The sequence below is a fragment of the Lagenorhynchus albirostris genome, chromosome 1 (assembly GCF_949774975.1).
Source record: "Lagenorhynchus albirostris chromosome 1, mLagAlb1.1, whole genome shotgun sequence".
In the NCBI taxonomy this organism is placed as follows: domain Eukaryota; kingdom Metazoa; phylum Chordata; class Mammalia; order Artiodactyla; family Delphinidae; genus Lagenorhynchus; species Lagenorhynchus albirostris.
In genome coordinates, this window is record NC_083095.1 from 131,290,202 (window position 1) to 131,351,149 (window position 60,948).

The 60,948-nt window shown below is 54.5% G+C and overlaps 2 protein-coding genes across 3 annotated transcripts in view; both read left to right on the forward strand.

Annotated features, from left to right (window-relative positions):
* Positions 1-6,759, forward strand: part of TBC1D21 (TBC1 domain family member 21) — a 13,181-nt gene extending 6,422 nt beyond the window's left edge. Inside the window, exons 2-11 of one of the 2 annotated variants that reach the window (XM_060170000.1) lie at positions 542-649; positions 788-891; positions 1,794-1,888; positions 2,396-2,506; positions 2,619-2,719; positions 3,630-3,726; positions 4,078-4,178; positions 5,456-5,572; positions 6,260-6,343; positions 6,727-6,759. In XM_060170000.1, coding sequence (XP_060025983.1) covers positions 542-649; positions 788-891; positions 1,794-1,888; positions 2,396-2,506; positions 2,619-2,719; positions 3,630-3,726; positions 4,078-4,178; positions 5,456-5,572; positions 6,260-6,343; positions 6,727-6,759 — 951 coding nt within the window. The remainder of the gene's footprint in view (positions 1-541; positions 650-787; positions 892-1,793; positions 1,889-2,395; positions 2,507-2,618; positions 2,720-3,629; positions 3,727-4,077; positions 4,179-5,455; positions 5,573-6,259; positions 6,344-6,726) is intronic. The other variant, XM_060170008.1, reaches the window with a different exon arrangement.
* A 30,143-nt stretch (positions 6,760-36,902) lies between these two features.
* On the forward strand, positions 36,903-60,515 carry LOXL1 (lysyl oxidase like 1). The gene is made up of 7 exons (XM_060153613.1): positions 36,903-38,405; positions 52,017-52,125; positions 54,894-55,031; positions 55,523-55,679; positions 56,270-56,365; positions 57,969-58,084; positions 60,177-60,515. The coding sequence occupies exons 1-7, from the start codon at positions 37,253-37,255 to the stop codon at positions 60,181-60,183; spliced, it is 1,776 nt and encodes a 591-aa protein (XP_060009596.1). The 5' UTR covers positions 36,903-37,252; the 3' UTR covers positions 60,184-60,515.
* The last annotated feature ends 433 nt before the right edge of the window (positions 60,516-60,948 follow it).

The following is a 60,948-nucleotide window of genomic DNA, read 5'->3' on the forward strand; positions in this document are numbered from 1 at the left end:
GCATCGGCAGGCGGACCCTCAACCACTGCACCACCAGGGAAGTCCCCTAACAGGATTTTTATAGTGGTTAATTCACTCTAAGAGTATATAATGTGAAGCTTTTATAATATGTAACAGATGTATGGAGTATAGTACACAGAGAGAGTAGATACTGAATACACAGTTTTGTTTTCTGCTTTTTGTCCGTTAACATTTGTATTTTCCCAGATTATTATTCTTTCCTTGTAAGCATCAATTTAAATGCCTCACAATATTCTATTAAGCATATAAACCATAGTTTACTTAACTATTCCCTTATTGCACAACAGTTAGAGAGTGCTTGCATCTTTCATTTTGGTAAGTAGTGTGCAATGAAAATGACTGTGCATACAGCATTTTTCTATATATTTTCAGTAATTTCCTCAGGATAAATTTCCAGAAGTGAGTCAGAGGCTGTGAACTTTGATTCACATTGCAAAATCCAGAGTATATCACTTAAAAATCACACTTAAAGAAAAGCCAAAGGTTCCTAACAGAGGGCTGAGGTGGTTGTCCTTGGCAGGTGAAGAGAAAACCACCCATTGACAAGACGGAATGGGATGGCTTCTTTGACGAGAACGGTCACTTGGCCAAGTCACGAGACTCCATTTGTGTTAACATCCTGGAAAGGGTATGGTCCTCAGCTACCCTTGGCCTCACCCTGGAACTGGGGGACATGGGCAGGCAAGGGGACAAGCATGGCATTGGGAGGGGCCCTTTTGGCAAGCATCTGGAAGGCCCACGACCTCTCACCTCCACCCCTCCCCAGGGTCTGCACCCCTTCGTGAGGACGGAAGCCTGGAAATTCCTTACGGGCTACTACTCATGGCAGAGTTCCCAGGATGAGCGGCTCATGGTGGACAGCACAAGGAGGTAGAACGTTCCAGATCCTGTCAGGGGAGGGTGGCTGGCAGTGCAGCTGGGAGGGGGTGCCCACCCCAGCCTGGTAGGTTCAGGCTTCTTCCTTCAAATGGACTTCTCTTTCCAAGAGACAAAATCCCCACGGCTCTGCCGACTCGGGGCCCACATTCAGGGGGCATCGGTACCTTCCCCCATCCCCACTCCCGACCCCGCACCCCAGCCCGGCCATGTTTACCAGTCCTCACTCTGCTGACTTGAGCTGGATCCCAGCACCTCCCAGCTGTCCTCCCCCCACCGCCCAGCTCAGCCCAGCCCAGCCATCCCTAGACCTGTGCAGCCTTCTTGAGGTGGAGAAAATTCAGTTAAAGATTTAACTTTAACACAGTATTTAACTGAAGATCCTTCAATTAAATACACCTGCAAAGACCCTTTTCCCAAATAAGGTCATATTCACAGGTTCCAGGGGTTAGGGCATGGACTTCTCTTTGGGGGTCACCATTCAACCCACGACACCACCTAAGCTCGTTCTAATGATGGGCACAAAACATTGCTTCATCCAGTCCTTCTAATTCTGAGGCATAGGTGCTAGTGTTAGCCCCATTCTACAGACAGGGAAACTGAGGCTTAGGGAGGGCTGGTGATATCCCCAAGTCTTGACCCTAGTGGCAGACACCCAGTACTTAAGTTGTAATCCAGGATTCAGGTGCAGTGGTCAGACTGCAGAGCCAGAGGTTAAACCTGTCACCCCGCTGCACTCCAGGCAGACTTCAGATGATGGTTAGGGCTGGCAGAGGTGGGGAGAGGGGAGGCAGCACAGGTAGCAGGCACTGCCTGGGTGAGGGCACTGCTCAGGGTTACCCCAACTGGCCTGGAAGGGAAGGCTGCCTCATTCAGCCTCAGTTCCGTTCTCACAGGAAGAACTACAAGGCCTTATGCCAGATGTACGAGAAGATTCAGCCCCTTCTGGAAAACCTGCACCGGAACTTCATAGAGACTCGGAATAACATCGGTGAGCCAAGGAGGGTGGGCTGTGCTGGGCAGAGGGGAGGGTTGGAGGTCATCCCTGCACCACCTCAGTCACATCTGTGCGCTAGTTCCTGGGAGCTGCCTTGACATGTGCCAGGAATTTTGCCAGCTAAACCTCGGTTAGTCTGTCCGCCTGGCTCTACTGGCTGCCCCTAGATGCCCAGCACTGTGTATCCCTGGGTGTATGTTTTTTCTGCTGTTTGTCTACATCTCTTCCCCCCTTGGCCTTGAACTAGATTGAATTATAGTTGGGTGGGTGGGACATCCCTGGCAAAGGGTACAGCCTGGTCAAAGATTCGGAGGCGGGAAAAAGCCCAGGCAGCTCAGGTTGTGGTGAGAGGCAAAGCCTGGTGGGCTGATGTACCTTTTTCATGGCCCCCTTCCCAGGATGTCCTGGGTCCTAGCCTCTTGGAATGAGGGGAATAAACTCACCCCTGGACCTTCTGCTGGAGGTGATCTGGCGCCTCACCATCCCTTGCCCCCCACCTAGCATACGACATCCAGAAACTCTATGACAAAGACCCCCTGGGCAATGTCCTTATTGATAAGAAGAGGCTGGAGAAGATTCTGCTCCTGAGTTACGTCTGCAACACCCAGGCAGGTGCGCCAGAGGGCTGGGTCTCCCTTCAGCCCCCTCTTCTCAACCCCTTCCTGGGATAGGGCCTCTCCAAGCCCAGGCTCTGCCCCTCCTCACTAGCTCCCCTCCACCCCAGAGTACCAGCAGGGCTTCCATGAGATGGTGATGCTCTTCCAGCTGATGGTGGAACATGACCATGAGACCTTCTGGCTTTTCCAGTTCTTCCTGCAGAAAACGGTGAGAGCTGAGCCTGGCTTAGGGACCACCCCCATTCCTCAAACGACCCCTTGAGGTTCGGCAGGCACTGGCAGCCCCAGCCATTTCCTCCAGCCCTGAAGCAGCCCTCTGGGTCCCAGAGGAGCTTTTCCCATGGAAAGACAATGCCAACCCCGGTGGGGTGTGTTCTGGTTGGGGGGTGGCAAGCATTGGAACTGAGAAGGTGGGTAATGATGCTCTGGGTCCAGCTCTTGTCAAACCTTGAAAGGTTTGGCAAGGCCCAGTGAGGCCCACCTTTCTCCTGGCATTACCCTCCCAAAACATGGCTCTGCTCCTGCAAATCCTCCACGGCTCCCCACAGCCTCCAGAATAAAATCCAGAAACCGCAGCCAGGCATTCAAGGCTCTGTCTTCAGTCTTGTCTCCCACAGTTACCTTCACATGACCTGCATCCGGCCCCCCAGGGCGCCCCCCACACTGTGAGGTGGAGGGCTTTTGAAGGTGCTGCCCCCCATTACTCCCTTTCTGGAAAGCCTTTCCTCATGAGCTGTGAGAAGCTACCCAGAACCCACCCCCATCCCTCTCTCCATCCCTGCAACAATGTGCACGCTGCTCTTTCCTTGTCCTGATTGGTCCAGACCCATGGCATGTGTCTGGAGGAATAACTGGTCTCACTGCACTGTGAGCCACTCCTGAGACATCTCCACATGCCCACCATACACACACACACACACACACACACACACACACCAGACACAGACATGATGTGTGTTTGCAAACACACATACACTGACACTCAGACTCATACAGAGACACGTGCCCGGCCCAGAGCCAGACACGCACAGGGCCTCCAGAATTGGGGAGCTGATGAAGCAAGACTGACTCTTCTGATGCCTTCAAGGGGTTCCCTCCCTCCCACCCATCTTTCCCAGGAGCACAGCTGTGTCATCAACATCGGGGTGGGCAAGAACCTTGACATGCTCAACAACGTGATCAACTTCCTGGACCCCGTGTTTGCTGAGCACTTAAGTGAGTGCGCCCCTCTGCCATCTTACACGTCCTCCAACCAGAGCAGGCGTGGGAGGGGGCCGGGACCCAGTCCAAGGCAGTGGCGCCCAATCATGTGAGAGGGAGCAAGGTCATTTGGTCTTTTCTTTGGGCCCCAGCGAGAGGGTTCATCTGGATGGGGTTGAAATCTGGACAGTTGAAAATCCACCCCAAACAGTCTCCAAGGGCAGATGGAAAAGTGACAGCCCAGGTCTTTGTATTTCCCAGCGTGTTTATGTGCTCAGTTGTTTGGCCTCATCTGTCTGTCTTTGCTTTATCTCCTGTTCCCCTGACCATGGCCCCCTGGCTGGCACCCTGCTTCTCTCCCCACAGAAGGGAAGGGTGCGGGGGCCGTGCAGTCCCTCTTTCCCTGGTTCTGCCTCTACTTTCAACGTGCCTTCAAGTCCTTCGACGACGTCTGGAGGCTCTGGGAGGTGAGGCGCTCCTCTGGGGCAGAGGATAGACCCTACCCCTAGGGCAGGCGGCAGGGAAGCCCTTTTCCTTGCCTCCCTTGATTGCTGGCTTTGGATGGAGTTCACTGGGATATATTGGGCCACTGAGCCTGCTTCCGCCCTGTTGGGAGATGACAGAGCATCAGTTGGTCCCTCTGTTCATCTAATCCCACCACTGTACCTTCTCAGGGCAGCGCAGGCAGGAGGGGCCTCGCGGCCTGTGCGGTGGAAGCCTGGCCTGCGTTCAGCTTCCCTGCCACCCTGCCTGTGCAAGGGGCCTCACTCTGCTCTCACTTTCCCAGCCACCTCTTCCTCGGCCTTCCCCTCCACCTGAGCACCCACTTCTTCTGAGCCCTGACTTCTGGAGAAGGTGGGGCCCCCAAGGACAGGTCACACCTGCAGTTATTTGACCCTAGTCTCCGGGGCATCAGCAGATGAACCTCCCCGCGAACAGGCCCACCGCCCATCACTGCCCTGCCCAGTGGCTGCCACTGCCTGCAGGATCCGGCCCACCGCTCAGCCTGACATTCAGTGCCTCAGAAATCAACTCCCCCCACCTCACCCCTCCCTCCTGGCCTGCTGGTCTCCATGCTCAAGTCCATGACCACTGCCAGGCCTTTGGTGACACCCCTGGATTGTTGACTTTCCATCAACTGTTGCTTTGCCAAAGCTCCACTCAAATGCTACAGAGAGGGCTTCCCTGGTGGCGCCATGGTTGAGAGTCCGCCTGCCGATGCAGGGGACACGGGTTCGTGCCCCGGTCCGGGAGAATCCCACATGCCGCAGAGCGGCTGGGCCCGTGAGCCATGGCCGCTGAGCCTGCGCGTCCGGAGCCTGTGCTCCGCAGCGGGAGACGCCACAACAGTGAGAGGTCCGCGTACCGCAAAAAAAAAAAAAAAAAAAAAAATGCTACAGAGAGTTACCCAGTCATTCTTGGCATTCTCCCTCTCTCTCTCTCCCTCTCCCGCCTTCTGTCTTGCTCCTTCCCTCCTTCCCTTCTTCCCTCTCTCATTCTCTCTCCCTCCTCCCTCCCTCTCTCTAGCGAATTCCCTGAAGGCTTTTTCCCTGAGTCCCCCAACAGCAAGCACCATGCCTAGAACCCCAGAGGTTGAATGAACGAATGACTGAACGAATGAGCATGTCGGCAGCAAGGCCCAGACATGATGGACGGGGCCACGTGGCTGGTGGGTACCACACCATCCCATAGGCGTCTGCAGTGTCAGCCCACAGGCCAGGCTGAGGCTCGCCCACCTCTGCAGGTCCTGCTGACGGGGAAGCCCTGCAGGAACTTCCAGGTGCTGGTGGCCTACAGCATGCTGCAGATGGTACGCACGCAGGTGCTGCAGGAGAGCATGACGGGCGACGACATCCTCCTGGTGAGAGCACCCTCGGGCCCGGCCTGGCCCCACCGGCTCCTGGAGGCCCCCGACACCCACACCATCCCTGGTGAAGGCCCCTGGGTCGGGGGCCCTGGACTCCAGCGGCCCCTTTGCCCCTGGGCAGGAATAGTAACGAGACTGACGTACCCCGAACACTGTGCTGCATGCTTTTAGAGACCAGCTTGTTTAAGCCTCATGACACGCCTGACACAGAGGGGCCATAACGCTCATCGTCATCATCACCCGTGTTCAGCAAATGGGGAAACTGAGGCCCTGAACAGTTCTTAAGCTTTAGGCTTGACAGACTGACAGTGAACTCTTTGGCCCTAGGGTCCTCCTGTGACAAAAGACCTGGAATTTTCCAACAATTCTAAAAAGCAGCTGAAGGCTTTGTCAAAAACGTCTTAGAGAGCACCCCAATCATAAAATGAGTCATCCTAGAAGCCCATGAGACGCTCGGTGGAACCCCAGGACTCCCTAGAGCCCAGAATGAAAACTGCATTTACCATCTTCCCAATAGAGAAAATTCCATGGGTACAGTTTCAGGCAGTGTGCCAAGCTGGTGGTGGGGGAGATCAGCTGGCCCCAGTGACTGCCGCAAGCAGCGGTCTTGTCCCCTTGAAGCGTCAGGTCGCTGCCTGTGCCCGGGGAGACCTGATTCCGCCCCACCTTCTCCCAGCACAGGCGTGCAACAACCTCATAGACCTTGATGTTGCTGAGCTGGTCTCTGCTGCCTGCACAGCCTACGCGGAGCTCGTCCAAAAGGATGTAAGTTACCCCGATTACTTGTCCTCCTTCCCTTCCTCCTCCAAGAAGCCCTCCCCAGTCTCCCAAGCCCAGCCCACGGCAGGTGTATTCAACTTCAGGGACACAGCTTGTGCTATGTTCTCTGCCACCAACCCACAGGGCTTGCTCTGCATGGACTTCTCACAGGTTTGCCTGTGTAACTCCTGCCTCCCCAAGTAGATAGACTGTGCTTCCCGAGAACATGGCCCTCTTCCCTCGTTCCCTGCGTCCATCCCGGCAGATCTGGGCACAGGGCGGGGCACCCAGGGGCTCAGGAGAATGTCACTGGCTGAATGAAGCGAAGAATGAGAGCGACAGACCAATGTCTGTCTGCCTCTACCTGCCGGAACCTTCCTCTCCCCCAGGTTCCTCAGCCATTAAAGGATTTCTTTCTCTGAGGATACTCACAAGGAACAGACGCCCTCAACAGACAGAATGAGGTGGTGCTTCAGCCGCGAGGTCAGGATCAAGTCCGATGGGGCGTTCGGGTGAGGGTGTAGGTAATACAGCTGTGACAGCAACAGCCTCCTGGAGTCATGGTTCATGGTAAGCAGTGTGTTTCCCGGGGGGGCGCATAAGAGCAGAGACAGGATTGTTTAACGAGACGAGAGATTGCGAGGGCTAGAGAGAGGGCACACAGTGGGAGGAGATTGTGCTGGTCAGCCATCTCTCAGTGGCTGAGGGCTTTCCAAGGCTGCAGTGGTTCTGCACCAGGAAACAAATGGTTGAGGGTATAACCGACCTTGAGAGCCGGCTGCCTCCTGTGGAAGAAATGGATGTGTCTAACAGGCTTGCTCCATCCCTGGTCCAGAGAGGAGGGCCCAACCCCATGGCTCCCCTTACTCCCAAGATACCAGTCTCACGTGACATTGTTTTTCCAGAGCCTCCCCAGCAAACTGTGGAAGGTCACAGCCCAAATCTCTGGCTAGCAAGCGACTCCTCTCCTGGTTTCAAAGCCCCCTCACAACTGCACCTTCATTTCTCAGCCTGGATGCCGCCTCAAACTAAACTCTCTTTTGCAGACTTAATCTCTCCAGAGAATGCCATCTTTCCCCTGACCCGGGCAGTGCAGACTCTCCCTGGAGCAGCGGTGCCTGCCACCCGCTCTCCCCAGCCCTGGGCCCCCCACTCTGCCTGCCCATGCTCTGAGGGGTACCCTGAGGACAGACATGAGGTTGGCCAGAAGGGGCTGAACCAACAGAGAGACAGGGGGCTGGCCAGGTGCCCCCATCCCCATAGCTGCTTGGCAAGTGTGTATACACGCACGCACACACACACACACACGCAGAGCCCTGCCCAGTGGCTACACTTTTTCAGAGGGGGCTGATGGATGCGGGGGAGGGATCTGCTGTTTTGCTGTGGACCTGGCCCTTGGGGGTGAGGTACAACCATCCTTCTCACTCTCCTGCTCCCGCCCTGTCATTCTCAGTGACCATCACTGGAAAGGCACTATGTCCCCAGTTAGTGTCTGGTCTCCTTCCCCTCAGGTGACAATCTCCCATCCCTGGCTGACTCTGAGTCTCTTGGCCGCTGTGTTTCTGCTGGAGGGGGTTACTCGGAAGAATGGGGTCCTGTTCCCCCCACCAGGGTCTTTTCTGCATGGCTAGAGAGCCAGCGTTTGCTGGGCAGGAAGGCACATGGGTGAATTCATATACTGCGCTTCTCCTTAGGCTTCTGTTCCCAAGACAATTCATTTAAACAAGGGTTCCTGCATGGAATACAGTTCTCTAAGAACAAAATTGTGTTTCCAGTTTACCGAAGAACCAGAATAAAAGACATCTCGATGAGCTGCGGCCTTGGGAGGAGAAGCGTCCATAGAAACATCGGTGTGCATTTCCTAATGCTTCTTTTGGCCTGGTGGCATTAGTTGGCTTATGACTTTTGGTTGGGACATACACGCAATGCCAAACATCTATTCCAAAACTAAACAATTCAAACACTTGCCTTCTAGGCCAATGGTTTTCAAACCTGATTTTAAAATCATTGGAGCCTCGTTGTTACAAAATCTATACCAGGAGCCCAATGGTTGAAGTTTGGGTGGGAAGCCCAGAGCCCTCTCTGTGACCCGCCTCAGACCCCTTCTTGAAGGTCATCATTTTCTCCAAGGTACCTCCAAGGAGGCTCTAGCCTATTGGGAGCATGTTTGCAAACCTCTGTTGCTCTTAAAGATGAACTGGATTAAGTCTTGACACTGAATTGATCCAGGTTCAGATAAATTCCAGGTGACATAGTGATGGAAATAAAGATCTCAGAGGAGCTGAACATCTCTCAGCTCATCTGCTGTGCTCCCAGCTGGTGGACTGTAGATTAGGATCTTCCCACACTGCTGTGTGTATCACAGAGCCAGCACAGACTTCTCCCTTCTTAGTTGATCACTTTTATCACTCAGTGTTATTTTTCTCTAGTAAGGTCCAGTCCTGAGATAGAACTATGGGAAGCATTCAAATCCTAGAGACTAAGTTCCCTTCAGTGTAGAGACTGTGCTGGTCTAAATAATTTGTTAATTCAATAGACATTTACGGAGTCCTTACTGTGAAGTTACCCACTGTCCAGGCACAGAGGATTCCACGGTGGGGGAAAGAGGGACACAATCCCTGCTTCCATGACACGTATAGTTGAGTGGGAACCAGGTAATCAGCTTAAAGAATGTATAATTGCACATTCCTTTTGTGCTCTGAAGGAAAGGAACATGGTTCTAGGAGAGAAGATAGAAATTAGTGGTGGTGGTGGTGATGCCAGTGACAATGGCGGGGATTCAAGCATGATGGTTGTGAGGACGATGGTGGGCGGGAGGAGCTGTGATGTTGCTAACGATGGTGGTGAATGACTGTGGTCATGATGTCAGTGAGGGCAATAGTGACAGTGGTGGTGGTGGTGGTGAAGGTGATATCAACGGTGCTGTAGTGTTGGTGGCAGAGGTGACAATATCAGTTTTGGTGATGATGGTGGGGATGTTGGTGATAACGGTGGTTGTTAGTGATGTTATTGGTGTCAGGGGTGGGGGGGTTGGTGGTAGAGGTGTGATGTCACTGACGATGGTGGAGGTGGTGGTAGTGGTGATTCAATTCCAGCAGTGGTGGAGATGAAGATGTCAGTGGTGGTGACAGTAGTGCTGGCTTTCATTCAGTTAACAAAAACTGCCTACAATGGCCATCTCTGTATTGATATTGGTGATGGGGTTGGTGGTGACGGTAGTCATGGTGGAGATGAAAATAGGGATAAATTCATTCTGGAAAGACTAGTGTCTACACACTTCCAATGAGCAAGACCTAAACATAATATTTTTAACTGAGCCATGGTGGTCATGAGCATAGAGATAAAGTAAATGGAAGCGCCCAGGCCCTATCCAAGCTTTCCAAAACTTGGCCCTCAGCCTGATATGAAAGTTTAGATTGGCTATATCTATTCTATGGCCTCATCCCATCTCTCCTCCTTTCACTCTTGTTCCAAGCCTCTTCCCTGGAGGTCATTCATTTCCCTTCTCTGGCTACCTTGAATGACCCGAAGACAACTCTTTGTTCCTGGAGCCAGGATAATGGCTCTCTATCCACCTACAGCTTCACAGAGGTGGCATGTATAAAGACCCAAGTTCTCTGGGCCCCAGAGTCTGTGTTTCTGACTCAGAGAGGGATCAAGGAAATGGGCTCTGCACCCACCCTCCAGCTGGCCAGCAGAGCCCAAGCCTGGGCTGAAGCCCCTGACCTCTGTCCAGTGAGGGGGAAGGGCTACACCTACTGCAGGGGGAAGGACATAACTAGTGGGACATAGTGAGAGGGGCCTCCACTGCCCAGGACTCAACCCCATTGCTGTGATCAGACTTGAGTTTGGAACACTGGCCTCTCAAGGGTACAAGGGAGGAAGAAAGAGAACGAGTAGGAATTGAAGGAAGCAAAAAGAGAAATTCTAGAAAATTGGGGGAGGTAGTGAAATAGGAGGGAATGTGGGGCTTCTTTCTCAACCAACTAAAGGTCATCTTAGTGACCATCAGCAGAGACATCAGTGCTGGCTGACAACAGCAAAGTGACAAATGGTACTTGTATGCTGATCTCCAAGGCTGACGCTTTTCATGGATGTGCTTCCCAGGCCACTGCCCCATCCCAACCACAACACACACACACACACACACACACACACACACACACACACACTGCAGCCTTGCGGGTATCACTGGTGGTTTTGTTTTTCAATCTGATTGACATGTAACTATGTAGGAAACGTCTTTTTTGCCTGCCTTTCAGAGAAAGGATGTTCAGGTCCATTTAGACCAAAGGAACTCTCTAGTCCTTCTCCCTTACTGCACTTGCCACCCTCCCCTCCACACGCACACATACACACTTCGATCCATCACCAAGTCCTGACAGTTCTACTCCTACATAGACCAGTTGCTCAGTTCTGTCAGTGCTGGGGCGAGAATGTGGCTTGACCGTGCTCTCTGACCCCTTTTCCTCTGGGGGGACTCCGGCCAGGGTCTGCAAGTCCAGAGCTCATTAGTGCTGGGGCCTGAGCTGCCTCCTTAGTGCCGTCGCCAGCTCATAGTCAGGAGGGGCTGCCCCAGCTCTGGGGCTCCTGGTCCGGTCACCACCGACCCCAATGGGAAGCCTCAGGCCCCAGAATGTGGAGCTGCAGCCCCCTTCCCAAAGGGCAAGGCAGCCAGTCCTCCCTAATCCCACCCTCCCACTAACCCCTTAGGGGCCTGAAGCCCCAGGGGGAGGGAACTGTGACAAGGGGAAATGGGCTGGAGCTCCAGGAGGTCAGGAAGGAGGGCACAATAGTCATAGCTGCACTTGCTGAGCAATTCCTATGTCCCAGGCCCTGTGCTAAACATGCCACAGGCTTCCTCTCCCATAATCCTCGAATTCAGAAGACAGATGCCATCATCACCCTCATCATCACGGCAAAGTTAGAATGTGAACGCTGACAGCGAACACCAGAGCCCCCACTGTTGGCACCCCAGCCTTGGTCCTGGGGCAGGTCCCCATGTTCATGTCTTCACCTGCCCACAGCCTTACTCAGGGTCTGCCCTCTCCCACAAGGCGCACACCCGAGTCTCCTGTCTGGTCCTCCTCAAGGCAGACCCCCATCTCACAGGCCACCCTTCCCCTGGCAACCCAGGACCCACAGGCGGGCCAAGACGTTCTGGGGCTGCACTACCTGCGGGGACGTGCAGGGGCTCTGTCCCACTTCCCTTATCCTGCCCTGGGCAGGATATGCCTGTTATGACCCCAGAAAGTTCGGGGAAGGCCAGATTACAGCCGCATTTACTGCAGCTTGTTTGAAACAACATTCCTTCTCCAGGATGGGGGCTGGGCTGGAGCTCTGGGGTTGCAAGGACATCAGTGCGCAGGGCTTGAGCGTAAGGAACCAAGAGGGGCTGCTGGGCCTCTCTGCCAGGCGTGGAAATGGCGGGAGTCTGGAATGACCCGATGGGTGAGTCTGGGAGAGGAGGGGTGGAGCAGAGCTGCACAGGAGCGGCCCCCTCCCCTTCCTGGCCCCTGCAGACTCCTCTCTGGATCAGCCACGGGCAGGGGGATGCCACTGGGCAAGACCAAGGTGGAGACGGTGGGGGGGGGGGATTTCCAGCCACTGCCAAGTGCTATCCCGCCACGCGTGAGCCATCAGCCACGTGGCTCGGGAGGGAAGGATTTATTTCTGAGGCCTCCAGCAAAAGCACTAGAATCCAAAGTGTCCTGCCAGATCCCGGGGCTAGGTGAGCCTTTAGTGAAGGAAAGATCAGCGGCAGCTGGAAACGAGGGAGGGAGGTCTTGGGAGGCCGCGGAGGCTGGGGGCAGGGTGGGAGGGTAGAGCCACAAGCAGCCCTTTTAATCTTGCCTGCACATTAAAGTCACCAGGAAGCTTTTAATAATAACCGTGCCCAGGGCTCACGGGGCGGGGGGGAGGGGGGGCTGGGGGGGCTGGGGGGGCGGGGCCAGGGCGCTGGTATTTTTAAAGAGCTCCTCAATGTGCAGTCAGGAGGAGAACCCACCCCCCCCCCCAGCACTCAGCAGGCATTGGATGGAGTGGGCTTAGTGGCTTAACGCCTTCCACACAGGATGGGGGAGGGACTTGCCCAAGGTCACACAGTGAAGGGATTACAGGAGGTGGTGGGGGGACAGGAGTGGCTGTGCAGGGTGCTATCCTGAACTAAGAACCAGAGCTTGTCTCTGCAGCCAACCCCCCCACCCCCACCCCACCAGTTCCACCCTGGACCACACCAAAGCCTCCGGCTGCCCTCTCCCCTCTGGCTCTTAACTGGACCTCCCCACCTCCCCACCTCAGAGCCCTGCAGCTGACTGACTCTGGAATTAGGCATTCCAAGTTCTTTTCTGAACCAGCACATAAAAGAATAGGGAATTAATAAGTGCCCACGTCTCAAAGGCCTGACCCTCACCTGCACTGATATGCAAATGACACCTAAACACCCACAGGGCCACACTCAGAAGCTGGGAGCAAATGGCACGCAAATGTATGCAGTCATTATGCAAACAAGGGCAGCCCCTGATTAATGGCCTTGATCCCTCATCCAGACAGCAGCTGTCTCTTTAGGTACAGGCATGGCTGACAGGGAGGGCTGAGCTGTCTCCTGTCAGAAGCATCCTGTGGAAGGGTCAAGAGGAGGGATTGTTCTGACACCCAGCTTGCTGAGGGTCTTCTCTGAGAAATCTGGGAGGGGGTGTTGGTCAGGCAGGAAGGTGTTCTTCTCTGCCAGGGCAAAGTCCTTGGTTCAATGTCAGGCACTCTCTCTGGGAGAGAGTGGGGTGGTGACAGGGATGGTGGAGGTGGCGGAGGTGACGGGAGAGATGGTGGTGGAAGGGATAGGGCTGGAAATAGCTGAGAAGATGACAGAGGTGGAGGGGAGGGTGGAGTTCCTGGTAATGGTGGGGATGACAGAGGTGAAGATGGGCCTGGAGGAGATGGTGGCCATGGCACTGGTGACAGTAAATATGATGGAGGTAATGGTAGTGGTTTCGGCGGTGACAGTAACGGCGAAGGTGATACAGGATGTGATGCTGTGGATGAAATGGAGATGCTAGAGGTAATGATGATGGTCGTGGTGGAAAGGATGGCAACAAGGAGGTGAGGGTGGTGCAAGCCACAAGGAGGAAGAGAATAGTGATAATGGCAATGCTGGCAATGGCAGGTGGTGGTGGTGATAGTGAAGATGCTGGTGGAGGTGCAGGTAACAGAGGCAGTGGGAGAGGGGTGGACGTGGTGAAAGTCACTGCAATGAGCAGCATGAGATGAGGGTGATGGAGAAGTGACACAGAAGGTGATGAGGGGGACTTGGAGAAGATGGCTTCTCAAAACTCTTAAGTTCAGTAGAGGAGGATGTTAGAGAACCTGTCAGACCAAAGGCAGGAGGAAGGAGGGAAGGAATCTGAAGAAGAGACACAAGATCTGTTGTGATCAGGAGAGAAGGGGCGAGGCCCCCAAGCATAGACGTAGAGAAAGCTCAGAGACAACTCCTGACTTCTCTCTGCTTGGCGGACTCAGCTACACCACCCAGTCCCACTCAGTGAGGGTGGCAGGCCTGAGGTCTGCAAGTGACCAGTGGGGTGACCTGTGGTTGGAGAAAGCACACCCCCCACAGCTGGGCCTCAGTTTCCCCCTCTGTGAAATGGGAGGAAGTATGAAAACCAAGTGAATGGGTGAGTTTGTTCTCTCCTTCCACAGGGACACTGTGGTGACCACAGAGGCACGTGGAGCGGAATGAAGCTGCCTTGTTGAGGGGTGGGGAAGGAGCGGGGGTGGGGAAGGACAGCACATGTAGCTGGGGCTTGGGAGATTGACAAGTTCTTCTTAGGAGAACTCAGAAACGGCCTGGTGTCACTCCTACCCCAAGGCCCAGGTCCTCTCTGCTTCTCCATCACCCTTACCTCATCTTGGTCACTGCAATGACAGTCACCAGAGCTGTCTGCTCTATTTCCTTCCTGGGAGTCCACACCCTAAGCAGGATGCAGAGTGAACTGGTTTAGTCCATGAGCTCTGGAGTCAGACTCCAGGTAACAGTTGTGTGGCCCTGGACACTATACATAACCTCTTTGAGCCTCTGTTTTCTCATCTATAAATTAGGAATAAAAAGACCTACCTTACAGATTGAAACATGAATGACTATAAATGTGTTTAGCCCAGCAAACGTCAACTCAGAGAACTGGTAGCTGTTGGGCAGACACTGCAGGAGTCAGGTGCACCGTGATCATTTATTCTTTAACCCAAGAAGCAGTAGCCACAAGAGAGAAGGCCTCTCCAGGACCTGTGTCTTCCTACAGCCCCAAGGTACAGCCTCTAGAATGAGCCACTTCCTCCTTCCTGTGGAACCTGCACCTGCATGTGAGTCCTGCAGAGGGCGCACATCCTTCACGAGCCAGGACTCCCCTGGAAGGCCAGGCTGCCCCAGGGAAGAGGCACCCTGCCTGACCAGAGTCACTCTGCAGTCCCTGTGCTCTGGCTGGGGTGGAGGGGTGGCAGGGGAGGAAGCCTAGCCCCCCTGGGCCAGAGCTGTTTTGGGGGGCTGGAAGGGGGCGGCGGAAGGAATCTGTGGTTCATGGTTCTCAGAAGTCCTAAGCCTTCCCCTCCGGCTGCAGATTTGCCAGGAAGTGGTAATTAGCGTGGGACAGAAGAGCCATCGGGGTCCCCCTGGAAGCATCTCTTGACAGCTCCAGAGCCCCGCAGGTGGATGCAGTAAGCACCGTGCCCTCCTCCACGCCCCCTCTCTTGGCTGGGAATCCCCCCACACACTGTGGCTCAGCGTGATTCGCTGTGAGCGGCGATAATCATCCTAATGGCCCAGATGACGGCCTGCGTTTATGCAGGGTGGCCTGAGGAGAGCGGGATCTGGATGAGTCACCTCTTGGAATAGTGATGAGGGCTGCCTGGAGAGGATCTGTCTGTCAGCCTCCTCCCCAGGCCCACAGGTCTTCATCTGCGCACACCACGTGCTCAAACACCCGGGACTCTGCCGTTCCCACCAGCAGAAGCTCTGTTCTGAGATGCACCCAGCACAGGGAGCAGCTGCACCAGCCATGCTCCCCGGCCGCAGGGCAGCATCGGGGCCAGCACTCGGCACCTGCCGCGGTCAGGGCTCCATGTGTCAGAGACCCCCTCTGTTTTCTCTAGCCCACTCCTAGACATCACCTGTTGCACAGTGTGACCGACCATTCGAGGACCTCGCCTGTGTTTTCTACCCCCAAGACCAGCAGTGTCCAATAGAAATATGATGTGACCCACAAATGTATTTTTTAATATTTTAATAGCCACATTAAAAAAGTAAAAAAGAGGGCTTCCCTGGTGGCGCCGTGGTTGAGAGTCCGCCTGCCGATGCAGGGGACGCGGGTTCGTGCCCCGGTCTGGGAAGATCCCACATGCCGCGGAGCGGCTGGGCCCGTGAGCCATGGTCGCTGAGCCTGCGCGTCCGGAGCCTGTGCTCCGCAGCGGGAGAGGCCACAACAGTGAGAGGCCCGCGTACCGCAAAGAAAAAAAAAAAAAAGTAAAAAAGAAACAGGTGAAAAGATTTACCTAACCCAGTATAACCATGATATTATTATGTGCTATTATAATACACTTGCAGCACATCTTAATTGGAATGAGCCACATTTCAAGCGTCCAGTAGCCACACGTGGCCACTGAGTGGCTCCTGTGTGGGGCAGCATGTGTCAGACAGTCATTGCACGTGTCACCTTCTGACGCCTGGTCTTGGTAAGTGCTGACTGCCTGGCTTACAGGCTAGGGGGTCTCCTGGGGATCCTGCAGCAGCAGGGGCCGGGGCCCCATGAACTGCAGTTTCTCCACCTTTGATCCTCTCAGGAGGGCCCTGGGAGCCTCTGGGGGACCTGGAACCCACTCGCAGCTGGGTTGGGCCCCCAAGTCCTGCCCGGGGAGCCCCCATTGCACGGGAAGCTGCTGTCTGGTACAGGCCCCTCAGAGCATCTGCTTCAAACCCAGTCCTCAGGGCCCTCGAAGCACCAAGCTGCACCCCCAGAGCTGCTTGCCTTGCCCACAGCCTCACCTGGGGTCAATAGCCCTCTGCCCTGCATGAGGAGGGCTTTGTGCAGCCCGTGGGGGAAGTCATTATTTAAAGAGTGGAAAGGAAAGGGTGAGGATAGTGGTCCAGGAGGCAAAGGTCTGAAGGTGGGATCTGGGGACAGGAGATGACAGAAGACCGAAGGGAAATTAGGGAGAGAAAGGAGCAGCTGTCAGCCTTGGAGGGATGTGTGTGTGTGTGTGTGTGTGCATGAGAGAGATCATGTGCGCTGAATGCCAGTCTGGACAGGGTGGAACCATGGAAGTTTCTGAGCCAGGGAAGGAAGGAATGCAGTGAAGTCTGGGTTTGAGGCACGTTAATCTGGAGCCCATACAGAACGGACTGCGAAGGGAGAGAGGAGTAAGGAAGTAACCACTCTGGGACAATTAAAAACGTGGACTGTGACCTTCTGTGGTTGTCTCCAGCCTGGGATGGCGGCCTCCATGCAGAAGTCCGCAGAGAGAAGTGGGCCAAAAGCTTTAAGACTCCCTCTGCGTGTGTCTGGGAGGTTGGGCAGCTCCCACAGAGGGATCCCAGTGGCTTCTGGCACTGCAACTGTGAGTTAGGTGGGGTTTGCTTCACTCCCCTTCTCTACTCAGGATTCCAGGGTGTGAGGGCTGAGCTGCAAGCCCTGGGCTCCTGAAAAGCCAACACATTCCCAGCCCACTGAGATCCAATGTGTGGCTTTCGTAAGAATTTTAAAAGGCTATCGCCTCTGGGCAGATGCAGCCCCTTGGCAGATGGTACCTTTGTGCCAAGCAAGAGGTGCCCAGTGTGGGCCGCACTTCAACCACCATCTCCTCCTTGGCCAAGCCCCAGCACATACACCACATGACCATTCCCAGCGGTCCTGCATAATTCCCAGCATGAAGGGAAACTACAAAGGTGACAAGTCAATCTTGAAACCCACAAGCAGCCAGAGATGAGTCTCCCTCCTGCATCCCCCTCCTCTTCTGGATCAGGGGCCCAGAGCTACCAGGGACTGGACGGTGACGGGGAAGCACGGGGCGGGGGCAAGCTTGCCGGGCCTAGGGAGTCAGAGCAGCTGGCTCACAGGCCCAGGCACAAAGCCTGCTACATCCCGTCTCCTTGGAAGCCGGGTGAAAGCAACCCTAGGAGGGAGGCGCAACAGAGAGTAGAATTCATGTTCAAAAAAACTGAGGCCAGAAGAGGTTAAGTGACCTGGTCAAGACGACACAGCTAATAAGAAAATGGTGGATAACGAGAGGCAATGTCACAGGGCAGTGAAGGTACCAGGCAGACCTAGGGTTCATCCTGGCCCTGACCTTGGCCATTCACTTCACCTTTCTATCAGTTTGTTCATCCATAAAATAAATAACAGCTACTGCTCCTCCTAGGATTAAAAGTCGGCAGCACATGTAAAGTACTTAGTAACAGCTCTAGAAACTGGGACTAAAACCCCCATTTCTTGCTCAGGGAGAGATGTGGACACACTGCGGAGCTCCTCAAGAGATGAAAACGTTCAGGATGTTAGAAAGTTGTACAAGGACCGGGCCCGCAGACCTTAGGAAGAAGGTTCAGAGAGGCGTGCCTTCCGCAGCTGTAGGAGCCCTGCAGGACCAGAGTGAGTATGGCCTGCGGGGCTCACAGACCCTCCCCATGAGCTGCTCTCGGCCAAGGCCACATCCCCTGCCCAGGGCAGCTCCATCCAAGAACTGCTCAACACGGGTCACGGGCCAGCTCTCTGCCACCTGGGGTGGCTCTGCAGGGCCACGTGGAATCATCTGTGACTCCACAGCGGTTCGGCTGCCTGGCCTGCCCACCTCTGCTGCCTTTACTCCCTACAGGTGAGGGGCACTCCCCACTCAAACCCCTCCACGCAAACCTTTACTGCTAAGTCTGCTTCCCAGGTGTATTCATTTCCTCTGGTGCTGTAACGAGTCACCGCAAACTTCGTGGCTTAAAACGACATCCGTTTATTCTCTTACAGCTCGGGAGGCCAGAGGTCCAAAATCAAGTCTCACTGGGCTAAAGCCAAGGTGTCAGCAGTGTTGGTTCCTCTTGGAGACTCCAGGGGAGAATCTGTTTCCTTGTCTTTTCTAGCTTCTGGAGGCTGCCTGAATTCCTTGGCTGGTGGCCCCTTTCGCACATCGCTCCAACCTCTGCGTCCGTTGTCATGTTTCCTACTTCCTCCTTTGACCTGCTTACCTCCCTCTCATAAGGACCCTTGGGATTACGTCTGGGGTCCATTGGATAATCCAGGGTAATCTCTCCATCTCGAGAGCCCTAACTTAATCACAGCTGCAAAGTCCCTTTTGCCATGTAAGGTGACATTCACAGGTTCCGGGGATTAGGACGTAGATATCTTTTTTTGGCGCGGGGTGGCGGGTCCGAACCTAAGAAAGCAGCCTTCTTCCCTTAAGCTGGAGGCCCGCTGTGACACTCCTCCTCTCCTTCCCAGCATCCTCTGTGACACTCCCCGGCAAGGGCAGTCTGATCCACCAAAGGATGCTGGCAGGGGTCTGGCTATGAAAGGATTGCTTCTGGCGGCAGTGGATCCCTAGTCTTGAGGGCGTGTGATATCCAGTTACCAGGAAGGTGTAAGCAGGCTAGGAAGGCTTTGAAGTCCAGGAATGCCTGCCCCCTCTTTCCTCTACCTCTAAACATCCCTCATCGTTCCAGGCTTGGCTGCCTCAGCCCAGGCACAACAGCTGTCTCCTCTCTGACTCTACCACGCTTCCTGATGCCTCCACTGGTGTATGTCCCCAGCCTGCTCCCTGCATCTGTCATTGCACGGCTGCACTTCCCTAGACTATGCAGACAGGTCCTCCTTTTCTCACCTCCTTGATGCCTGACGTGGGGTCTGTTCCCCTGGAGAGCAGAGCCCTGTCTGCTTCCAATCAATCAAATAAATGCTTGCAGAACTGGTCATGGCGAGCCAATCCGTGATGCCCAAGGAGAAATATGGAAGCGCAAGGTGTCAGCTAGGGCTCGGGCTGTTCAGTCTGAGTCGGTGCAGGCTGGGCGGGCTGCTGCTGCTCCTGTAGACCCACCTGCTTGCTCTCCTGGGCTCTGAGCAACTCCGCAGTCTGCATGTAGCTCACCTTTTCCCCAGCCCCAGGGGCCTTGCAACAGTTCCCCCGTTGTCCCCGTACTTTTTGTAATAATTTATATTCTCTGTATCATCTCTCATTCTTCCCATAAGTCAGTCCTCTCTGGCTTCTGCCCCTTTATTCCTCTGAAACTGCCCTCCCCAGAGACACCAACGACCCCCGTGCTGCCCAATGCAAAGGCGGCCGTCAAAAGGCACTGGCCACATGGGCTTCTCTGCCACTTCCCAGCCTGGGACCCAGGCCCTAGGCATCTTGGTCTCTCTTCATAAGGGCATTTTCTGACCCTGGACTGAACTTGGCACCCACGTGGGTCAGATTGGAATGCCAGGGGCATTGACACCCCAAGAGCAACCCTCCACCAACAAGGAATGAACGGTGGTGGATGAATAACCCTGCTCCCCACCCTTGATTGGACAGTTCTGAGGCGTGTTCCATACGTCAGAGGGGCCCCACCGGGCCGGGGCTCCAAGTGCCCACAGCAGTAGCCTGATCACTAACACATGCTTTCTCCACTTTTCTCCATCCTGTCTAGTTCCCTGCTCCCTCAACTGCTTCCTGGAATCACCTGGCAAACAAATGACTTCACCCAAGTCCTTGTCAAGAGGCCTGTTTTCACGGAAACCGAACTAAGGCAACAGATCACATGACCCTCCTCACTGCCTTCCAGAAAAGACCGGGCTCCTTCAAAGCCCTCCAGGACCCGGGCTCGTGTCTGCCTGTTCTGCACCACTCTCACCTTCCCCAGCCTCAAACTTCACACTCTGGTAACACTGAACTGCTCGTGGTCACCAGCACCACCCACAGCAGCTATGTCCCCCGCGACCCCATCCCCACACGTGGTCTGGCTCCTGCCCTCTGCTGGGAATGCGCTTCTGCCCTTTCTTGTACCTCGGCCTTCTGCTCAACGCAGGTATTTCATCTTGGAAGGCTTCCTTAGCGACTATGGAAGTCAATCCTCCGGCTCCCTGCCCCACCCTAAGGTGAGCATACTGTGAAGCCAGCTTCAAGGAAGTAGTAGCCAGGATGGAGTGAGGTGTTGGCCCAGAGCCGAGTCCCATCATGCCCAGGGAGACCTTGCCCTGGGGAGGCTGCAGTGGGCTGCTCTGTGGTCAGCCCTGTCAGCAGCCCCCTCCTAGGTCCTGCAGGCAGGAAGGAAGCCCCTTGCACCCCCTTGCCTGGAGGTGTGCTGAAATCAGCCGGCACTGACTCGGAAGAACCAAACTTGTGCATCTCTTCCCAATTCTGCATTCAGTGACATTGTGCTGGTAGCTTGGAATCAGCCATGGTGAGAGTATTAACACCATGGAAATTGGAAATGCTACAAGGCAAGGATTTCGTTTTCTTCAGAGAGCTACCACTGCCTTTGCCCCATCCCCACCCCCTGCCACCTGTGGCTCCCAGGTGTAATGGAATCCTGAGTGTGTTTGTGGGTTCATAGCACAGGTTCTGACTCTGATTTCCCTCAAGAGGCAGGGCAGAGTCAGCTAGATGGAGGGAGGTCAACTGGGCAGCATGGTGCCAAGGAGCCAGGGACCAGCGTACAGCTGGGAAAGCAGAGCAGGGAGGAACTGGGGCTGGAAGAAAAGGCCAGGTGTGTGTGTGTGTGTGTGTGTGTAAGTGTGAGAGAGAGAGAGACGCCAAGAGGAACAGAGAGACAGCAAAGGAGAGACAAGGAGGGGAGAGACATGGAGAGATAAAAGCAAACACAGACAAAGCAAACAAAAAACACAAAAGAAGGGAAGAAGACAGAGTGGGACAAGGCGAATGGAGACAGAGGCAGAAAGGCGAGGAAGACAAACCAAAATGGGGAAAGCCAAAGGCCGAAATTGAAGAATCTAGGGACAGAGGTGAAAATTGGGAAGTGACGAGCAAAGACAGCAGCACGAGAGGACCCAGGAGGGCAAGCAGGCCCAGACCTAGCTGATGATGAAAACTGCTCCCACCGTGTTGGGCTCCTGGTGCACGGGATCGGAGGGGGGGGGGGGCAGCCTGCTACCGAGGCCCGGAGAACCAGGTTCCCACGCCGCCCACCCCAGCCAGGTATGAATACCTCCTCAGGTGTCAATCAGCTCCTCGATTCAAAGATGCAAATGTTTGGGCTTCGCTGGTGGCGCAGTGGTTGAGAGTCCGCCTGCTGTTGCAGGGGACACGGGTTCGTGCCCCAGTCCGGGAAGATCCCACATGCCTTGGAGCGGTTGGGCTCGTGAGCCATGGCCGCTGAGCCTGCACGTCCGGAGCCTGTGCTCTGCAATGGGAGAGGCCACAACAGTGAGAGGCCCGCGTACCGCAAAAAAAAAAAAAAAAGATGCAAATCTTTGATTGCTTCTTCAATTTAGGCATTAAATCCCTCAGTAATTCAATAATACATTGCCCAATTACTCACAGGACACAGGACGGGACAGGCGATTTTTAAATTAGGTAAAAAAAATATTTAGGCAATTAAATTGCTAAGTGATCTGGTAGTTGCTGAAAGAAATTCCCTCAGAAATGCACCCTTGAGTTTTTTATTCTCCCCTGTTAAATTGACCTGTGGAAGGGACGCGCAGATTTAGGGGTCTGCTTGCCGGCTCTTCCCAGCTAAAACCAGCACATCCTTGAGGTAGGGTCCCTGGATTCATGCCCTTCCCCTTGCTGGGTGGTGTGCTGAAGTCTGTTGGTGCTAGCTCAAAACAACAAATTTGCGCACCTCTTCCCAGTTCTGCATTCTGTGCAGCAGGTTGGGAGGCTGAGATTGGTCATGGGGCCAGGGGGGCAGTGGTACCATGGAAGTTGGCAGCTGCTACAGGCCAGGGCTTCCTTTTCTCCTCAGAAAGCCACCATTGCCTTCACCCACCTGCTCCACACCCAGCAATCTACGGCTCCCAGGGGAGCTGAACTGCGAGCCCTCCTGTGGGTTTAGAGCATTTGCCCCAGGTCCTGGCTGTGAGCCCCCTCGGGGGCAGAGCAGAAGCCCTGTGGAGGTGGTCAAAGCGGGCAGCTTGGTGTCTATGTGGACCTGCTGGGGCCTGTCCCAGGGCAGGCCTGTCCCCGAGCCTCCCCTCAAGGCAGTGCGGTCTAGAGGGAAGAGAACTCAGACAAGGAAATCCAGGCCCAGCAAGGGGAGTCCCTGGCCATGTGTCGCGGGCAATGTGGCTGGGTGTGGGTGGGGCACAGGCAGGTCTCCTGTGCTCCAGCTTCGGGGCCTCTCTTGCAGCCTCAGCTGCTCAGACGCAGAGTCCCAGAGGGGTCGTGGTGCTACTTCTACATAGAAAAGTATTGTTGTTATTTATATCAGGAAGGTGCGCCCTGGTGCCTGGTGGCCCTTTGTGCTGCCCACCTTGAAGGATGTGGTGGGTAGGTGAACGGGGGGACCTAAGTGGGGAGAAGGGTGGAGAGAAATGTCAGAAAAGCATCTCAAGTGTTGCACTGGGGTGAGAGACCCTCCCTCTTTTAGGTCTTTCCACCCAAGTTGTCAGTAAACTCCAACTTGTTCTCTGAGTGAGTGAAACCTGAGGGGGAGGGGCAGTTTGAAGAGAAGGATGAGGGACCAGCCGCATCAGTTACACAAGGACGGGACAAAGTGGTTGAGGAGGAGGGCAGACGGGGACAGAACCACAGACATGGGAGAAGAAGGCAGGAACTTCTCTCTCTAGTCCTCTGGGAAGCAGAGGCACAACCACAGCAAGTGCCTCGATCTTCCCTTGTGAGAAAGAAGAGGGATGTCTGGGCCCATCAGGAGGGGCAACTGAGGTCACGTAACTCAAAGGGGCTTAACCCCAACCATCCAGCAGGTGGCTGCAGTGCTTTGGATCTGAGCTTTGCCAAACGTTGGTCTACAGATCCCCCCTCACCCCCAAGCTGGAATGGCTCATAGGCCAATATCATGTATGTGGAGAAGACAATCGGAAAGGCCTGGCAGACTCTCCTCTGCAAGCCCTGTTCTCTGTCCCACCAGCCGTGATATAGTAGGAACTCCTCTTCAGAAAGAGACCCCCAACCAGCCATGGTTCCATGCAAAGCTGGCCACAGAGACCCAACTCTGAGGGCAAGAAGCCAGGCCAGTCAGGTGGGCACCTCATTCCCATTCATTCATATTCTCTCTCTCTCTCCCTCCTCCCAGCCAATCTGGGTCCTCACTCTCCATCAGCTAACTAGCCCGTAGCAAACAGCTAAATATAGTCCCTTATTCCCTGAATCCCAGAAACCGCCACTGTCCATCAACATTCATTTCTCAGTCATTCCAGCCATGAGCCAGCTGCTGCTCCTGGAACCTCACTGGCTGCTCTCAAGCCCATTTTTTTAGGGGGGTGGGGGGTGGGGGGGAGTCTGCATGTAACGAAAACACAAGTTTGAGAGGGCGGCTTTAGAAGGTGTGAAACCGGCATGGACTTTGGAATCAGGGAGACAAGGGTTCGAATCTTACCTTCACCACTTCCTAGCTGTGTGACCTCAGGCAAGTTACTTAACCTCCCTGACCTGCCTCATCCTCATCTGTATAATGGGACTAATACTGCCTGGCTCACAGTACCAGCTACCAGCACAATGTCACTGAATGCAGAATTGGGAAGAGATGCACAAGTTTGGTTCTTCCGAGTCAGTGCCGGCTGATTTCAGCACACCTCCAGGTGTCCTGACTAGGACAGAGACTAGAATTATAATGCCTGCCCAGAAAATGGTGTTACTGAGGTCTGTAAAATCAGTGGCTTTGTTATGGACAGAGTATCTCTCCCTATGCCCTGACCTGGGACTTCCTCTTTGACACTGGGAGAACCAGACACACACACACACACACACACACACACACACACACACACACACCCCTACACACACACACCCCTACACACACACAAAGGCATGTGCACATTTATCGGCTCCGAGTACAGGCGCACAGAGGACGGGCTGACTGAGGCAAGAGGAATGGTCAGGGAGCATGCGGTACCCACCATCCTGCCAACCTGCCTCTGCTCTCCCCTCCAGGGCCGGGCCTGGGCCCTGGATGTGTGAAGAAGCTTTGGCGCCCTCTGCTGACGACGGTGCTACCTGCAGCCCACATCTGACCTAGCTAGAGCCCGTGTAACAGGTCCTGGGTGCCTGGGGGAACTCCTCTCCCTCTAGTGCAGGAAGAGGGAAAACCAGAAACGAGAAAGAAAGGCGATGCGGGACAAAAGGAGAAGGGAAGAGTGGAGCCTGGGCCACTTCTGTCCCCAGAGCCATCAGGATGGAGGATCAAGCTATGCGGCCCCTCCATCGGTTAACCACAGCAGTTGCTCATAGCAGAGTCACCTATTCAGATGCTCATCACGACCTTCTGGAGACCTCATGGTGACACAACAAGTCCCCAGGATGTTTCTCAGGCTCTGTCTGTGATGCCCGAAAGTCCATAACGGGCCAGGAAGACTTTTCTACTTTCTCTGGAAATGCCAAGGCTCAGACCTTCAGTCTTAGAGGCAGGAGAGCTGAATGGTAAAAACTTGTGGACTTGGGAGCCAGACAGACCTGGGCAGAGGGCCAGTACTGGCCCTCACTAGCCACGTGTCCTTGGGTTCCTAATCTTTCCCACTTAACCTCTGCACTCTCATCCTCGAAATGGATGGAAATAATACAGCTGCTGTGATGATTCAATGAAAACTCATCTAGAGCACAGCCCACGGCCTGGCACATAGTAAGTGGGCAATAAATGCGAGCTATTATGATTTCTGTGATTGCTCCCCTTGCCAAGGGCTTCCTGAGGGGTGAAGGCCACAGTGTCATCAGAACTTCTGCAGCTTGTGTGGCACCCTGGCAGGTGGAGGGATGGTGGGGTCGTCAGAGCCCCATCCTTACACAAGACCACAGTGTCGAAAGGTCAGATGCCTGCCGGGAACACCAGCTGTGGATGCCTGATGGTACCGATCCTCTTCTTCCTGGGATGGGCCTTCCCTGCTCCTCTGCGGAGCTGCCCTCCCCAACCAGGCTGACTGTCCAGGGTGTGTATCTGGCCTGACCCGACCAGTGAAGCCGTCCTCTGGGATTTTTGGACTTGGGACCACTGAGAGTCAGTTCTCTCTTGGGACACAACCTCCACGTTACAACACCTGGAAGCCGTCAGTGGCCATATTTTGTCTTCTGGACAAAACCTGTGTACAGTGAGAGGAAAGAACGAGGCTGACCTGCAGCAGGAAGGAAAAACGAGGGCTGGGAGAGGGCTGGTTCCAGATGTCACTCATGCCCACCTGCATCACCAGCACTCCCCTGGCTCAACTACTGAACTCTTACTTAGATTCTGTGAGATGCTCCGGGACCCCTCTTCTACATAAGTCCCCACTTCTACCTAAGCTAACATGAGTTGGGCTCCTGTCCCTTGCAAGCAAAAGGACAAGACATGCTCCTTGACCCCCTCGGTCCCCGGCCGATGGGCCTCCCCTCTCTGTCTCCACTCACAGAAGCTCCCATCCCCTTTTATACATTCCTTACCCCCAAAATGTTCCAAAGCTGTTTTTTTCCCCTTTTGCTTTTAAGAAAGAGTTTTTCAAGTGTAACACATTCATTGCAGAGTCTCGATTTGTTGGGGTATAAACATGAAATTGTTTTCTAACAATTAACCCCCCCTCACCCAGCTGTGTCCTGCTGAAAGCCCCTTTCCCACTGGGTGGCAGGGCTCTTAACGACATCTTGGTTACATCGCACAACTCCCCTACCATTTTCATCTATTGGAACAGTCTCGTTTCAGCAATCAACACTCAGTCCTGTTCATCTCCCCCGGCAGAGCTGAGACCCCAGAGTGAGAGGGAATCCGGCTCTACAGCCGTCTTCCTCCTCTCTCTTCTAGGGATCTCTGGGACTGGGGGGCCAGGAGAGGGGTGTGGAAGCAAATCTCACAAGCCTGTCCTCTCCTGGCCGCATTGCCACTGCTTCTCTGGCTACTCCGACCCATCCTCTGTTCAAAAGCTGACGCTCTAGGAGGGCCCGTGCATTTCTTGAAGCCTTAGAGCAAGGCCCTCCTGGGTGAGGCACCAGCATGTCAGCTTGAGCCCAGCTACCTCCCACAGTGCTCTGTCTCCCCGCCCTGCCATCTGTCTCCTATTTCCCTTTCCCCTCCCCAGGCAGTCTGGAGGTATATCACAGAGTCCACAGATGAAGCAGACACCCACCTGGGGATGACAAGCTTGTCTCGCCTTACAAGAAATTCCCTGTGGCTTCAGGGAGGAAAAGCACCCGGCCATCACCCCCCAAGAGGGGAGAGAGTAGCCTCGGCCACATGCGCTGCACTCCCCACGTGGCAAATGACTCTCTCCCATCTGGCTCCTCTTCCAGTCACTGTGGGCCGTCATGGTGCTGAGGAGAGAAGAGCCAGTCCAGCCCCCTTGCGAGCCCTGTGGAAGAGAGATGGTGTGAGCTCCCGGCACTCCCTGGCGACCCTCTGAATATAGGGACACAGGGTCCCTGGTGTCTTTTGTTCTCAGTTTGGGGTCTTAGCTGCATCCGGAATAAGACAAGTCCCACACAGCGGCAGGTCATGCTGTTGCAGGGCTCTCCTCCCTCCCAGAGCCCAGCTGAATTGATCAAAAGAATATAAAAGAAGGGAAAGCCCAAATAAATAAATATATAAATACATTATTTTAAATGGAATTTAAAAAAAGAAGGGCAAGGCTGAGTCGGCTTGGAAGCCAGGGGAAGCACATTCCCATGACAGGAATGCTGAGGATGTGCGGAAAATATGCCCGATCCGGATTGAAGGGAGACCCCGAGGGCCGCTTCACAACTCCGGTTTCTGAGAAACTGGAGAAACTTCCTTCATGAGAAATAAGCAGATGAGATCCTGGCAGCATTTGCCAACTGCCTCTGAACTTGGAGGGCAGGTGGTGGGACGTGGGGCTTGCAGAGAATATGTCATTCGGAAGCCCTTTCGGTGCTGTGGATCAACAGCGTTTGGGAGGAGCTGACTGGGAGGCCTTGGGGTGCATGTGGTTGCTAGGCCAAGTGGACAACCGAGGGGAAGCTCTGAATCAGTGTCTCCCTGATACCACGTTTCTCCTTCCCTGACGGGGTGGGCGCAAGTCTTATCATGGCTGCATCAATTACCTAGAGGAGTAGCCTAGCGTATAGCTGGCCCCCGGTGCAGAAGCAAGATTCCCCACTGGGTCAGCCCCCAGCCAACTCCCATTCTTCCCCCAGCTAGATCCCTGAGCTGGTAATGGCCCTTGGAAGGCTCTGCTCGAGTGGAGAAAGAATAGGACACACACACACACACACACACACACACACACACTACAGCCAACAAGACCCACAGGTCAACTCTGGAGATGAGTGGGGGGACATATGACACGGGCAATTTGTCTTCACAGCCAGTTGGTGACGTGAGTTTGCATTTACCAGTCCTTCAGCCTAAAAGATGACCGGACAGCTGGAAAAACATCCAGGTGGATGGTGAGCTCAAGAGAATCCATTTCTTTCCCTCTTGTTTTGGGGAAAATAATAAGATTTGACAAAACATTCATTTTTTAAGGAGGAGTAAAAGCAAACACCCACCCACACGCGCACACATACGCTTGCAAACACACAGAGTCTTTGAAACGATTCTGTATCATGAAGGGAAAAGAACGAGTCCCTCAAAGGGCAGAGGAAAATAATTCCTTCGAAAAAGATTTATCACAGACACATAAATAACTTTCAGACCACATCTGCTTTGTGTGCGCTTCATTTAAATAAAATGTGAACTCTAAGAAAGGGGAGTGGAAAAACAAGACGGGAAGAATGAAATGAGAAGGCTGCTGGCTGAGAGGTAGGTGCAAATCAGAAGCAAACCATACAGGAGAAAGAAAGAAAGGCTGTAAAGAGACTACAAAGGCAGCAGCAGGATTTAAAATTGCATTATGATGGTAAAGCACAGAACTGAAACTACAGAAGATTGAATCTGTAAACGTGGAGACAGACATAAGTCCTCTGACAAGGCAGAGGAAAAGCCCAAAGGGATAAAAACAAACGGAGAGACCACAGTAGACATCGAGACCAAAAGAAGAAACCAAACAGATGAAACAAAAGCAAGAATAGCAAAAGAAGAGGATACTCATGAGCTGGCGGGAAGCCTGAGCCTATACGTTCAAATGGTTCCTTTTTATCTAAGTCAAATTAATTTTAAAAAAAACAAAACAAAACTTAGAAATACCATGCAGGATTTTGTCCATTTTAAGGGTAAAGAAATAATCCTATAAGCACCCATGCAGAGGGGAAAATGGGAGAAACATCTACAACATTCCTGAATAATGTTTAATTGGAAGAGAGTTTCCATTCCATGGAATGTTGGGAAGTACTTATGTTGGAGAAAAAAACTTCTGTCATAAAACAACCTTGGGAGATGCAGAGTGAAGCAAAACAAGACAAGATCCTATACTGAAGCTTTCTCAGGGCTTTTAAAGCATCTGTGAAATTAGTGATATTAGCAAGCACAGTTTTCCAAGCTTATTTAACGATAAAACCCACTTCCATTGACTCTGCGGAAAGACAGGTGCTCTGTGGAACACGCTTTGGGAACCACGCTTCTACAGAATTTTGAGAGATCACGATGTTGTAACCTAAAATTCCAACACTCTGCCAGGGGCACTCATGCACGAAGACGACAGAAAAAGACTTTCCTGCACTCCAGAGCTTAGGATACATGCCATGTGTTGTTCTACCTTTCACGGGGGAGAATCCTCAGGGATGCCCTCTTAGCAAGCAGGAAAGAATCAAAATAAGCAAAATCATAGTAAACAAACAAACAAAAAATCAGTATGGGGAAGCTGTCGTATAAAGATGTGGAAGTGAATATTAAAAACTTGTCAGACATATGATTATGGATGTATCCGTCAGAGCCCAGTCACGAGACAGAAACCACAGCAGAAGCCACATCCTTCCCCGTCTAGTCCCAGGCCCCAGGGGGCTGACCCCACAAACCACATTCATCCCCCAGGCTTCCTGATCCTCCAGCTTCTGGTTGGATTCTGACAACAGGGCGCAGGGCAGGAGCCTGGAGGGCGGAAGGCGAGAAGCACTGCTATATTCTTCCTGCTCCCTCCCCACTTTAGTGCCCTCTCTCTGGCAATAGCAGTGTCCCCAACCTCAGCTCTTGCCTGGACCTATTCTCCAAGGTGCCAGCTCTCTCTGGGTTCCTCCCTCGTCCCCGCAGCCCTGGGGATGGTGGTGTCTCCCCACTAGTGCTAATTTCTGGGTGCCTCACTGTCCCTTGTTTGTTTCCTTCACCTTATCCACACTTCTATAGGGAGTCCCTTCATTAAAGTCTCTCTCTTTAAACCATTTGGGGGGAATGTTTCTTGCCAGGACCCTGACTCACACACTTCGCAACTCTTTTGTAAACCCGGAATAACCCTAATACTAAAACCTGACAAATGGCACAAAGAAAAACAGAACGAATGAATGAGTCATACACTAGTCTCTTTTATATAGATATAAAGTCCTAATAAAAATTTAATCAAAGTCCAAAGCAGTCCAAGAATGTATCAAAAGAGTGTGTCCAATGCTTTCACCATAAGCATCTTTGTCACAGAAATCTTTGCCGAAAGCATTTTTGCTGTATAACTAATGGGCCGTAAGGCGATTTTGCTGAGAAAGATCAAATAACTGGTTGACAGTTTTTGGTTTGACAGTTTGCTTTCCACGGGTTGAAATGTGTTAGCATTTCTTCCACTTAGCTACGTTATTGACAGCTTTATGGAGCTGACAGATGACGATGATTTGCACCAAGAGTTGGTTTCTTATTCTGAAACACACTACACGGGAGGAGAAAGAGGGCTCGAGGGCCTTTGAAGGTGCAGAGTTGAGCCCACTTTTCCCACACAAGCCTGGCAGGATGATCAATGGACAGGGGACATTATGGCAAGAACTAACGACAGGGTAGAGAGAGGCTTTCACGGCTCAATACAGGGCTCAGGTACAAATACGACTTGGAAACGGATACCTCTCCTAGTGAAGGAAGAAATTTTAGCCAGAAGGAAAAAGAGCGATGCCAAATGAGAAGTCAACAAGTGAAAGTATAAAATATTATGAATGGGGCTTCCCTGGTGGCGCAGTGGTTGAGAGTCCGCCTGCCGATGCAGGGGACACGGGTTCGTGCCCCAGTCTGGGAGGATCCCACGTGCCGCGGAGCGGCTGGGCCCGTGAGCCATGGCCGCTGAGCCTGCGCGTCCGGAGCCTGTGCTCCGCAACGGGAGAGGCCACAACAGTGAGAGGCCCGCGTACTGCAAAAAAAAAAAAAAAAAAAAAAGCTTAGTGGTTTAAAACAACAGCACTTATTATGTCACAGTTTCTGTGGGTCGGGAATCTGGGTATGGCTGAGCTGAGTTCTCTGTCTCAGGGTCTGTCACAAAGCTATGATCAAATAGTTAGCCAAGACTGTGGTCTCATCTGAAGGTTCAGATGGGTGAGCTCACTCACATGGCTGTTGGGCTGAGGGCCTCAGTTCCTTGTTGCACAGGCTTCCCATAAGGCAGCTCACAACATGGCAGCTGGTTTTATTAGAGCAGGAAAATGAGAGAGCCCGAGAGAGAAAGAGAGCTCCAGCAGGACAGAAGTCACAGTCTTTCACAACCTAATCTCAGAATTAACATCCCATCACCTTTTTCCACATTCTATTCACTAGAAGCGAGTCATTAGGTCCAACCCACACATAAAGGGAGGGGATTATACAAGGGAGTGACTACCAGGGATCATTGGGAACCATTCCAGAAGCTGCCTACCACAGATGCCATTGCCATGTTTCATGAAAAGAAGCACCAAACACATATATTCATCTATAAAACTTGACTGAAGAACAACAATTAAAAAGACCTTAATAATAGAAAGATACACCGTTACTGAATGGAAACACTCAGTGTTGCGAAGAAGTTAATTATCACTACATTCATCTATAAATTTAATCCAATTCCAATTCCCAGAGGGATATTTTGTTTTATTTTTGTTTAACTTGGCAACAAAAAAAAAATCTAGAATTCATCTAAATGACAAGCGCAAAAAGTAATTTTTGGCAGTCCAGTGGTTAAGATACCGTGCTTCCATTGCACGGGGCACGGGTTCAATCCCTGGTCTGGAAACTAAGATCCCACATGCTGCACGGTGCGGCCAATAAATAAATAAGTAAATAAATAAATAAATAAATAAATAGGACTTGTACTCTCAGTTAATAACCCTTGTTCAAAAGTCACAATTACTAATATAGGGCATATCAGTGTAAAAATGATCTGATAAGCCAATGGAACGGAATAGAAAGCCCAGTCAAACAGAAGAATATTCAGTATGTGATAAAATGGACTTTCAGGTCACTAGGAATTCATTTATGGATTAATTTATGATTCATGTTGGGACAGTGGCTTAATTTGTTTTAAAGTTGTGTTCTTACCTCTCACCACGTATGAAGATAAAATAGATTAAAGAGTTAAATAAAAAAGTGAAATGAAATTATAAAATCTTGAAATTTAATCGAAAATGTATACATTCTTGATGAAGGCAAAGGTCATACAACGATAAAGTCTGAGATCATAAAGGAAAAATCAATAATTTGACAGCTTAAAAATGAAGCACTTCAGTATATCAGGAAAGTATTAAAAATACTGATGCAAATGACAAACTTCAAAAATTACTTGCACAATATGTGACAAAGTGATATACAAAAGGATGCTAAATATACTACATTTTATAAATCAATACTAAGCAGATGAACATTACAACAGAAAATAGTCAAAGAATAGGAACAGGAAATTCGCCATTTATTCATTTATTCAACAAATGTTTATTGAGTGACTCGAAGGTCACAGAGTCAGCACAATGATTCACCTTTATTCAGGACAGTCACTCTGTTCTTGTCTGTTTACGTGTATCACTCTCAATAGACTGTGAGCTCTTTGGGGATCCCGCAGCCAGCACGGGGCCTGCAGGCAGCAGGCACCCAGGGAGCATGCTGACTGAGTGAGTGGACAAATGGAGGAATAATTGGGAGAAACAGATGAGGCGGAGTAAGAGACATGTGAAAGAACAGAAACGAATAGCAGAGACTGCAAGCCACTGTAACGGAGGGAGATGGAGAAAATGAATGAATGAAAGAATGAATGAGAAAATGGGGAGTATTGAAAAAAGAAACAAAAAAAGGTAGAGTAACCCAGAAAGACCCAAATGGAAGTTAAAGATATAGAGGCAGGAAAACAAAAGAAGAGAGACAGAGAGAGAAAAGAGCCTCCCTTAACCTTGCCAGGCTGCTATTAGAAGCACTGGGTTCCTGCCTCAGTTTCTCTGCCAGTTCTCCAGAGTTTGCCACGCAGCAGCCCAAAGGACTGGCATCCTGCTTGGTCTCACCAGCTCTCTCCTTCGGGCTGGGGGCTCTGTTAGCTCCTCCCTACCGCATGCTGGCTGAGTGCTACCCACCCCCCAACCTTGACATAAGGGGCTCTCCTACCCAGCAGGCCACACCCAACATCTTTGGCAAAGTCCCTCCCTGCAAGGAAGGCCCCTGGGATGATATCCCCTCTCCTGTTCCTGTAATAATGATCTTCCCTGCCTCTGCCAGCTCTGGACCCTGGGATGGAGGGATGGGGGGTGGGGGTGGGGTGGAGTGGGGTGGACAGGGAATGTTACCATTCAGCAGGCCCCAGAGCCCCGCCTGCCTCTCCCGAGGGGGAGAAAGTCAGGAAGGGGAGAAGCTGGCTGGGCTGGTGGCCGAGGGGATCAGGGGATCGAGGAGGCTTCCTGCCTCACAGAGCTTTGCCTTGATGCCCAGACGATTTTATCAACGCTGGTATTTCCAATTCCCCACGGAACCTTGGAAGCTACAAGGAAAAACAGAGTAGGAGGTGGCCAGAGCCACCGAATTCCCCTGGGTCCTAGAAAAGGGAGGGTTCCTTCCTTCCCCCCTCTCCCCTCACCCCATTTGTCCCTCAAAAGACTCTGACCTCACCTCCCCCATTTCCGGGCTTCTCCAGAGTTCCAGCCCTGAAGAGAGGCGCTTCCAAACCAAACGCCCCCAGCCCCCTCCGAGGGCCCTTCCACGGATGCCTTCCTTGGTTCTGGGGGCCAAAGCCCCCCTGCCTCCCCGACCATTGCACCAGATGTGGCTTCGGGGGAGGGGTGGGCCCAGGGCCCAGCTGGCAGTGGTCACTTGGTGGTCCTTCCCCTGCAGAGTCAGCGTGTTCTGTGCCAGCTTGCCAGGCCTCCTCACTCAGCACTTCCTCCAGCCCAATTCCTAGAGGCAGCGGCTGGGGCCCGCACAGGCCAGTGCTGGCTGGGCTGGGGCTTCCATCCCCAGTTCAGCACAAATCCCGTCAATGGCCTTTCCTGAGCTGCCCACCCAGGTGCCGGGTACTGGACTCAGCAGCCAGGGATCAGGGCGGGTGGAGGAGACCCAGGCCTGTCCCATGTGGGGGACAGAGGGCAGGGGCTCCGCGGAGCTTGTCTCATCGTTTTCCCCCAGCCATAGAAACATTCTGACCCACGGTGGGCCTCCTGGTCCTTTCCTCTGCAAAGCAATAAGGCATCCCACTGCTCCTGTCCTTTCTCGGCTTCCCAAACCCTCTGCTGATCGGGTCTAAGGCCTCCTCATTCCCCCACAGATTTTCCAGAGCCTAGAGTTCTAGCACAGGGCCAAAGGACACTGGCTGTCCCATGGGAAGCCCAGCAGCAGAGCAGCCCGGTCCAGAACATATTAGATTCTTAATAAAGTCACACGCTACCAACAAGCTCTTTCAGCCCTATACCCCAGCCCTCCAAGAACGCCTGAACCTGGTTCCTAGTGCCAGGGACTGGCAACAAGCCTCAACCACATGGCTAGGTCTTAAAACTGTGGGTGTGAACACAGCCTGTAGGGACTGGGCCTAGTAAGGAGCTGCCCACCACCCCATCACCTCCAGACGGCTCAGGCCCAGCCTAGCCTGGTGACTGGAAGCCCTCATTTGATCCTAGCTCTGCATCCTTTGCAGCCTGCCCAGGTCTCTCTCAGACCCCCACTCTGCAGCTTCCAATCAAAGGATGCCAGGACGCCTCCAGCTCCTTGGGCAAGGCCTTGCCCTGTGTGTGGAGAGGTGGAACCAGGCAGGCTCCCCTGGGCTCAGAGATCTGAGGGGGTGTTGCCAGCAACTTTGGGAGACCCAGACTGGAAGAGAGAAGGAGGACGAGGGAGGGAGTGGAGAGGAGGGAAGAGGACAGGTCCCAGGGGTTCACCCTGAGCTGGGCACAACGAAGGATGCTATATACAGATAAAACGTATGAAAGGCACAGAGAAAATGGGGAAGGGGGGAACACCTTTGGGGATGAACCCCTCCCTTCTCTCACCAGTCCAGAGGAAAGAAAAAATAGTGGCCACATGCCTGGTACTGTGCTGGGTACTTTTCATAAAACCTCTTATTTCATCCTCCCAAATATACCACAAGAAAGGTATTATTACCCCCAAGTTATAGATGAAGACTGTAGCTCCGAGAGCCTAACGGGCTTCCCCGGGGAGCATCTGGAGGCCAGGCCAAGACCCCAGGTCTCCAGTCTCAGCAGAGGTGGCTGGCAGGGCCACAGCCCTGGCCCCAGGAGCCTGCGCAGAGGCCCAAGCTATGCTCAGAGCAGAGTTTATTCAAACAGAGCCTAACAGGAAACTTGGCTCCTCTGACTCACTCTGATTCGACCTTATTAAGAAACAAGAAAGAGCAGCAGGAGCCAGCACTGGGTAGGGTTTCACGCCAAGAGCTGGCTCCCAGGCAGAGGCCGGCTGAGCACAACAGCCTGTGCCCTGATCTCCCCACAGCTCCAAAGCCCTGAGGCAGCCCCTGTCCCCTGCCTGGCTCAGGAAGAAGGGTTCTGCCTGCTCCACTCTGCCAGTGGGGCTCCCCTACCTCACAGCCATCCCATATCCTTCCTCTGTTCCTCCTCTTCCCTTCCCCTCCCTGCCTGGGGGTACCCTGAGGCCTGTTTCCACTGCTCCTCCTCCTTTCCTGGCGCTGCTGCCCATCTGGCTGGCGGGAGGGCCCTACAGGACCCCAGGGATTCCAAGTAGCTGAGGCCAGCCCTGCAGGGGGCAGGCGGGCGGGAGGGAAAGCTTAACCCTCCTGGTCCCGGCCCTCAGCATCTGGTTCAATGTCCTGAACCAAACCAGTTGCTCTTTGCAGGATTCCTGTCTGGAGTCTGAGATCAAACCCCATACCGGGGAGCCGAGGGGCTTGTGTTGAACGGGTGCTGGCTGGACTGTGAGGGTAGACAGAGGCACCGAGTCACCTGAACCGAGCCGCATCCTGAAGCACAGTGGGAGGGGGGAACAAATGCCGGCTGGCAAGGATGAGGAGGCAGGGGTCCAGGGTGTCTGAGGAATGTCCACTCTGGCGGTCCCCTCCCAAGGTGGTCTCCAGGCACTTCCAAAGTAGAAGGAGAATCTGGAGAGACCAAGTTAAGGGCAGGTTCTTCCTCCTTAGTGTATAAGCACAAGAGGGAAATTTCTGTCCTCCAGTTCCCATGACCAAGGTTGGAGAAGGCAGTCCAGGGGAGGCATTCAGAGTGATTTCTTGGATGCCAAAGTGTTCAAACTTCTGAGGCCCCTCTTATTTCTGCTGAGAGAATAGAGAACCTGCCAAAGCACTCTTGGGGACCATCTGGTCTGATCCTCCACTGATCAGATGTGACTGGATCAGAATGGGGAAAGGACTTGCCCAAGATCACCCAGCAACCTAATCACAGCAACTGGACTAGTCCCATTCTCCTGACTCCCCCTTTCTGCTATGTGCTTATATTTCATAGTGCCTCCCAATGATGCCTATCCCATATCAAAGGCAGCCCCTGAGTTTCACTTTATCCATGTGCACACTCAGGTTATTTCTAGGTTATACAGGACAGAAACCACACAGGATGGGCAGGAAGTTGATCTCTCCCATGATTTCACAAGTTCTGGTCAGCACAGGGGCATACTTCCGTTCTACAGACTGGGAGAGTTAAGGCCCAGGGATGTGCCAAGAGGGAAACAGCTGAAGCTCCATGTGTTTGTGCTCAGGCCCAGTGAACTAAGGTACACCCGAGGTCCAGAATTAGAGAATGGCTCAGCTGGGAGTCAGCATCTTGCCCAAGAAGGCCCACCAACAAGGAGGGTGTCTGATCACTGGCTTTGGAGAATGGGAGCCCAGGAATCCTGGGGAGAGGCTGGAGTGGACACGAGTCAGGGGCTTATTCAAGCCCGAACAAGAAGCCAGTAAGGTAAGACCAAGGATGCTGGGTCCAAAGCAGAGAGAAATGGTCAGAATGGTGCTGACACCTCAGCCCCGTTATACCTGCCAGGGCCCCACTCACCGGGCCTGAGTCCCCAGAGGCCCCGTCCTACTCCCTTCTTCATTCCCGTCCTCAGAGGCAGGTCTGGGGCTTGGCTGGGAGCTCCAGGGACTGAGGGAGCACAGCAGCTGTGGGACAGGCCACATAGCTAAAACCCGGCGGGCCATAGGGCCCCGCGGAGGAGGCCCCAGCAGGCGGACCAGGCTGCCCGAAACCTCCCTACGCTCCCAGCCTGTTGCTTATTCATTCAGAGTGGGAAAGCGCCAGCCCAGCGGCCAGCCAGTGCCGGGCTGGCCATGTAAGGCCCCCAGGCGGTCCTGCCTGCCCGGTGCCCTGCAGAGAGCCTCGTGCAGCCCTGGGCACCGCCCCTGCCCTGCCCTGACCCCTTGGCCTCGAAATGCTGTCATCGGAGGAGCCGTCCCGCTCGGGACAAGGCCAGGATGGACAAAGCTAGAGCTGGGGCAGGCAAGGAGCCGTCCTGTCCTCGAGGCCGTGGGAAGAGAAGCACGCACAGGGGGCCACTCCTGAGAGCCTCTCAGTCCACCAGGCCTCTGCAGAAGGGCCACCATGGCTCTGGCCCCAGCCGGTTGGCAGTTGGGGGCCCTGGTGTGGGGCGCCTGCGTCTGCGTCCTGGTGCACGGGCAGCAGGCGCAGCCAGGGCAGGGCTCGGACCAGGGACGCTGGCGGCAGCTGATCCAGTGGGAGAACAACGGGCAGGTGTACAGCCTGCTCAACTCGGGCTCAGAGTACTTGCCTGCGGGGACTCAGCGCTCCGAGAGTAACTCCCGGGTGCTGCTGGCGGGCGCCCCCCAGGCCCCGCATCGGCGCAGCCACGGGGGCCTCCGGCGTCGGCAGGCCCCGTCGCTGCCCCTGCCCGGGCGCATCGGCTCGGACACCGTGCGCGGCCAAGCGCGGCACCCATTCGGCTTCGGCCAGGTGCCCGACAACTGGCGCGAGGTGGCCGTCGGGGACAGCACGGCCATGGCCCGGGCCCGCACCTCCGTCTCCCAGCAACGGCACGGGGGCTCCGCCTCCTCGGCCTCGGCCTCGGCCTCGGCCTTCGCCACCACCTACCGCCAGCCGTCCTCCTTTCCGCAGCAGTTCCCCTATCCGCAGGCGCCCTTCGTCAGCCAGTACGAGACATACGACCCCGCGTCGCGGACCTACGACCAGGGCTACGTGTACTACCGCGGCGTGGGCGGCGGTCTGGGCGCAGGGACAGCGGCCGTGGCCGCGGCGGGGGTCATCTACCCCTTCCAGCCCCGGGCGCGCTACGAGGAGTACGGCGGCGGCGAGGAGCAGCCCGAGTACCCGCCGCAGGGCTTCTATCCGGCCCCGGAGAGGCCGTACGCGCCGCAGCCGCCGCAGCCGCAGCCAGCCGACGGCCTGGACCGCCGCTACTCGCACAGCCTGTACAACGAGGGCACCGCGGGCCTCGAGCAGGCCTACCCCGACCCGGCCCCCGACGCTGCGCAGTCCAACGGTGGCGCCTACGGCAGCGACCCCCGCCTCGGCTGGTACCCGCCCTACGGCAACATGCCACCCGAGGCCTATAGCCCGCCGCGGGCCGTGGAGCCGCAGCCCCCCTTCCGCGTGGTGGAGCCTCCCTACCTGCCGGTGCGCAGCTCCGACGCGCCCCCGCCGGGTTCGGAGCGCAATGGCGCGCAGCAGGGCCGCCTGAGTGTGGGTAGCGTGTACCGGCCCAGCCAAAACGGTAGAGGTGAGTACGTCCCGACGCCCAGGCCCTCCTCCATCCTTTACCGAAGGCCTCCCCCAGCTGCTAAGTAAGGACCCCCACCCTCCTCCCCATAGGCAGCCCCAGTGTTTCCCACCTCCCGGCCTTCGCCCTGTCCACGCATCATCATCGGTGCCAGGATTTGGCCAGGCAGGCTGGGGCTCTGACTTGGGAGGGTGGGGATGGAGGGACTGGACAGGCTTTGTAAAGAGACGCCTTCCAGACGTGGCTTGGGTCATCTGAGGATAAAGTAAAGGAGCCCCCCTCCCCGCCTCTCCCTCATTCCCATCAGGGCATGTTCTCCACGCTTGGAGGTGCCCCTCTGCCAGCCTCACAGGGTGAAGCAGGGAGCATCAGGGTCAGAAAGGCCTTAGGGGACGCCTCTGGAGGTGTGGCAAGTTCCCGGTCACTGGGCATCTGTGAGCTTGGCCTGAATGAACAGGAGGTTAGAAGAGAGAATCTGGGCTGACAGGAGTGCAGACTAGATAACCCAGAGTTCCTTCAGGGGCACACTGCAAGGCCCAGACTAGAGAGGCGAGTGGGGCACCAGCCTGGGCACCGAAAAACTTACTAATCGAGATAAGTAATATTTTAATGCATTTTTAAATCAAAAATAATGCAAAAAAAATGAAAAAAAATTTAAATAGAATCAGTTATGGTGGCATGCCAAACTGTATTCAAGCCTGAGGCAAACTGAAAAATCAGCAATACTGATCATCTTTATTTGAAATTTTGATGTTTTGTTCATCACAGATTTTTTTATGTGTTAATTTTGATTTTTAAAAATATTGCCTGAAATGTTACTTCTCTTAGCTACTGAGTTTTTAGGCGCCCTCTTAAATTTTGCACCCCAGGCCAGGGCCTCAGTCACTTCACTCAGTTCACCCTAGTCCTGGCCCTGGGGGAGAGTCCCAGGAGGCAGCTGTGGACAGGGGTGCAGGGGGTGTTGAAGATATGACCTAGTTTTGGGAAAGCACAAGCCATCTACACACGAGGACTCAGTGGAAGGGGTAGCCTTCCTTCTTCAGATGAGCAACTCCACATATGCTGATAGCAGGCGGACTACCTTGGCAAGGGCCCGCTAGTGGTCTGGCCAGGGCTGAACGGCCATTGGTCCTGCTGTCCTAGAATTCCCCTTCCTGCTCTGTCTCTGCAAGTCCCAAGTCAGCTTTGGTCAAGGTTTTCCATTCAGTCCCCAATGCATATGCGTTCCACCCCAGCCTTGCCTCTTTCAGGCTGCGATTAATACCATGATTCTTTACTCCTGACTCTCTGCTCCACAACAATGTTTCTGTGCCGGGCGCACCAGGTGAGGGCGGAGCACTGCAGGGCTCAGGGGCACAGGTAGTGGACCCCCAGCCTTTGCTCCTCTGCCTCTGTCCGCACGGGGACGCTTCCTTGTCTCCAGCCATAATGACCTTGGGTGAGAGAGGCTGCCGCTGGGGTGCAGGGGTGGGGACTCCCGTCTCTCTAGGGGCTGCTGGAGCCCAAGGCTAGGGGAGAGGAGTGTCCACACTGGCAGTATTTACTCCCTCATATTCAAGGCGTAGCACTCAAGTTGGGTGCTGAATCCCACTTTGAGAACCTGCAGGAGCTAGAACAGCAGCTAGATGGAAGGCCCTTCTGTGATGTGATGAAGCATGCATCCTCCTGCCACCGTGGCCTCACCCGGATCTGATCCGCACCAGGGCTTGCGGCATCCCTGCAGCAGGGTGTGTTACAGCTCTGCATCAACTGCTCCCAGAGCTCCGTGGAGGAGAGCGTGTTTTACCTATAAGCTAAACTTCTGTGGTAGCTTTTCTTAGAATGCGAGACCACAGAGTGGGGCTCAGCCAGAAGCACTCCACCTCTGGGCAGAGGAGAAAACCGACGCCTCAAATAGCAGTGCTGGCAGAGCCAGGCCTGGGACTTGACATCTACGCCCCAAGCCAGTGGGTTTTCTAAGGTCCTTCTTTAGCCTCTCAGTTCTTAAGGTTCAGAGGGGGATTGGCCAGAGCAAGGCTATGTTTGGAGCGGGGGGTGCTTGGCGCTTAGCAGGGCCTCTGGCCATTGCCCCTGAGCCCCAGTGTTCAATTGGGATTAAATACATTTCTCCCCGGAACGCAGTATACTAGATGCCAAGCTGAATCCAGGCCCTGCCCTGAGGAAGGAATAGAAAAGGGGTCACCTCAGTGCTGTGATTGGGCAGGCACTGGAGGGATGGGTTAGGGGACCCAGGGGAGGGGCCTCCCCAGTCGGGGGCGCTAGGAATTCAGGGAGGACTTCCGAGAGGAAGAGGTGCCCAAGCATTGCCGCAAGCTGTCAGCACCCTCCAAGTGCCCCTTCCCTCGTCATGGGGGGGAAGGTGTGTGTGGGGCGGTGCAGGCTAAATCGGGGCTCACAGAGAGGCCAGAGAGGGAGCAGTACCTTCTCCCCCATCACTTGTTCCCCTTCCCACCCTGCTAGGCTGGGACCATGGAAAATCCCGGTTTGGGGAAGGCCAAGCCTTGTGCTTGAGATCAGACCCCCAGGCCTGGTGTGGGAGTCCAGAGTAGATTCTCCGAGACTGACCTCATTCCTCCTGGCCGCACACCCAGGGGTCTGAGGCTGGGCGCTGGCAGCCCGCGTGCATGTGGGCGTGGACGCGGACATGTCCTCACAACACCAAACACATGTGCGCACCACCCACGTCCTCCACGTTTGGGCAGTTTCCAAGCGCCTGTCCAGAGCCTGGTTTCTTCCTTGGGTGCCTGCACCCCCTTCCCTCCCACCCCGGGGAGGGGGGCTGCCCAAGGCCTCCTGCAGTACCGTTGTCTCTGAAATATGTAACGGGAGGGAAGGCGAGGAAACAGAGGCCCAGGTCACATACCTGGTCTGCCTGTCACAGCAGATCCGTGCAGAGGCCTGGAGGGTGGCTGCCTGCTTCCCAGGCCCCTGTGCTGTGCCCCTCCCTCTACCAAGCCGGGCCCCCTTCTAGCCTCCTTGTCCCTGTTCCTGCCTCCTCACAGCCTCAGCCTCTCTGAGCTGGTGGTACCGGTGCAGGCTAAGATGACTTCTGGCCCTAGAAGACCACGGCTTTTCTCTCAGGGACCCCCCCTTACACCCTCAGCCTGATTCACTGCCTCTGGCCACCCTATGAAAGTATCATGGAGCAGCCACCCTGGCTGTCCTCCCAGGGCATCTCTGATGGCTATGCCCACCTTGCCTGGCGTGGGTCCTCCTTCCCTGTCCTCACACAACCAATCGGAGCTGTGACTGCCTCCTCCCTGGTCCCTTCCAGTCCATCCTACTCATGGGGCAGATACACCCTTTCATTGCTGACCATATTACTCTCCTGCTCAAGAAGGCTCTGTGGCTCCCAAGGCCTTCAGGACAAAATCTCAGCGCCTTAGCCTTTGCATCAGAACCTGAGGCACCTCCTTCCTCTCCTCTCCTCCTTCTCCCTCTCTCAGGCCTCCACAGCCCCCATGAGGATCGTGCTGCTCCTAGGCCCAGGTGTTTCATGTCCCTGCACTCACACAGGGGTGTTTCTAGGGTACGTCCCTCTCCATCCAGCCTCCTGCACCCAAGAGGCCAGATGGGGCCCCTTAGTCCCTGAGAGCAGCCCTGGCTCCCTGCTGCACCCCCTACTTCCTGCCCCCCTGACTCAGGTCGCCCACCCACCTCCACAAGGCTTGGAGTCGATGCAGGAGGCCTGGCCACCCAGAGCATCCCGAGTTAGAGCCCCCAGGCGAGGATGATGATGACAAGTTCAGCCATTGCAGAGGAGCCCTTGCTGAGCTTTGTGGCTGGAATGTGCAACTTCATTCACCCGCACAGCCTCCTAGAGAGGGGGGGATTACGGTCCTCTGGTACAGATGAGAAAACGGAGACCTGGGGAGGTCGCACCGCTGGATGCAGCCGAGCCAGAATTCAGACTGAGCCTGTCATCTGCATTGCACTCAGTTGACCCGGGAGGACCCTCACACCACCTGCAAGCCAGCTGGGGCAGGACTTGAACCTGGACCTCAGTTCCCCCAGCCACCTCCAGAGGGATAATCCTGTATACATCATCTCGTAATTCCCACAGCAACCCCACCAGCCAGTTGCTGTTATCCATCCCGTTTCATAGATAAGGTGACAGGCTCACTTGCTGATTGTCACACGACCTCTTAGTAGTGAAACCAGAATTTGAGTCTGCATGGCTCTCCATCCTGAGTTTTTAACCCACATGCATTATTTTTTTTTCTACATTTTCATGTATTAAGGCTTACCTTGCACATCCATTTGGTCATTCAGCAGATACTTGACTCCTACCATGTTCTGGGCACTGGTTGCGACAGAGTGAGATGAAACAGAGAGAGTGCACAGCTTTGAGCACCTCCCCAGGGAGGTGTTGGCGTGAAGCCTTGTCATTCCCACTCTATAGACTCCAGAACATTTGTTTAACAAGCACATCTACAGCACCTGACACTGTTCTTGGAGCTTTACAATTAGTCGCTTAATTCTCATAACAACCCTCGGTATTGTTATTACCCCCATTTTGCAGATGAGGAAACTGAGGCCCTCGGAGGTTAAGCCCAAGGTTGCATAACTGGTGACTGGTGGAGGCAGAATCACAGCTCAGCATCCCTCCTTCCTTCCCAGAAGTTGTCTCAAGTTGCTCCTTCAGAAAGAAATGGAGTCTTCAGGCCGAGGAACTTGGGGTAAAGGGTCAGACAACTATGGAGATAGAGGGACCTGGGTCCTCTTGTTACTCCCCTGTTTGGCAATGGAAGGTCACTAGTGTCAGAACAAACAAGTCGTGTCCAAAGCAACCTCATCGCAGGCAGATTTCCCGTCTCCTCTCGTATCATTTAGTTGCAAGGCCACATCCTCTCTCCCCTGTTCTCAAACTGGACCATCCCTGCAAGAAGAGACAGCTCCCATTTTAAATAATCATAATAGCCACTGCTATTATTGAACCCTTAATATGCACCAGACACTATGCCAAGCATTTTGTTTTTATTTCCTCGTTTAGCACCCCCAGCAAGCTTGTGAGGTAGATGATATTATACCCCCATTTTACAGAGGAGGCAACTGAGGCTAGAGAAGTTCAGTGACTCATCCAAGGTCTCAGAATTCAGCAGCAGCCAAGCTCGGACCTAGGCTGACTCTCTTCCCCACTGAACCATCCCAGCCTTCCCTCTGCTTCTGCCCCTCAGGGAAGGGTATGTCTCCGCGTTCATTGCTTCTCTCAGGTCTAAACCCCCTAGGACACAAAAAGTTGGATTTTTTTTTGCCTTGAGTTCACAGGCCCCACAGAGCCTTTTGGGCTGGTGGCTGAGCAGGGTGGGGAGTCCTTCGGGACTTACAGGCACCAGGCTACTGCCGCACTTGGCCCGGGAATTCTGGCCTTTCATCCCGGCCTTTCGTCTCCTCTCCTCCCTCTCTCCCCTCCCCAGGGACCCCCATCTCAATCTCCTGTCACCTCCAAAGGGGCACTTCTCCCTAGTAGTCCCAGCCCAAGTCCACCCCACTCCTGTCCAAGCCAAGAGCACATGGAAAACTCCCCAGGGCAGTGGCTGGAGCGGCAGGACAGGAAGCGGGGGGGCGAGGAGCGGGTGGTCTGCCCAGGCAGCCCACACCTGCTTCCAATTCTGTGCCCGGCATTCCTGTGGAGTAGCAGTCCGCTTGGGAGGAGGCTGGAAGGAGAAGCTGGGTCTCGTGCCTCCCCTGCCCTGACCTAACAGCCTCCTCACCACAGGCGGTTGGACCCAGAGGGCCTTTTTGTCTGGATTCAGGATTACAGGGCTGGGGCTGCACCTGGGTCCCTCTCCCCCTTACTCATGGACACCCAGAAACTGGGCATTTAGGTATCACCTGAAAATGGGAAGAGGGTGTCAGAACACCAGAGCAGGAAGGTCCACAAATGCGGAAGTCAAGGCCTGAGGGGGCTTTGCCACCAGAGTCTCAGGAGACAACCCACCCTTCCTCCCCCTTGTGGGCCAACTGGAACCATGGGTTTTCCAACCCCAAAGCTAATCCTTTTTCAAAAGAAAGGGCTTTTGGAGTCTGTCCCAGCCTCTGCCTGATAATGAAGGCTGTGCTCACACAGGCAGTGCCAACAGACCCTCTGTGGGGTGCCAGTATTTGTGCTTGTGCTCGCTGAGGGCTTACAGGTGCCAGGCCCTGAGCTGGGTACAGGGAATTCAGGGGCGCCCTGGACCCATCCCTGTTCTCACTGAGGTCTCAGCCCAGCAGCAAGAGACCAGGCAGACAGGATGCCGCGGCCCAGACCCACTTCCATCTCACCCAACTCGCCAGCTCTCAGAACACGCTGTGCAGCTGGGCGGCAGGCAAAGGACAATCCCACCCTCCCCTTCCCCCAGGGGCTCTCGCCTGGCTGAGGAGAGCAGATATCATCTCATGAGGAAATTCAGCCATTCAACAAATATTCATGGAGTGCCTTACTTTGTGCTCATGCTGGTCTAGAGCTGGGTATTCATTAGTTTTAGAAAAGAGACAAAATCCTTGTCCTTGTGGATCTTGTATTTTCATGGGTAAACATAATAAGTAAATAATAGAAGGGGTAAGTACTGTGGAAAAAATAGAGATAAGTCAGGGAGATCTGGAGTGTTGGGAGAGGTTGCAAAGGTAGTCAGGGTGGGCCTCATGAAGGTGGCATTTGAGCAAAGACTTGAAGGAGGCACAGAGCGATTCATGCAGCTATCTGCAGGTGGAGCATTCCAGACAGAAGAAACAGCCAGTGCAAAGGCCCCAAGGCAGGAATTCCCTGGGGCTTTCAGGTGTGTTCCAGTGTGGTTAGAGCAGCGTGGCATGGGTGTGGGTGCATTATGGGAGACAGGTCAGAGAGGCAACTGGGTCCAGACCATGGAGAGCCTGTAGGCCACTGTGAGGACTTTGGCTTTTGCTCTCCATGCATTGGGGAGCTCCTGCAGTGACATTTAAACAGGGTCTCTGACTGCTATGCTGGGAATGGACAGTGCGGGGGCCGGCAGGGGGAGTCCGAGAGGAGGCCTGTACAGAGATCCAGGCGGAGATATCGGTGGCCGGGCCAGGGGTAACAACAGAGGTGGTGGGCAGTCAGTTTCGGGCTATATTTTGGAGGTAGAGCTGATGGGATTTCCTGATGGATTGGATGTGGGGTGGAAGAGAAAGAGAGGGGTCAGGCATAACAGGAAGGGTTATGTCCTGTGCAGCTGAAAGGATGAAGTTGCCATAAGCTGAGATGGGAAGGCCATGGGTCGAGTGGGTTTTGTAAGAAAGATAAAAAGTTCAGGTCACTGTGAAGGGTCTGAGGGGCAGGGAGGGAACCCAGGAGACCATACGATCCTCAGGGGCTTCTGGAGGTGGAGAGAGGGGCACTAAGCAGGGCCTGCAAGGGTGGGCTGGCAGGAAGGTAGGGGCTGTCTTCACATTGGGAAGAGTGTGAGTGAGTGAGGTGTGCAAGGAGGTGGCAGAAGGCTTGAACAGAGAGGAAGGTAGCTTACCTCCGCAAAGGTGAGCGGCAGCCTCCTCCCAGCCCAGCCCCGCCCCAGCTACTTCCTGGGCAGTTTGCTCAATTGAACAAACACACATCCCCTCCTCTGACTCTGGTCCTGCCACTCAGAGGAGCAAGGCCATCGCTGCCCGTGAACTGCCTTTCCCAGCCTGGTGGGGGCAGCAGGCCCTTGCTGGAAGAGGTAGGCTTTGGGACCTAAAGACTGTACTCGAGAAGGGGTGTGTGTGTGTGTGTGTGTGTGTGTGTGTGTGTGTGAGTGTGAGAGGTAGGCTTTGGGACCTAAAGACTGTACTCGATAAGGGGTGTGTGTGTGTGTGTGTGTGTGTGTGTGTGTGTGTGTGTGTGTGTGTGTGTGTGTGTGTGTGTGTAGCAAGGAATTCCAGGACAAGGGGCAGAAAATGTCAGTTGTGTTAGGAGCTGCCTACTGATCCTTAGGGTGAAGAGATCTGGAAGGCCAGACCACAGAAGGCCTTAGCTGCCACTCTGAGAAGTCTGGGCTTGATTCCGTAGGTGATGGGGAGCCAGTGAAGGTTCTGGGCCAGGCTTTATGACCATCCTAGCTCCTTTGCCTGGGCTGTATTGCCCTTCACGGTGGACCGCAGCAGATCCTGCAGCCACCTTGCCTGCCTGCTCGTCACTCAGGTGTGGCACTGCCAGGCTGATGCTGGCAATTTAATGTCCTGATTATTAGATAATAATTTCTCGGGACCCAGCGCGCTGGCTCCCGCCCTGGAGGCCCTCGCAGCTCATCTTTATTCAGGCCGTGTTCTGCGAGCCTTCCGCTTTCCCCACCTAGGGGCTCCTCTGGAGTCTGGCTGCTGGAGCCGAAATATCCCTCTCTGCGCATATTTCACAACCCACTGACCGGTTCCTGCTGGACATTGTTTATCCTCCAGCCCCGGGCTCAAGAGATTAGGGCTCTTTTGCATTCTGTTTTCCTTCATCTGCTTCTTGTGAGCAGGAGGCCTGGGGAGGAAAGATTTCAAAGGAGACGAGGTTTAAGGAACCCACAGGAAAAGGGAAGCCAAAGGGAAAACAGGTGAGGTGTGGGCAAAGCAGCAGGAATGTAACCTCAGACCCTCCACTCCGGGCAGCTGCCAGGAACGGCTGAGCAGAAGGGAACAGATTCCTCCTAAAGCAGGAAGGATTTAGGTCAGACGGTGGGAGAATTTCCTGGCAGCGAAAGTATCGTCTGCAGAGGTTGTGAGAGGTCTTGGGCTCTTGCCCAAGGCTGGGGAATGGACTGAATAGCTCCTGAAAGTATTTTAATCTCCAAGTGTTTATGGAGCCATCAAAACTGCGCTCAAGGGGCAGTTAGGCTGATCTCCCCATCGTCCACATGGGAGACTGAGCCTAAGAAAGGGAAGGGACCTGGACAGTAGGGCGTTGGGCGAGATGGCACAATGGCCTGCTGGAGTCTTTCCCCACAAGAAGGCCCCGGCTGAGTCCTGCCAGGACTGAGATGGGAAGGCTTTTGCTCTCCATGCATTGGGGAGGACAGTCCTCGGCTTCCCACGGGCTGGCACGTGGGCCAGCTGGCAGCTCCAGGCCCAGCCTGGGTGAGGTGGGAGGACATCGGCCTTGGGAGGGGGCCCTGGATCCCCCACAGAGGAAGCTCCAGGGGCAGAGCGGGAATGCAGAGTGCTGGTCCTTGTCCCGCAGCTCGGTGTCTTCACTGCCCTGGAGGGTCTGATGGGGCCCCCCCAAGGCTGAAGGGCTTCCTCCAGACCAGAGGCTGCCTGCAGAATGGCCTTGGGACCCGATTCACTCACATCCAGCCCCTCCCCAGCCAAATAGCCTGGCTTTGGTCATCCCAGGGGTCTTTGCTACCCTCTGACTCAGTGTGCCCCCAATCCTGGTCCAGGCTCTGTGCAGCCTAAACCCCCGTGGTCAGCACATTGCTTCTGGGGAAGAGTTCTCACAGCGGGCAGGCCCCAGGCTCTAGGGCATGAGTGAGGTGGAGAACAATCAGTCTGCATCGATGGAAGCAGTGAGGCCTAGAGGGGGGCCAGTCCAACCCAGGTCCACGCAGAAGGTCCGTGACAGCAGGGTAAGAAGTATGGCTCCTGCCTACCTCCTGGGCATGGAAGGCAGGATGCTGATGGTGACCAGGCCTCCCTGGGTAGCCTGAGCAAGACCGTCCACCCAGCCTTTGAGTGGTCGGCCCCATCCGCAGGGGTCCATCCCCAGGAGACTGGCTAGATGGGCCATGGAGGTTGCATACTGTGGAATCCCACTAGCAATGACAAGCAATGAACTTGACATATCTTAAAAGTTTACATTGGAAATCAAGAAACAGAATGAGACTATAAGACAATGTCATTTATATACTTCAAGGATACATACCCACTTCCAGCACACTGCAGATTCTACACAGAGACACAGATGTTCAAAGATATGTCTGAGGGTCAGGGTAAGGATAAAGGTTCAAAAAAAATAATGACAAGAGGGGCCTTGCATAGACCAGTTTAGTTGGTTAGTTTGCTCTGAAATGAGAATTATGATAAATTCAGTTCTCTGCATTTATGAAAACAGGAGTCTCTGGGAAAACTGCCCACTGGAACCTACTTTATAATGTCTCCAGTGCCAGGTCCAAGGGCTGCATGACTCCGTATATTCTGGATAAGAGATCGCAGCCCCCCAACACACAAAATGATATCCCATGACTGATGGTTCTCCCTGCCTTTGAGTAAGCTTTATCCTCTCTCCAGGATCTTCCTTTAAAATGCACACTTCTTGGGATGGTGGGGAGGGGAGGGGAGCATGGGTCTGGTTGTAACCAGACTTCACCCAACATTGGCCACCCTGCCTGGAGGGCCTGGTTGTACCCCACAAGCCAGAGACAGCAAACTGGTACCCTACATCCACAAGTCCCCACTCAAGCCTTCCCTTATCCTCCTTCCAACATCACACAACCCACCCACACACCCAAGCCCCTATGGAGGGGCTGAAAGCCCAAGCCTGCAGGCCTGGCTGCTAATGGAATGCCTCCTGGGAAAGCAGTGGAGAAGGAGGCATTGTTCCTTCCTGGGAAAACATACCAGCTGAGGGAGGGGGTCTGCTGTTCCCAGGGACCTCTGCAGGGATCCTGAAGTGGGTGGGGAGGACCCAACCTGAACTCCCAAGGCTGCTCTCTTCCAGCAGCTTATCCCAGGGCAGTGAGAGTGTGACAGGGAGGGGTGGAGGGCGGGCCAGGAGGAGCTGGTTAGGGGAGTCACAGGACCTCTGTGATGGTCAGAGGTGCAGAACAAAGAACATAAAATAATGATCAGGGTGATTCCATTCAAGTTCTGGAAAAGGCATAGCATCTAAAGTGATTAAAAAAAAGATCAGTGGTTACCTGGGAAGGAGGGAAGGGGGATTTACTGGGAAGGGGCTGGAGGGAACTTTCAGGGAGGATGGAAACAATCCATAGCTTGATTGTGGTGGTAGCTACACCGCGTATACATTTGTCAAAACTTATCAAACTGTATGCCTAAAATCTGTGCATTTGACTGTATGTAAATTATAACTAAAAGAAATTATTTTTATAAAAAGAAGAATAACAAGTAGAGTCCTGGAAGGAGGTTGGGACCTAAGAGCTCCTCCTGGGGCTTCCCTGACTTGCTGTGTGACTGTGGGCAAATTCGTTGCCCTCTCTGAGCCTCCGTTCCCTCCAGCACCTCTGTGTGCCCTGGTGTCCTGAGGGAGACAGGGTGAGGAGCATGCTTGTGGATGATTGGAACAGTAAAGTATGAAGCACTAATCATTAAAGAAGCCTGCCTGACAGAGACTGACTGCCTAACGGTCAGTCAGCCCTGAAGCACGGTGGGTTGCCCCACTGAGGGGGTGAGTGGGGCCCAGGCCCTGCCCTCAGAGAGTGCATAGTCTGGAGGGGAGTAGACACAGGTAAATACGATAGAATCTAATTATAGATCAATACAGATCTAGTAGTGAGAAGTGTGTGCAGCTTGGAATGTCACTGCCAATCAGGGAAGACTTCCTGGAGCAGGAGGCACCTGCCTGAACCTGAGATTCCTCCACAGTAGAAGGAAGATGGTCATCTTTGGCTCAGTATAGGACCAGGATCAGGACTCAGTATGTGATCATAGCCGGGCTGCAGTCAGAGGCCAGGAGTGGTACCAGCCCTTGCTGGCCCTGAATACCCCTGGCCTCTTAGCTGGCTCTTCCAGCTTCCCTGGACTGCAGAGCCAACTCATGAAATGGCCTAGAGAGGAAGGGTCGGGCCAGAAAAGCTTTGTAGAGCCATCTGTGCAGTGTTTATTGAAACCGGGCCTGGGGTGGGGGGTGGTAGGCCATCTGGTGCCAAATGCTGGGTGTCATGAAGCTTCAGGCCCAGCTGACCCACCACCACATGTTGCTGAGGGAAAGGCTCTCTGGTAATGGGAAAGGGGACCATTCCTGTCTTCTTCACCTCCCCCCTCCCCACAACACAAGCTTCTAGGGACCAGAGGGTGAGAAACAGCTCGATACGGAGGTGGTCCTTGCTTTCAAGGCCGGAGGATCCCTTGGGAAATGACTACAGGCATTCCTGGGGGCTTGAGTAATGGGGCCTAGGCTGGCCAGGACAGCCCCCATCAGCCAGGAGCCACCTCATCCTCACCCACCCTTGTGTTCCAAGCTTCCTCTTCATTCCGAGTAGGTGAGATCACACCGGCTGCTCCTGCATGAGGCCGGAGCCCCAGGGCGAGCAGGGGTAGGATCTGAGAACCCCAGGCATGTGTTTGTGAGGGGTGGCGTGTAGCAGACACCTCTGGGAAAGGCTTAGAAGCCAGAGTTCCCCTCCTCTGCCTCATCTTCTGGACCTATAAGCTGACAAGAGGGTTTTGGCAGCAAGAAGGGGCTAGAAGCCTGTCTGCATGACTCAAGCCCCTTCACTGTGCCTGCCCCCCAAGAACAGAGGGCTTGAAAGAAGCTAAGAGGAACCTACAGCCTCATTTTATCATTTATCTGCCAGAATCCCTGCAGCCTGAGAGGGGAGGGTACATGGAGGTCCAGGCCCATTCCCGTTTAAGCTGGTGGCTGAGCTGAGATGGAGCCCAGGGCTCTGGAGTCCCCCTGCCCACCTCCTACCCCACCACGTGCCCCACCCCTTCCACACACCCAACATCAAGATCTTTCCTTCTTTATTCCATGCGGATAGGGTCTGGACACCTGAGTTCGGTTTCTGCTTATTCCTAATCATTCTCACTGGGACTAAGTTATGTACGGGGACGGGGTCGGGGTGGGAGGCAGAATGGACAGACCCCTGGCTCTAGCATAACCTGGGGAACAAGTGATCCAGGGGCTGGAGCAGACTCCAGACTTCCCCCGGGCACTGGGCCCTAGGCCCTGCAGGGCAGGGAGCCAGGCCCTCCTCAGATTGGAGGCCTGAGGCTGCAGACAGGGGAAGGTGTGGTCAGGTCTGGGGGCCAATGACAGGATGAAAGGAATCCTGAGAAGGGCGGGCTGGGCGCCCAGGCTGAGAATCCTGCCCGGTCAGCAGCCTGCTCTGGGGACATGTTTTCCTGTGAGCCCCTCCCTTCCTCATCACCCCCACTTCTGCCAACCAGCGTTCACCTGGCTCTGCCCAGGAGCCTTCTGGGACCCACTCGGGGTCAGAAGCCCAGGGTTCTCTCTTGGCGGCTCACAAAGAATGCCAGCTGCAGGGGTGAGAGGAGCAGAGGGTGTGTGGGGTCTGGTGGCCAGAGGCCTGGGAAATAAGGACACCAAGGGGAGTGTCTGTCAGGAAATTACTTGGGTCCCGCAGTCCTCCCTCCAGGCCCTTGTTCATGCTACTCCTCCTGCCGAGCATACCCTTTTGTCTTCTCCTGCTCTCCAAATTCCACCCAGTCTCCCAGATCTGGCTCATGTCCCAGGAGACTCAGCGGTCCCAACAGCACGGAATTCCAGAGGTGAGCCCCTGCCCCCTGGCCTCCCTGACCCCACACCTGAGCCTAGGGAGAACGGTTCAGATCACACACCTTGCTCACGCTGGGAGGTTTCCAGGAGGAAGTGACAGCCTGTGTAGAGGAAGGAGAACAGCACAGGGCGTTTGGGGTTGGAGAGGTCTCTGGGCTTTACACCTGACCAGCCTGACCCTCCTCAATGCCAACCATTCCTCCCTCCTCCCTCTCTCCCTCTCCCCACTCCAGGTCTCCCTGACTTGGTCCCGGACCCCAACTACGTGCAAGCGTCCACTTATGTCCAGAGAGCCCATCTGTACTCCCTGCGCTGTGCTGCAGAGGAGAAGTGTCTGGCCAGGTAAGGAGATGAGGATGAAGCGTGGACAGTCCCCGGAACCTGCGTTCGTGGCGGCCAGGCTGCCTGAAGGCTGCACGACCCTGGCCTCTTCATCGGTGGGCCTTGCCTGCCCCAAGGCAGTCAGGTGTGGAGGAGAATGAGAGTGATCCAGCATTTCTGTATATATCACTATATGAGGAACCTAATGGTATTTAATCTTCACACCTGCCCCAAAGGTCTGTGTTGCCCTGTCAGTAACTGAGGAGCAGTGAGAGGAACTAAAACCTTCAGATCTGAGGTGTCTCATGAGAAGGTTCCTCGTGGGGAGCCCAGGGAAGTCTTATAGACGCCTTCAGGATAGAGGGCAGGATTATGGAGTCATCTCCACAGAGGACAGGTGTGGGTTGTCCAGCAGGGGCTGTGGGCATGGGTAACAATGAGGCCTCAGTTATGTGTTGCACTAGAGAGAAGGGAAGGACACCAGTTTACTTGAACCCGGGAGGTGAGCACAGCCAGCTCTCCATTATTCCTGGGTTATTCTGCCTCTTGCAGAGCTTGCTTCGGAATTTATTGACAGTGAATGTTCTGTTCAAATATGTATGCTTTGGGGACATCTCCCTGTGCTAAAAGAACTAGTTAAAGATTATATTGACGTACTTCTTTTATTGACAGCTGTCTATGTTGAAAGCTCCTATTTTTCTTATTTGCTTTTTTTAAACAGTTGAACTCTATTTACTTTCACTTTTGAGTATCTAGGAAGCCGGTTAGAACCTCAACATTTTCTCACTAATGAGACCTCGTTCACTGCCACTCAGAATAGCTGACCACAAATTGTTATCCATCTGTAACAAAACAAGGAGCTTGCACTGGAATGTAACTCAACTTACTGCTTCCTTCATCGAGAAAGTCTTGCTTCAAAAAAAGGAAGTATCGGCTGAACTAGACAGTGTGATTCGTGATGTAGTTGGTTTACATGCTGGTGCAAATTCCTTATCTCACAACAGACTGGCAACAGACAGTGTACGAACTGGCACCAGTCCAGGGACCACACGTGAGTTCCACTGAGTCGGCCTGCCCACTCGGGTCTCGTCTCTGGGAAGAGAGCATAACGTGCTTACTGCTCCTGCTACAGCTCCTCCAGTGGGGAGGAACTCAGCCTCCATGGCCGTCTGTTGAGGCTGAGTTTTGAGGAGTTTGAGTCAAAACCAAACTGTTATTCCGTCTTCATGGAATACCCCATGTGCCCACACCTGAGCTCCCAGATGGGCTGGGGTGGAGGCAGTGGGGCTCCATCCCAGGGCTATCCTGGTCTAGCTGGAGAAAGTGGCCTCTTACCCAGAACCAAGTGACAGGGAGTGGAAGGAGAGCTAGAAGGAGCAGTTGGCAGGCTGGAACTGTGGGCGGCCAGAGGAGGGAGAGGTTGGAAAGGGCTGAGGCATCAGCGGAGGTTGGGTGTGGGATACAGACCTAGAAAATGCAGCAGAACTGAAGCCCTGGAGCAGCAGGGCCCTCGGAGATTATCGAAAGTGTGGGCTGCGGACCAGTGCCAGTTCACAGACAGCAGGCAGAACTCAGATGAGGAAAGGAACCTGCTCCAAGTCTCACCACGAGTTTGTGGCCAAGCTGGGCCTAGAACCCAGACCCTAATGGTTTCCCACGGTGTGCTGAGCCCAGCAGAGGGGTAGGACTTAACTGAACAGAGGGAAGGAGGATGTCTAGTTCCAACACAGACAAAGACAGATTCCAAGCCTCCCTCAGACAAGGCCAAGGGCCTTACGTCCTGGCAGACAGGAGCCTACACTGCCTGTTGTCCAGACATCCTCTCAGAGAGAGCTAATCCCCATGACTGGCCACCTCCTGCCTCAAGCCTTAGGGCCCAGACCTTAACGATTGCCAGGGAAGTAACCCAGAGTCTGGCCGAGACAGCTGTCCACAGTCAGCTGAAGAGGAAGGAGCCTTCAGCTAGCCCTCGTTCCGACCTATGGGATGTGTGATGTGTGTCCCCTCACTGCTGCCCCTCAGTTTCCTCTCTTTTCCCTTCTCACCTCACAAGGCCCATCTCAGCTGGCAATTGGGGGTCAGCAAGTGAATTGTGAACAGGCAATCTACTCCAGACCAGTGCTTCCTGAGCAAAAAGGGCAGGTCGCTGGCCCTGAAGCCACACAATCAGGGAGAGGTGGTCTGCTTACACTGACCCAGCTCAGGTTGTGTATGGTATCAGGGTGTGTTGTAGGCAGCACTGTTAGATCTCACAGGCAGTCACGATTCCTCTAAGTGGGGCAATCAAGGCAGACTTCCTGGAGGAGGGGACCTGAGTTGGGTCAAGGAGGCTGGGCGAGTTCTGGGTCAAGTGAACAGCACAGGCAAAAGTACAGATCAGTGAAAGCGTTAAGTCTGTTTGGGAGACAGTTTGAAGCTGGAACCCAGGTGTAGGGGGAGGGAGAAGGTCAGAATCTCCTGGATAGGGCTATTTTATAAAAGCCCTCCGAAGATTTTGATTTGCCCCCACCCTCAGGGGCTGTCCCCAGCTGAGAGTCACCTGCAGGCATCAGGGACCCTCAGAGGGTCATTATCAAGCCAAATGCTTCTTTAGAAAGACTCCTTTGGCAGCTGCCAGCCACATGGCAGAGGTCAGAAAGGAGGGGATGGCCCGCAGAGAGGAACAGAGGCCTGAGCCTTGGCCGCAGGGCAGGGGTCAGATGTGAGAATCTTCAGGAACAAGCCGACCTATGCTGGGTGTTTGCGTCTGGTACCCAAGCCCACTCTGGTCTCCCCGCCTGTCCCCACAGCACAGCCTACGCCCCTGAGGCCACCGACTATGACGTGCGGGTGCTCCTGCGTTTCCCCCAGCGCGTGAAGAACCAGGGCACCGCAGACTTCCTTCCGAACCGGCCGCGGCACACCTGGGAGTGGCACAGCTGCCACCAGTGAGTGGGCTACCTGGCCCGCCCCCCCTTCTGGGCCAGGGCCCTGGGCCTGAGTGCCCCTCCCCAGGAGCACTCCGGAGGGGCAGTGCTGGTGGGAGGGCCCCGTACGTTGTTTTCTGCCAAGGATCCATCACTGGGGCAAGGATTTCTCAGAGGAGCCTTAGCAAAAGCCGCAATGGAAGATGGGACACAGAAGGATCGGTCTTGATAGGGGACAGAAGTATCTAGAATACAGGGCATCACCCAAGGGAGGCCGGTACAGGTGGGAGCCCAAGAGGAAGTGAGGGGTCCTGAGGAGGTGCCCTCCTAGGGTGACTGGCTCAGTGAGGACACCAGAGATGCTGCCTGTGGGACACAGTGACCAAGGAGCCCCAGGAGCCCTGAGGAGGTGGTGTCACAGCAGGGTCACCTGGGCCCGTCTCAGGAGGGGAACAGGCTGGGAAGCCAGGGGTGACTAGGCCCTCTTCTCCCTCTTCTTCTCCTGCCCCCAGGCACTACCACAGCATGGACGAGTTCAGCCACTACGACCTGCTGGACGCAGTCACAGGCAAGAAGGTAGCCGAGGGCCACAAGGCCAGCTTCTGCCTGGAGGACAGCACCTGCGACTTCGGCAACCTCAAGCGCTACGCGTGCACCTCTCACACACAGGTTGGGCTGGAGAGGCAGGGCAGGGGCTCTGAAGGACGGGGGGAAGCCCGCCAGGGATGGGGAGGCTAGGCCAAGCTAAAGATGGGCTAGTGCCAAGGCTCCTGGCCGCTCAGCTCAGAGAGTGCAGGTCTTCTTGCCAGTCCTGAAGCCACCAGAGAGCCCCTCGGGGCTACCCTCCACCTCCATTCCCAGGGCTGTCTGCTCATGGAAGGAGCGGAACATTCCAGCGAATTCTGGATGGCATGATACTCCATTTGCCTAGCTGTCCACCCGAATCCATCTTTCTGTCCAAACATCCAGAGAGTGTCCATCTATCCTGCCTGCCTGTCTCTCTATCCATTCCTCCATCCATCTCTCCCAGGCATCCCCCCACCTTCATTTCATCCCTCCATCTGACTATTATATCTATCGTCTCTCTGGTCCATCCACCCAGTGGGCTTAGGACGGGGCAGACCCACTCTGAGCAGCTACCCCAGGCCAGGGTCAGGACGAATCACAGAGGAAGGAGGGCCCCAGGCTGCTGAAGTGGGCATGGGGTGGCTCTGAGGAGTGCACAGCACCCCAACCTCTCTTCCTGTCCCTTTTCCTAGGGCCTGAGCCCAGGCTGCTATGACACGTACAATGCGGACATCGACTGCCAGTGGATTGACATAACCGATGTGCAGCCCGGGAACTACATCCTCAAGGTGGGGCCCCTGGTTGGAGGCACTCCTCCAACCTGATGCTCACCCTCGGTGTCCCCGCCTCTGACATAAGCTTCACCCTCTGGGCGTATCAGCTGATGAGGTCCCTGAGGTCTGCACTTCCCATCTGAAGGTTTTAGCCTCAGGCAGACACAGCCTCTTCCCGTAAAAACACCGAGGAACCTTCGGCCCAAGTGTGGTGATCCTAGAGGAGGCGGTGACTCTGTCTTCCCTAAGTGGCAGGGGACTTGGAGAGCCATGGGGTCCATTCCCCTGTCTGTGAGCAGGGCAGGCTCTGTGCCATCTGGGAGAGGACACTGCCCTCCCTGAGAGAGAGACCCTCAGCTCCTCATAGGACCCCTGCAAAGCCAAGGGCACTTGTGACCATGGCTTTTCCATGTGGCCCGAACCCCTCCTCCATGTACACTCACTCCAGTGCCCCGTCCCTTGCGGAGACAAGTAGAAGAGCACGTTAAGGACACACAGCCCAACATGGAACATCCATGCAGGCTGAGCGGGGGCCGGGTCATCATGACCTCACCTGGGGAAGACAAATCTTCGCCTCCTCTTTGCAGGTGCAAAGCGAGGGTAGGGCTCACTCTAGGAGGCCCCCTGGGCCCACCGCTCTATGCTGGAGTAAAGGAAGAGCAGGGAAGGTGGGCCTGGGAGGCGGCTTTAACCTGCATGAGGACGGGCTGCTGGGTGGCCGCATTCAGAACACGGCAACCTGGAAACAGTTGGTCGCGCCCCATCCTGGGCACCTCTCCATGGGCTCGGCGAGGACTCACCCAAGGGCCAAGATTGTCAAGGGTGTTCTTTTCCTTTCCTCATTCATCCACTCTCAACAAACTCGTACAAAGGCCTTTCTGAGTTCTAGGTTCTGAGGATTCAAGGCACACAAGTAATGCACAGTTCCTGCCCCTAAGGAATGTAACTTAAATATAACATCGTTTCCTCTCTTCTTAAAATGTTCTGCAAATAAGGCTGGGTGTAGCCCACCCCAGCGAAGCCCTCCCCCATCAATCCAGCATTCAAAGGATCTCCTTGTGTCCGGACAGCTCCTCTTCAGATAGGTTATGCTTGGGTCATCATCTCAGTGAGTGTCAGGTACCTTGGGCTCCAGGGCAGGAGATGCTACCTGGCATCAGACAGGCCTTCCACAGGTCACCTAGACAGGCATGCGAGGTGGAAGGGTGCGAGCCTCGGAGTCAGGGAGACCAGGCGTGGGATCCCTGCTCGGCCCCTCACTCACTGCTGGGTTCCCTGGGGCAGTGGCTCTGAATGCCCCGTGCGAGGCCCCCCGGCCTGGGCTCTGACTCTGGGGAAACCTGTCTTCCAAGAAGGATGACCCAGCGATGCTTCCTTTGACTATAAGCTGCCTCTCTCTTCATTCCTCTCTCTGTCTCTCTGCATCTTCCCCCGTCTCTCCATCCGTGTGTCTCTGTCTCTGTGTCTCTTGGTCTCTCATGATCTTTCTCCATCTCCCTGTCTCCCTCTCTCTGGCTCCTCTGTGTCTGCCTGTCTGCCTCTCCACCTTCCCTGGTGACCAAGTGAAGCACAGCCTCATGACCAGATCCCTTTTCCTTCTGTTCCTTTCCTTCTTCAGGTGCACGTGAACCCAAAGTACATTGTTTTGGAGTCTGACTTCACCAACAATGTGGTGAGATGCAACATCCACTATACAGGTCGCTATGTTTCTACAACAAACTGCAAAATTGTCCAGTAAGTGCCCTTCCTCCAACTCTCCGTACCCCAGCCCCTCTCCTACCTGAGGAGCAGGCAGGGCCACATGAAACACGTAGGATACCTGCCCTGTGGGTCACCTTGATGGCCGCACACAGCTGCGGCTGGACCGGCCACCCCAAGCGGAGTGCTCAGGCTGCGGGCATTGACCCGGGACATGATCTCTCCTGAGGTGGAGACCAGCAGCAGGTAGTGTCGTTGGGTGGAGGTGCACGGGCTCTGCATTCCTGCTTCTGCGACTCCCTCACTCTGTGACATCGGGCAGTTCACCTCACCTCTCTGGACTACTCTTCTCTTCAGCACTTCCCACGCAGACTTGTGAAGAGAATTTAAAGGCCTGCCATCTGTGTGTGTTCCAGGACCCTTCACACGGGTGCTCGGTGAATGGCAGCTGTGTGATCATTAGCATCCGTATCAGGTGGATTGAATTAAGCAGTCTCAGGTTAGAACTGATTCTGGTTGGAATCACTTCTAACAGTCATCAGTCCCCGGGCCCAGATGTGAAGGGAGTCGATAAACTCCCAGGCCTTTGGCACGTGGCGCCTCAGCTGTTGCTGCCCTGCGCTGGCTGTCCTCAGCCTCTCTCCTGATTCCTCACATGAAGTACTTTGCAGAGGGACCCCCTGCTTACGAACTCATTAAAAACCCCATCCCACTCCATGTGAATTTTAAATGCTTGAACAGGTCAAAGCAACTCTTTTCCATTTAAAAAGTAAAGAGAAAAAGAGTAGTCTCCTAGAGCTTTAGTCCATCAGCTGAGGAACAAATGGCAGGGATCCCAAGGCCCAGAGAAGCATCTTTCCCCAAACGTGTCTGCTTATTAATGGTTGATAGGTATGAGAGGTTTAGGCTATCACCAGGGTCAGGGCTCAGTGTGTGACCAGGATTAGGGCTCAGTGTGTGACCGGGATTAAGGCTCAGCGTGCGACCAGGGTCAGGGCTCAGCACGTCCCGGGCTCAGGGCTTGGTGTGTGAGGGCTCAGTGTGTGTTTGGAGATAGCCCTTGCGCCCTTGGCTGCTACCGCTAAGCTAACGTTCACAGCCCTCCACCACACCGTGAGAACAGTAGCCTCTGGTTCAATTCAGAGACTAGGTTCCTCATTCGCAGAATTCGATCAGAATTATCCAGGTCACAGAGCGTGTTGGAAACGACTGACTACCGCCCCATCCCTGGCAACTTAGCCCTTCGACAGGCCTGGGTTTGCAGCACCTTCTCGCTCCTCAGGACGTGTCTTGTTCAGCCATTAAAAATCCAGGAGTCACCTAAACGGTAGAGGTTTTCTGGGAAGCAGTTCTAGGGAAGGAGAAGGATGGCAGGAGGAAGGGAGGCAGGGGCATACAAGGGCTGAGGGGTGCAAGGGAGGTGGGGAGCCTGCATGCCCTCTTGTACCCCCTGCTGCTGGGAAAGGTACATCCAAATAGCCTCCCGCTTCCCCAGGTGGCACCATGAGCTGGGCCCCTCAGCAGGGCAGACAGAGAAGTTGCCCTGCGCCCCCCTCCAGCTACCCTGGGGCCTGTGAGTGCAGGGCATGCCGAGGCCCTTCCTCCCGAGCCCTTTACATAAGTGCTTGGAGAGGCTCAGGTCTCATTAGTGCGTCTCCTCGACCCTGACCACAGGCGGGCAGCTGGGCCAGCGCGCAGGAAGCCGGACGGAGCGTTTCCAGAAAGGCCACGGGACTGACGCCTGTGGGTTTCAATCATGTTTCTGAAGAGGAAAAAGGAGGCCTTTTTTTTTTTTTTCAAAAGTACTGAGTTAGAGAAAACAAGAAAGTATTTCCAGACAGTAGCAGCTCTGCTAATGGCCTAGAAAAGAATCTGGAACTCAGGGCATGGGGAGGGGTGGTGCCGAGACCGTGCCCTGCATGGGAGTCCATGAAACCCCTCTTTATGGAGCCCCCTTTCCTGAGCCCAGATTACTGACGGAAATGGAGGCCCACGCCTGCCCTCGCACTTGGGATCCAGGCTGTGGAAGGGAAGCGCTCAGCCGGGGAGGCAGTGGGCGCCTTGCTGACAGTTGAACGAGGGGCCCACGCCTCAGCCTGCCTTTGACCTCCTCTCTTTCTTTCCTTAGATCCTGATCTAGGAGAGGGTGTGCAGATGACCAACCTCCCCACCTCCCAAAGCAGGCCCTGCTCCCCAGGCAGCCTCCCGCCAGGACAAGCCCGGCTCAAGGGGCCCAGCCACCACCCACAGGCAGGGGCAGCTGGACGCTGGGAGCATCCTTCCCTGCCCGCCTCAGGGAGCGAACGTGGACCAAAACCACAGGGATTCCGGATGCCAGGCCCAACTGTGTACTTAACTTTCCCCTACAACGTGATTTTGTTGGTTGTTGGTTTTTATTTTTTATATTTTGGCCATACCACAGAGCAAGATTGCCCAGGCCTGGGCTGAATAAAACAAGGTTTTTCTACTCTGTGGTTCTGCACGTAGCCTGCCGGCCGGGTTGACCAAACCTAGGTTGGGCTCAGAGGACGTCCTTGGGCTTCGTCCTTCCCTAGCAGAATGTGGAAAGGGCAGCCACCACCGTCTGAGGACCACAGCTTGACCAAGAGGGCATCAAACCCACTGTGGAAACCCCACAGGGTTTATCTCGGGGCCCAGCCTGCTGCGTGGGAGGAAGCCCACATCCTGCTGGGGGAGGGGCCCTGGGTATCTTACCCTCCACTACTACCCACCCTGCAGCCTCCCACGCCCACCCCCCTGCTCACTCACAGTCACCAACTCCACCTGCCGCTTGCTCCCTTACTCTCCTGTTGAGCACCTACTGAATGCCAGGCCTGTGGCGGGACTGAGCACACACAGGAGAATCAGACACATTTCCTGCTCACAGCGGGGCGGGTGCA

Excerpts from the sequence above, each read along its gene's own strand:
- LOXL1 (XM_060153613.1), top strand. The coding sequence starts at position 37,253 with ATGGCTCTGGCCCCAGCCGGTTGGCAGTTGGGGGCCCTGGTGTGGGGC. Across the intron at positions 52,126-54,893 it reads GAGGAGAAGTGTCTGGCCAG|CACAGCCTACGCCCCTGAGG; the intron begins GTAAGGAGATGA and ends CTGTCCCCACAG. Across the intron at positions 56,366-57,968 it reads CCGGGAACTACATCCTCAAG|GTGCACGTGAACCCAAAGTA; the intron begins GTGGGGCCCCTG and ends TTCCTTCTTCAG.